This window comes from Talpa europaea (assembly GCF_964194135.1).
Source record: "Talpa europaea genome assembly, chromosome: 4".
Taxonomy (NCBI): domain Eukaryota; kingdom Metazoa; phylum Chordata; class Mammalia; order Eulipotyphla; family Talpidae; genus Talpa; species Talpa europaea.
The window spans coordinates 80,230,445-80,302,533 of NC_140070.1; the positions used below are offsets into that span (position 1 = coordinate 80,230,445).

Consider the following 72,089-nt stretch of genomic DNA (forward strand, 5'->3'; position numbering starts at 1 on the left):
CTAAGGGAGTCTTGAGGCCCGTTTATTGGTCAACAGCATTCCAGCAAATAGGTATCTACTTTGCACATTAAAAATATCAAAATGTTTGCTTTCTCTAACAGTTTTTCCACTGGTTAACTGATAGCAGATGTAATGACTCAATCTGAACAGAAATGTAAAGTTTTACCATGTCGACGTGATCCTATATAGACATGTAGCCAAGTGTGTTCCACAGGTCAAATGAGATGCTTGGCTACTCAGGACATCACAGGATGGGCCTCTGTTCCCAAAAAAGGAAGCAAGACAATTAAATGGTAGTTGATTGTCCGTAGAGAACACACACTTCAGCTAGGAAGAATCTGTACCAGATGTCCTGATCTCCACCCCGCTGTATGCTTGTTTTACAGAAATACCACAAAACCCTTTAGACTCCAAGGCACTCTATTAACGTGAAATGTTTGAAATTGCAACAGGAATTTCCTTCATATGCAATTATTTAAGAGAATGTAGATGAATCCTACACAAATGCCCATTGCTAAAACTTTATGCCTTGGTAGTTTCAGTGATGTATTAAATCCTACCAGATCACAAAGTTGACAAAACAACCGATAGACAACAAAGAGTAATCATGGTTGGTAGAATAATGGCCCCCTCTCTCAAAGATGACCACATGCTAATCCTCAGAAGCTGTAAATTACCTTACACAGGAAAAAGGGATTTTGCAGATGTGACTAAGCTAAGGGCCTTGAGATGGGGAACAGATTCTGTATTTCTCCCTGGAATTTTCAGGGAGAAACAATGTAACTTCAAAGGTTTTTAAATAGGTAAGAAGGAGGCAGAAGAGAGGGTCAAAGTGATCCTGTGGGAGAACTTGACCAGGTATTACCAGCTTTAAAAGGAGAAAGAAGGCTATTATCAAAATTCTCCAGAAACAGTAAACAACAACAAAAGAGACACTTCTGACACTCAGAGGAGATGAGCTATGACTCTGATTTTTAACCTGGGACCAGTGTTTAATATTTGGCCTATAGGATCATGATAATAAATATAAGCTGTTTAAACCAATGAGTTTGTGATAATTTTTTGAGCAGTCATAGAAAACACCTAACACTAATCTATTCTAAATGGGGCAGCCTGTGCCAAATTCTTTCACGTGTAATGCTGGAGGGTCTACTGATTTACATACTGTTTTCCAGACTTTGCACTTTTACATTAAAGATCCATTTAATAGAACAAATCAAAGGGCCTCTGTAAGGAAACTCTAGCCTTCTTAAAAATATTAAGATTTTGAACTGGTTCTTTCCAGGTGCTCTTCTTTAATGTCAATGAATTGTTAGCAAAGTTTTGTTTTTCCACACTACTTACAGCCAGTTCTGTACCAACAAAGCTAAAAGAAAACAAAAACAAGACATTCCTCTTCTAAAGGGTCAAATTGGTAACTAACTTTAGAAGCACTGTATTAATAAATTCAAAAGCATAAGGCAATTATGCAATTAATACAGCCCATTTCACTCCTGCTTCCACTACATATTACAATCTACTCCTCAAAGTGACATATCAATTTTTTGGTTCTAAAAATTGACCAACGTAGTGGCAGGAAGGGCACAGTGCAGGTTTTCTGTGACCCGAGAAGACAGGGTAAAGGAGGAGAGAGTCCTGGAGGCCTCAGTGGCTTTGCAGGCTTTTATTGGGATTTACCAGGTACACAGCAGGCAAGGGTGCAGGGGGGCTGGGAGGTTTTCACTTTGTCTTGGCTCTCTGGCATTCTCTGCTTTCCTTTCACTCTTGTTCTGCTTCTCTGCTCTCGTGGTTCTCTAGCGTCCCCGTGACGCTGCCCTTATAAGCCCAGTCTTAGCCCAGGTGTACACACTTAAGCAGGCCCACACCCCACTCCAGTTGCCCGCCATCAGGCATGTGTTCAGGACCACAGGGATCCATCATCAAGCCTACTGGCAGGAGGGCAGAAAAACTTGATACTTTTTCACTTACCCTACCCTACAACCTGATAAAAAATAATCCTTAAGATACGTTAGTTTCCAAAGACATTTAGAAGTTGCTTAATTGAATAAGAAGAAATCAGATAGCTTTAGATAATTGTCAAGAAATGCAAACCAAACTACATGCTACATCAAAATATAAACATTAAGTTCACATTAAATTATTTATTGAACAAATTGAAAATGACATGTTTTTATTACAAAGTCCTCCATCATCTTAAATCATCGACACACACTTATGAGGCCAGCACTTAAAGAATGAATAGAAATATGAAAATGCCTTTCCCTAACCCCATGAAAAACAGAAAAAAATATTTCATAATCAGCTTATAAAGCCAAAAGTTTTATGATTTATATATTTTTTGTATATTAAAAATGACAACACAGCTAAGATTAATGAAGTTTTCTTTTTTGGAAATGTAAAATTAAAATAGCATAAAATTGCTCATAGAAGTAGCAAATCTGAAATTTCACTGCATTTCAATATTCTAAGACAATATTTTTATTATTAGTTTTCAGTTTACCTAATCAAGAAACAAATATAATGTTCAACACACTATGTATTTCTTTATAAAATTATTTCACCATACCTCGACTTATATAATGAAAACAAATTATCCATGTTTTGCCTTTCAGCATAAGCATTTAAAAAGATACAAAGAATTCACATGAAAACCCTTCCCTATATTGTATATCCAGAAAAATGTATGGAATAGTATTTTTAAATCAGATATAATATCCAAGACAGTAAATATTCTAAGTAATTAAATCAAGTGTGTAAATAATCATTAACTTTTACCCTAGCCACAATATAGAAAAAAATGTACATCTCTACTAGTATAAAGAGATATTATTAGAAAAGTTCACATTTATGTATATACCAAATGAGCGAATTAAAGAGTCTTATATTCCAAAAGTTATGAGGACAAAATTTAGTAGTCCAGAAAATTTTAAAAAGGAAGCTAATTGGTGGTGACCTACCCTTTCTAAAGGGTGTCATTACTTATACTATGCAATTGGTAAATTAAACATAATTAGTATTTCTTGAAACCAAAAGGAGATTCAGATAAATGTATTGGATCAAATTGATTTTTAATTTGAATAGTACACTAGTTTTATCAATTATTTGACACAGAAATTTTTTTTAAACAAACAAAAAGCACAGTGGACAATAATAGAAACAGAGTAAGATATTTAACAATAATGACTATCTTAGTATTTTGGAAAATGTATAGGGTAAAATTCCCAGAGAGCACGAAAAAAAAAAAAAAAAAAACTACTGACAAATTGTGAAAGTCTGTTCTGTGATCCATCTCTATGACCAAGTTACCAAGATATGATTAACACTTTGAAGCTGTTGAGATTAAGGTTACCTTGCAGGCCCCCATTTAATCCCCAATCTCCAGCTATCCACTTTAGTGTCATCTACGTATTTGTCTTCAACACAGTTGTTGAATTACAGCTTTCATCTGATTTTTCTAAATGGACTTTAATAATAGTTTTAATAACACATTTAAGGGACTCCTATACCATGTTTTTAGATACATTTTAATTTTTCTCTCAGGTAAACCTTAAGTTTTCTGAATGATGTATCTTTTATCCTGGAGGACTGGGTGGGGGGGGGGGCGGGGGGCGGGGGGAAACAAACCCTGAGTTCTGTATGGTAAAATTAACAGGCTGATTTCAGTCTTGGTCTCATACAGTTTCTGCTTTTCTGTTGTCCTTCTGTCTGCTGTGAAGGTGATCAATCACAGGAATTCTAACTGCCATCAATACGCCTTTGTAATGGTGATGGTTCCAGTGAACTCTTTCCATCTTCAGTAACTGACACAGTGTCGACATCTGCTTCCAATAAAGTTGTTTCTTTTTTTCTCAAATAGAGAAAATCTGCTGACTGAGATCGTAAAGAGTTGGGATTTTTTTCTCTCCTTTCATGGGGAAGACTTTTTTTCCACCATATTTTGCAATTTTTCCTTCAAGGCAGTTAAAAAAAAAATCTGCTAACTTCAAAAAAGATGTTTTTCCCCAGGTGCTAAGGAAGCCCAAAACATAACTCAGAAATATCAACTTTGGTGATTAAATAAATCTACTACCTTAATTTTGAAGAAAAATCATACAGGATGCCAGATGAAGAAAATTTTGGAATATGTAAGGAAATTCAGCGTTGGACCTGTATACTACTAAGAGGTTAATTTTCCTTCATAATTTGTACACAAAGAAAAACAGGATAATTAAGAAATTTATATTTTATCTTGAAAATCTAGTTAAAGGCAGAGTTAAATTTATATTTTATCTTGAAAATCTAGTTAAAGGCAAAATCTAGTCTCTTATGGGAAAAGAATAATCCTTTACTGGATTGCTATAAAAATGGGTATGGAAAGGAAAGATAAGGGGCATTTGGGAGTTTTATTATCACTTACTTAACTATTAGACATTTGTAGTAGCTGTCATTTATTAAACATCTGTAATGAACCAGATGAATATTACTACTAATCTCCATAGCCTGCCAGTTAGGTATTATATTCCCACTTTATTTATCAGATAAATAAAGCCCAAAATCACACATAAAAACTTGTGGCTAATTTAGAATTCAGAGAATGACTTATGTTAATCTCATCCATTAATTCATCTGCTTCTCTGTTCATCCACAGTCAGAACCCTAACGATAATATTTTCTTTTCCTATCATTTAAAATCATTGCCAAATTGATTTATTTCAGCAAATATTATGAAAAATATATAAAAGGAACACTCAGTAAGGGGTAGAATGCAGTTTCTTGAAATATAGTTTCCCACTTTCAATGACAAGAGTAAATTAAACCAGAGAGCAAATACACAGTTTAGATAGATTCTGTCATATATTCTGCAGGTATGAGAGTAGAAATGAGCTATTACTATTTGCATAATAAGGAGCTCCTCAAGGGCATATTTTATTCCAGTGCCTAGAATGTCTTTTTTAAGCTTATTATAAAATTAAATAATTAATTATTCAATTATTTGTTAGCACTGAGTTACCAGTTGCAAATTAGCAAGCAATTCTAGCCATTTTTTCTTAAAATAATAAATGATTTTTAAAAGGAAAGAGAAAAATTAAAGGGAAAAGTTAGAGGGGATGTTTAAGCTTCTTCAGAATCACTAATTTTAAAATGTTAGAAGTTCTTTTCAATAAAGGAGGGACCAAATAATCGGTTAGCATCTAAATTGTCCCTATTACACTTTTCCTCCACTCCTGATGGTTTGGTGGTCAAAGTGTACATAGATTTTCCAATGCCTAGTCCAAGATCTTTAGAAAGCTTGAATAGCATTATTTGTAAAATAGTCAAAGGTGACATGGTTTCAAAAGAAATTGGGGATGGGGGAACAGTGTTAGCACTCAAAACAGTTGTTTGAAGTTCCCTAAGTTCAACAACATTATTTTGATGTGAGCAAAACAAACCCCAATGGTACCAGCATTTTAAACTTAAAATAAGTTTAGAATATTTTGCTGAAGTACAACTCATTCTCTGTTATGACTTCTGATAGCAATTGTAATCTGATAAGGGAAACCAAACAATTTTAGAGACATGCACTCTTTTTCTCCTGTTACTTAGACTTGGATCCTCTCTTCTGTGGGGGCAATGTGCCAACAGTACCTAAACCTGTTCTCACTGACAATCTTACTGCCAAATCATTCCAGAATACACCAGAATTCAGGACTCCAACTCTTTTTAGGCCCTGGTGCCAAGAAATGTTTTATCAGGTAGTTACTAGGAGTAACGCAGACCAAGGTAAAAATTTAGGAGACACTGTTTAATTGTCTGCTTCTCTCCTACAGTTCTACTTCAGTGGAGAGTAAGGAAAGGAAGAGAAAGTTAATACTTTTCTCCTCCGCTTAACTGGGAAAATTCACTTACTCTGACTGCAAGTACAACACTATTCTAAGAGAAACTGTAAAAATGTTAATAGCTTCCTAAGGGAAGAAGAGGGAAATAAATAATCCCCAGTGAGTCATCCCATGAGAACTCCAGAATACTTGTCTTTGAAAACTCAGGAGGACACAAGATAAACAAATTTTATAGATTCACTCAACTCTGTAATTCATAGATTTGGCAAATTACAATTTTATCAAATCAAATTGCTATTCAAAGCTGGTTCAGAAGGTTCAGAATGATAAGCACAGAAGAGTAGTGTATACAGGTTTATAACTCACAGGACGCACCAGAAAAGAAAACTAATGCATAATATGGGGTAATAGAAACATTAGGAAATTATCTGTGAGAAATCTACATGCTGTGTTGCTCCTATATCTAAAATGTTCATCCACATTACATAGCAATGTATGATGGAATGTGGCATTTTACTAACCATTGCATTTCACATTGGGGTGGGTGGGACAGCGATGGGGAACATTTGATAACTTCTACCAAGTTAAAACTTCTGTATGAGGCTAACTTTTAAATAGAATCTATTTGTGTAAGCAGCTAAAATAAAGAATGGATTTTACATTGAAAGTCTTAAAAATATCAGTAACAGCTATTATCATAGTTCTTATATTTTTCCGAACAAGTTCTTAATGATAATTTCAGCTTTACCTTACTTAGAGCCTCAGGACAGTGTCAAGTTAAATCCTGGGTTTTCAATAATGTATTTCCAATAATAAATTATCAATTTATAGCCCAATCTCAGTAACTGTATCCTAAAACCCAATTTAAAATCTTTGTTTTAATTTTTTTTTAAGAATTAGATCAGCTAAAAACTGATTTAAACCCAAAAGGAAGAATCTGTCAAAACCCATGTTTAAAATAGTACATAAACAATATATTATTTTTTCAACTTGCATTGGTAGGCAACATTTAGGAAATAGCTATTAATCAAAGGACTTGGGATGTGTCTAGTACATTTCCACATTATGCAAACTATTTTCAGGAAAAAAATGTCCACTCAAAATATGACTTTTAAAGTTTCAGGGAGTGAATTAGAAAGAAGGAAACGAGTCACTGGTCCTCGCGGGTAGCGTGGTTAAATGCATTTTTTTCCCAATAGTTGTATAAAAACTCTGGTTGGATGGATGAGAAAGAAGAATGAATATTCTAAGAAAACTCTCCATCAGGTTGAAAGCTTATTCACCTTCTTTTTAATAAATCTCTAAGTAATCTTTGGGAGAAATCAAATTAATGAACTATCCTTTCTTTAGTGTGGTCATTAAAAACTTCCTTTTCAAGTTATACATATAACTCCAAGCTAAGTGAGCTAGCATTGAACTAAATCTTCACTGAGATTTAATTTAAGACAATACTATAATTGGCTTGGCTATGGGGTGACTTTTGTCAAAGGAGAAGATATCAAACACTTGAGGTAACCTAGAAAGCACAGAGCATATCACAGACATCTTAAAGACAAGCATTTTAAACATTTTTGCCAGTGCTTCTCTGGATCAAGTTCTTGAAACAGAACTTAACCATTTTTACAATATTAAAAAAAATACATCCCTCAAAAATAGCCCATCAATGCTAAATCAAACTTTCTGTATTTCTACAAAAATAGATGCACATAGAGCTACAAAATTGTATTCCTGAAAGAATGAGCATTTTCATTTGTGGTTCATCTTTTCCTGATAAGGTGGCTGGTTCAAAAAATAAATCAAAATGAAACAAAAAGTAAACCATGTATTGATAAAAGCAAGACAAAAAAGAGTTGCACGGTTGGCAAAGGCTCAGATGAGGGAAAAAACAAACAAAATGCTTTTCTTCAATGTCTAGGACCCACTCTGCTTCCTCAAGAAAAGGTTCCAAACTACAGTCAGTTGGCTGATATTTCCTCTTCTTCCATGTCTATTGTGTCCCATTGCAGAACAGAAAGTCCTGGTAGCATCTCGCCTCAGTGGGTCCTTAGATTCACACTCCAACCCAACTTGAAAATACTGTGTATTTCAGTACCATGGTGATTCCTTGCTCTTGTCTTGATGCTGCAGACCTAGAAAAGGTAACAGAAGAAAAATGAAAAGCATTAATACAGTGATCAAAAATGGGCATAACCTCCAATGCATTGGCTATAGAAACCAAACAGATAAGCTGGGCAACAACTGAGAGGTGTGCCCTAGGACATTGTGATCTCTAAAAGAATTCTGTGATTGAACTCAATAATTTTCAAAAAGCCAGCTAACACATGGGGTGATAAGAACCCTAGAAGGGGCCTCCTTGGTGGCCTAGAGGCTTTCTCAGTGCTATCAATACCACCAATGAGTTCGATCCCTAGCCAGGGAGCTGACCCACAGGGTGCAGCAGACCTCTCCTGTCTCGCCTGCTGTTCCCCTTAGTGTATTTCAGTAGATCTGCCTGTTCTGCTTCCCGCTCTGATGAGTCTGATGAGTCCTCTTACCTCACCTCACCCCACCCCCACACTTCTGGCCTGCACCCCAGTTCATCTATGCAAAATAAAATCTTTAAAAAGAAGAAGAATCCTAAAAAAGAATCTTTAAAAAGAAGAAGAATCCTAAAAGACCAGTGCTATTTGTGCAGTACAAATTCTTTACTGTGTTTTTTCTTTTAATTGGATTATAAGTGAATACAAAATAAAATATATATAGCGAAACATTTTTATTTATAACTTCAAAAGGAGATGCTATGAGGGGAAGGGAGTGGTGTCCACAATCTTGGAGCATTTAGGCAGCTTTTTTTGCTTTTTTTTTTTTTTTTTGTGGGACCCTTGCAGGTGGCCAGGGAATGAACTGGCGCTGCAGAAGCTGCGGGCAGCCTCAACCGCTGCGCCACCAGGGGAGGCCCCATTTAGGCAGCATTTTAATTAATCCTTTCCGGCACCCATCAATATGATAATTTTGAACTAAAATTGAACAAATCTAGTGTTAGTTTGAAATGTATCTGTAATAGGATTGCTACAAATTATGGTAAATAATTAGACATGGTAAAAAATTAAGTTTAATGTTGCCAGTAAAAAATACTTGGTTCATAGCTAGTAACACAAACCTATATTCTATTTATATTTATTTATTTTTATCTCATATTTCTCCTGAAGTTATTTTAGATGTCTTATAGAAATCTATACTTCATAGCAAGAAAATTTACAGGTAAGTTAATAAAAATAGTGACAACAAAAGGAAATGTGAATATTAGTGAATTCCAACTCCTAATTAAAATGATTTAGAAAACATTATCAAGAGAAGACTCAAAAAAATATGATTCTGATCTGATCTAGTATAGTACATTGGTCAATTTCTGACATATGCACATAGCATAGTATCTTTCTCTTATACCCACTTGAAGTAATTTTCTTCAGTCCTGATGCACAATTGTTTACAGGAGTGAAAACTGAGATTTATGCAGACTCTTAGGTTATTTAGAACCAAATATCAAAACCTGAAGAGAAAGCTTTTAAAAAAACAGCAGAGAGAAATGCAGCGAGATTACTGTTGAATGGGTGCCATGATCACAAGTTTTCTTGATCTTTGATCTAAAACTGTTTTTAAGTCTGGATTGAGTATCATTTGACTGAATAGTTATATGAGCCAGTATGGTTTTAAATTGTAATTGTTATTAACACTGTTGTAGTGATGTTATTTCATGCCTCTTAACTTGTCAAAAAATTCATAAAACAAAAGGTATCACTACTGAAACAGACACAATTAGTTGTTGATGGAAGATATTAAGACCATCTCCAACAGACTGATAAAGGGAGAGAGAACAAACACAAGACAAAAAGAACCTCATGGAAGCACAAGTCACCCTGTTCTCTAACATCTGTGGGAGAAAATGGGGAGAAAACACAACTTCCTGAATGGCAAAAGATTAATCCCATCCTAATTCATGTTCTCAAGTGTATTAGAATCATGTTCTGATACACAAATTAATAACCTTCCCTTCCCATTTAAAAGGAAATAAAGAGATATAAAAGGAGGGGGCCTCCCTGGTGGCGCAAGGGGTTAAGACGCAACCTATGAAGCTGTCCACAGCCACTGCAGCATGAGTTTGATCCATGGCCAGGGAGCAACCCACATGGTGCAGCAGACCTCTTCTGACTTGCCTGCTGCTCCCTTCAACAGTGTTCTTCAGTCAATCTGCCTATTCTGTTCCCCCACTCTTGTCTGGTGAATCCTCGCACCACCCACCCCCCCCACAGCTCTGGCCTGTACCCCAGTTCTTGTAAGCATAAATAAATAAATCTAAAAAAAAGAGATATAAAAGGAGGAGGATGAACTAAAGAGATCTGATATATACTGATTCACTCTGATTTGCTTTATTCATTTTCAAATGATTTTGTGGTTAGAATAATTCGCAACCTGACACAGTCCCTGTTGGGTGACTCTTATAATTCAAACCACCAATATGCTGACTGCATAAATATTTTTTTCATTATTAAAGCATCTCCTCTTCGGTATGACTCAGTGTTTCCACACTGAAGGCCCCATCAATCTATAGAATGTCAGCACTGCAAGTCATGAATAGTGCTGGAATCATCAAGGAGTTCCAGTGCTTTTTTATCTTAAAAAAAAAAAAAGGTAATCCAAAGTTTGTTTTGAAAAGACATATGAATCCTTCAAAAATCATGTTAGCCTCTTTCTGTGGACAAGTAATACAATAGTTAACATAGATTTAGATTTTCCAACCAGAATAACAGAAGGCATTCTCTCATTATAACTTTGTCTTTGGTGGTTTTTGTTTCCAAGTCTTTGCACTATTACAATGCAAATTCTAAAAAATAAAAAATTGGGACTCCCCAGTGGAGCAGCAGGTTGAGCGTAGCACTGTGAAGCTGTCCACAACCTCTGCCCTGCTGGTTCAATTTCTGGCCAGCCCAGGAGATACCCACATGGTGCGGCAGACCTCTCCTGTCAGGCCCACTGTTCCCCTCAGCAGTGTTTTCAGTCTGTCTGACTGTTGTGCTCCCCATCCTGTCTCTGGTGAATTCTCTCACCCTCCTGTGCCTCTGGCCTGTACCCCAGTTCTTGTATAAATAAATCTTATAAAAAATAAATAAAAATAAAAAATCATTTCATTTATGACATGAAATATACTAAATTTCTAATGTGGTCCTGTGGTTTAGCTTCTTATTGGTGGTGGGGTAAAAAAATTAAATGATTTCTGTAATTACCAGTTATTTAAAGCTATAACTTTCAAAATAAGTGTAAGGAAAGTACATGAAAATGAGCTGCAAACAAAACCCCTGACTACTATTAAGATGCAACATGGGCCTCTCTAGTGGTGCAGGGGTTAAAGACTCAGCACTACTATCAACTTATCTCCAGCCACTGTGGTTTGCATTCCATCCTGGGCCAGGGAGCTACCCACATGGCACAGCAGATTAACCTGTTTTGCCTGCTGCTCCCCTCAGCAGTGCATTTCAGTAGATCTGCCTGTTCTGCTCCCCACTCTGTTTCTGGTGAATTTTCTTACTCCCCTCACCTCTGGCCTTCACCCCAGTTCTTGTATGCATAAGTAAAAAAAAAATAAATCTTTAAAAATATGCAACAGAGGGCCTCCCCGGTGGCGCAGCGGTTGAGCGCTGGGTTGCGAAGCTGCTCGCGGCCTCTGCGGCGCCGGTTCGATCCCTGGCTGCTCCCCGGCCACCGGAGGAGGGTCCCACATGGCGCGCAGACCTCTTCCTGCCGCCCGCTGCTCCCCTCAGCAGTGTACTTCGGTCCTTCTGCCTGTTCTGCTCCCCGCTCTGGCTGTGGTGAATTCTCTCACCCTCCCGCGCTTCTGACTGTACCCAGTGCATGTATAAACAAAACAAACAAACAAATAAATAAATTAAAAAAAAATGCCTCTAAAAAAAAAAAATAAAAAAAAAATAAAAATATGCAACAGAGAAGCAGGAATATTCTTATTCTTATTAGCTAACTGATGAGTACATCAGACTGTTCAAGAGCCAGCCAGTATCTTTAGCTTTCCCCACAGGGTTAAAGAGGACAAAATTGTTAGTCCATACTTTTTATGTGATCCACATATACTTGGGATTTCTCCAAATTTTCTTACCAGAACACAAAACCCACTCTGCTAGAATTTTGCTCCTATTCAGATCTTTTTGCCTTCTTTCTTTCTTTCTTAACTCAAAATTTTTTAAAGATTTATTTATACATACAAGAACCAGGCTACAGGCCAGATGTATAGGAGGGTGAGAGGATTCACCAGAGACATAGTAAGGAACAGAACAGGCAGACTGATGGAAATACACTGCTGAGGGGAGCAGCAGGCAAGACAGGAGAAGTCTGCTATGCCTCAACACAAATTTATGTGATATTAGCTTATAACATATCCTGAAATCTCTCTACTTATAATCTGAAATCACCTATGTTTACCTTCTTGATATTAGTACCTCAATTTTAGTTTTATTCTTCAATCTATGAGATTTTCAATAGAAAGAAAAATAAACATAAAAAATTACCAATCATTTTTCTTAGAGTTGAATATGTCAGGCATTATGCTAATTATTTTACATGAAATGTCTCATTTAATGTTTCCAATCATGCTTATAGTAATATCTATTTTACAAATGAAAAATTGGAGACTAACAGAAGTCATACACCATTAAGTGGTAGAGTTAAGACTGAAAACAAGGTGGTCTGAGATCCACATAAACAGTCTTCACCACAATGTACTTGGCTCCCCTTGTAAGGACTAGCTGGCTGCAGGTGGTGCTCTCCGGCACAAGCTACGCCTCCCAACTACTCAAGTCAAAATCCTTGTATAAAATCAATTCAAAAGGGCCTCCCTGGTGGCGCAGGCAGTTGAGCACTGCACTGTGAAGCTGTCCAGAGCACAGGTTCGATCCCAGCTGGCCCGCGAGAATCTCACATGGCGCAGCAGACCTCTCCTGTCTCGCCCACTGCTCCCCTCAGCAGTATTTCATCAGTTTGCCTGTTCTGTTCCCCACTCTGTCTCTGGTGAATCTTCTCACCCTCCCACACATCTGGCCTGTACCCCGGTTCTAGTATAAAAATAAATAAATCTTTAAAAAAAAGTGAGAGATAATACATTATCTCCTTTTAAAATCAATTCAAGAAAAAGTTAACATTTCTCATATTCCTTTTTATACTGCTTGGATACACCCTGATTTAACAGAACTGATATAAGGGTTAATAAAATAGCTCTCTTGATTTTTCTTTTTTACTATACATACGTCATGCTCTTCCTAAGACACTGCAAATGATTACACAGTAGCTTGTTATACTCAAGATGACAACTGCTTGTCATAGGATGTAATATTTTTAAAATATGTATCTTTAATATAACCATGCCCTCACTCCACCATTCCCCAGTGTGAGCTTAAGGCTCATGATGTGGCTTATAAATGGACTAGAGAACAAAAAACAAAGAAATCAAATAGTTAGCTTCAGAGTTTGAGTCTAGGATTCAGTTGGGATATTAACTTGAAAGTCCACAGACACAGTTCTTCATTCAATTCCAACACTACCATAACCTAATGACAAAAAAAAAAAAAAAGCAAGAAAAAAATCCAGATCCTCCAAGACAGCAGTGGAAGTAGGAGCATTGAAAATAAACTTAGGATAATTATGAGGAGGAGAGAAGTTTTGACCAAGGAAAATAATCACATTATGATTTACCTTTAAAATTTGAAGACTCTGACTATCATTATTCAATTTCTCATTTTCTAGCAGAGATTTTTAGAACAGAGCAGCCTCACAGATAGACTTGCAAAAAGATCTGGGAATAAGGACAAAGAGATGGCAAAAGGGTGTGTATAAGTACTTTGAGATCTGGAAACTTCCCTCTTCCTGGTTAATCTCAACTCTTCAGTGTCCATGAAAGATTCTAAAGTTCTTATGGCACTTTCTAGAAGGGTACAGAAGCAAACTCTGAGAATTTTGGTGGGCCTGCCAGCATGTCCTACAGCTATGATGTGGGTGCCCTAAGCAGAAGAAATGGCATGGGCTACCTCACTTCAGCATCTTATAGCGACTATAAATACTTAAAAGCTGAGGTCATTCTTGGGAAAAGTATTGTACAGAGAATTCACAGAGAAACAGACTAGGGGCATGGGGAGATGTCTGGGAACAAAAGACAAGATAAGAGTGAAATGACGAGAGCAAACTCTTAACTGATGATTTTTTTGTGATGTGATTCTCTAGGAATACAGAAGCAACTTAATGAAAAGGCATGAGAAGAATCTTAGAAGAGGTTTCAAGTCTCTGAATGAGATATTGTTTTAAACTGAGAACAATACAGTTATCATTGGGTTATACCAAAGAATGTACAGAGTTGGTAAGTTTATTATGAAGAAATAATAAATTAGCTTACTGAAAAAGTAATACTCCAGTACACCTGAATCTTAGAGAATGTTTGCCATAGTCATAATCACTAAAAATGGATGTCCAACTTCTCAGAAAGCATAATCAGTTGACAATACCATTGAACAAAGCTCTTAAGCAAGTTGAATATGCTTCCAATTAATTTTATTGTTGGATACAAAAAAGGAATATGGTAACTATACACTAGAGAACATGCTATTGAAAAAAAAAAAAGAGAAAAAGAAACGTAAAACCTGTAGATGTGGGTAGAAAATTTTATGATCTGAAAATAAAGAACATACTTAAAAAATAAATACAAATATTTCATTTCATATATTTTTAAGAGTCTAGAAACCCTTTTCAAGCAAACGCTTGCTATTAGGCTAAAATAATGTAGTAATCTGTTCCAACATTAAAAGAAAGAACTCCCTGCTTCACTACTGCTTTAATAAAGATAAGTCATATTTATCGCAAATACAAATATATACAACACTCTGTTGGATGCTATATCAAAATACTCCACCCTCACCATCAATTTGACATCAACATTGACACAATGACAAATGACCACAAATTGGTACAATAGACAGTCATATTATCCTCTTCTACTTTATGAAATTACCACTGTTAATGATCATACAACTGGAATTTGTTTGTCTGAGACCTAGGGCAATCAGTTTAAATGCTAATTAAGAATTTCTAAATAAGATATACTTGGGGGTAGCACCTTACCACTAATGTAGGGGATACATAATATAAGAGAAAGTTACCCAATTTTGGAACTGTGATTTATTTTTCAGGAGAACATCAAGAATAGATCATCTTTAACAGCTGTCAAGACCTCCATTCTTTTTCAAATTTTCAATTTCAAAACATCAGATACGTTGTTTAAAAATCAGATTATAGAGTATTTAGAAAGAAAAATTTCTACATAATATCCCCTGTCATCACACAACTCACTGAGTAACCATATACACTCATACCACTATATATGCTATGATGCAACATATTGATTTCACCAGTAATATTTTTGGAAAACTAGTCCTTGTATTCCTTTTAAAGGGCTGCAAAATATTCATTCTATCTTATACCATGAGTTACCCAGCTATCTAGAGAAGTACAACAGATCCTTGAATAAGTTTGTTTTATTCAATGTCATTTCATTATAAAACAATAAAAACAATGATTCCCAGGTGGGGCCACTGTGTGTGGAATTTGCATTCTTCCCATGTCTGGGTGGGGCTTCTCTGGGCATCTGGCTCCTTCACATCTCCAACATGTGCCTGTTAGGCTCACTGGTGTGATTCGATTGCCCCAGTCTAAGTGAGTGTGAGTGAAGGACAGGGTATAGATCATTTGGAAATGCAATTGTGTACAAATACACTTGCTATTTATGTAAGTATTTTGGTAAATAAAAAAAGTTTCTGAAATGTTGGTATAATTTTAGAACCCAAGCATAGATTTACATTTACATATTCCATTTGGGGTGGTAATATTTCAGGAAATTTATATCAATATGCAATACTTTTTTACTATTTAGTATCATTATTACAGATTAAAACTATCTAATTGTTTCAAATTACATTTTGCTTAGTATTAGTAAGGCTGAACAGTACGTGATTATGGCATTTTCTTTCTCTACATTTAATCTTTGGTTAATTTTTTATGCTCTTAAGAAAACAATTTCGTCTTTCAAATTTTCTGAAAGCTTACGGGTTAGGTGTATTAGTATTTTACTCATGTACAGCAATATTTTTGCCAGCTTAATGAGCATAAATATGTCCATACTCAGTACTTAAATATAAGACAACAATTCTTTTTAAATCATCAAAAATAAGATGTATTCTTGAGCCAAACTAAAGATTAAATTTATTATGACACTTGTATTATAATTATACTCTTATCATTACAACTCTTGCACACAAAAACAATGGTAAAAGATACCTAACTATGACAGAGCCATAAATTATTAAGAGGGAGGTTTTTCTGTGTATAAAGATGTTTTCTCCAGGCACATTTATAATTGCCTTAAAATCTCCATTTAGTAGTACTGTCAGAAACAATGAGGTGAAAACTGTCTGAACTTGTCAAAATATCTTTGATTTCAGATTCAAAAGAGCAGTAGAAATGTAAACCCCCTGAACCTGACTTACTAGTAGACCATAATTTACTATTATTGTCAGAAGCACAGCACCTGCACACCTGAGGCAAACACTGCAGGTGACAAGCAGTTCAGTGCCCAGGTGTCTCCTGTTGCTCCAGGTTTCCCAGGCCCAGACAGCAAGCCCCCCCTTATCTGTCTGCCCTCTCAGATCCTTCCTCTCCACAAAACCTCAAACTCTCCCAGTGTAGATACTCCAGCCTTTGCCTTTAGCAACATCCACTTCCTTAGGCTTGTGCACATTAAAATGCCCAGCTGGAAGGGAAATTGGCAAGCACTTTAAGCATCAGGATATGGAATTACAACTCTGAACCAGTCATTTTAAAACTGACCTTCTGTACAAATATAAAATATAAATCACAGAGTTAGGTAGCTTTTGATCTCAGCAGCAATTTACTGTGCTCCAATTTTGAATGTCAATTTGATAACCTCTCCGGTGAGAGAAGCTAAGAACCAGGAGTTGCAATATGGAATGTAGACACTGCTCACCAATTCAGTGACCTCAATTTCAAAAACAGATATAAAGAACTTAGAAGACAGAAATGAATATAAAAAAAGAGTAAGGAAGACTGAAATGGAATACCCTCTGTAATTTCTTCTACAGACTTTCTCCCAGAACTGGAGGGGAGCAAGACCGAAAAATGCTTGGATCATTTATTGTAACTGAAACCACAAGTTATAATACTCTCAAGAGATTCTAACTATCCAGACATCTGTTGGATAACAAATGCAGCCAAACACGTATCTTTAAAGAGGTTTGTAGGTTATGCAGTGACATTTTTACAATCCAGAAGATAGATAATCCAACCAGAGGAAGAGTTAATCTGGATCCACTGCTTAACCATAAAAAAACCACAGTTGGGGACACAAATCTGACACAGGTAACATTGTACATGGGAGTACGAGTTATTTTTAAAGGCTCCAAAATTGTAAAAGCTGCTTCAGAATTGTAGAAATACAAATGTATTTTAAAGCCCACTTAATTTATGTAATTGATCTCCATAAAGCAAAACATAATAGAAAATATTCAGTAAGAATGACATGTTGCATGTATATCAATTCTGCAATGACATTTTTGCATCTCACTTATATGTGATATAAACCTAAACTTGCTATCTGACATCTTCTAGAAATTCTGTCCAATCCAAGAAAACACAAATAGGACTGCAGTGATTATGAAGATGCCCAGTGTCACCTGCTACCACTCAAGGAAAGCAGTCATGAAAATAAGCATTATAACACAGGCTGTGGCTGACAAAAATAACAATGTTAAATCCCTACTATATCAGACTGTATTCAGATGGAAAACTGGCATATTTTGTCTTCTATCTGTCTCTTGCAAAAAAATTTTTGGTCATCTTTTGCCAAGGAATTCAAAAAAATGTTAACTACAGACAACTGTGAAACCTTATACTGTAAATAAATAAGACAACAAAGTTAGGCAACCTGAAAAAGAATAAAGAGAATCCATAAAATTTACAGGCTATATCGAATTTTTATAAATAATCTCCATAGTTTATTTGAAAGTTGATATAAAATTGTCTGGGGACAAGTTCTGAAACAGATTTCCCTCCATTCAAGCTTTCTTTTAGAGGCACCCCTACAGACAATATGAGGAAGAGCAAAGTGTTGCTGAAAAGAAAATTTACTAGTACAAAAATCACTGACTCCAGAGGGAAGTCTTTTCATGTGAGTAGTTCTCCATTTGGAGTCACCCTAGACAATTTGGGAGTTTCTCTACCTCCATATTTTGCCCCCTCAAGTGAACGCATAGGTTTCCCTCAGGATGACATGGTATAGTTTGACAAAGTACCCAACTACCAACCATAGTTGCTTGATGACAACTCCTTTAAGAATATAGTCAAAGGGGGCCTCCCTCGTGGCCAAAGGGCTTAAGTGTCACCACTATGAAGCAATCCACAGCTACTGCAGTTAGATCCCAGGTCAGGGAGGTGACCCACATGGTGCAACAGACTCTCCCGTCTCACCCACTGCTCCCCTTAGCAGTGTATTTCAGCCAATCCTCCTGTTCTGCTCCCCACTCTGTCTCTGGTGAATCCTCTCACCACTGCTCGCCGCCAACCATGGCCTATATTCCAGTTCTTGTATGCATAAATAAATCTTTTTCTTTCTTTCTTTTTTTTTTTTTTTTTTGTGGCCCCTCACCGGCGGCCGGGGAACGAACCAACGCTGCAGAGGCTGCAGGCAGCCTCGCAGCCCAGCGCTCAACCGCTGAGCCACCAGGGGAGGCCCAAATAAATCTTTTTTTTTTTTAAAAAAAAAAAAAGAATATAGTCAAAAGATGATGACATTACCTGATTTTGAATGCCGTTTTAAAAGTAACATTTCTGGGGCCTCCCTGGTGGCACAAGGGGTTAAGATGCAATCTATGGGGGCCTCCCCAGTGGTGCAGCGGTTGAGCGCTGGGTTGCGAAGCTGCCCACAGCCTCTGCAGCACCAGTTCGATCCCCGGCCACCGGCGAGGGTCCCACAAAAAAAAAAAAAAAGATGCAATCTATGAAGCTATACACAGCCATTGCAGCATAAGTTCAATCCACGGCCAGGGAGCTACCCACATGGCACAGCAGACCTCTCCTGACTCACCCGCTGCTCACCTCAGCAGTGTATTTCAGTCAGTCTGCCTGTTCTGTTCCCCACTCTGTCTCTGGTGAATACTCTCACCCCCACACCTCTGGCCTGTATCCTAGTTCTTATATGTATAAACAAATAAATCTTTTAAAAAAAGAGTTTAAATTAAAAAAAAATAAAGTAACATCTCTGAAAGTGAGAGATGCTCCTCAATATAGATAGCCTTAGAAACGCATTGACAAAATTAACACTTGAATGGAAAATGAATCAGCTTTTAGTTCACAACTGTTAAAGATTAACAGAGTTTTGTTGAGTCTAATAATATGCATAGTCTAACTTCATTATTCTACACATAGAATTTTCTTTTGATCAATATGAGTGACCAAAACAAACACCTCAGCAGTGGAGTAATAAGCAAAATGGTATAAAGTCTATTTATTTTAGTACCATTTCATTACATATGGAAGAATATTCTAAATGGAGAAAACAATGGTCAAAAATGTCTAGAAAAGGCATATCCTAATAGCCCATCAAATTGTTATCTTCATGATTCTTTATCCTGACACTCCCAATGTCTGTGTCACCAATAAAATGCACCCAGTTTTCACTGCATTACCAATACCAGCAATACCAGTAGTGGGAATTTTTTTTTTTTTTTTTTTGTGAGACCCTCACCGGTGGCCGGGGAACGAACCGGCGCTGCAGAGGCTGCGGGCAGCCTCGCAGCCCCCTCGCAGCCCAGTGCTCAACCGCTGCACCACCAGGGGAGGCCCCCGTAGTGGGAAATTTAACTCCAACAAATAGCACAGGTATAATTCAAGAACAGGAAAGAATTAAGTGAGGTACAGTCAACAAATCACAGGCATTCGAAGCTTGCATCTCAATTATTTATGATGCCTTGTAGCTCCAGTGTGAATTTCTCTGTTTGTGAAGTGCCATATTTATTAATAATGAAAGCTTTAGTTCTGCACCATGAGTCATCACAGAAAACACAGCCGCATGTTTTAGTACACTGGATGCTTCCAGTGTGTCAGAGTAGGACACACGGTCATCTAAGAAGAGATGGACTGAGATGTTCTGAGATTGCTCAAAATCATACAGCTAAGTGGTGATAGGAGACCAGAATCTAGTTTTTGTCTTTCTGCTTGTCCCATACACATCTCTGATACACATTTCTTTATCTCTGCAAAGATTTTAAGTACCCTAGATTGACCATCATCTTTATGAACCCCTAAAGGATTTGCAGGGGAGGGCAAATAACATATTAATGAAAACAATCTCTCCTTCTTTCCCCTCATCTCTTTCACACAGACACACAGACACACAGACTGAGATGCATGTATATATGTGTTGTTTTTCTGAACGCCTCCTCTGTCTCTCTCCCTTAAACATTAGTGACACCCATACCTGACTCTCCAAAGGAAACACAAGTGGACAAACTAGTTTCCTCTGTTTTCATTGAATTATGCATACATGAAAACACTACACACACACACACACACACACACAATTTCTTGCCATTCTTTTATACAAGGAGGTCATATGTGTGTTTTTCTGCATCTATTTTTTAAAGATCAACAATACCACATGGAACATAATTCACTCCCCTTCTTGATGGCCAGTCATTTGATTCCAGATTTTTGCAACTCTGAACATTATCACAATAAACAAATATTTTTGTGGAAGCATCCTCTCAAGCTGAGTCTTGTGTTAACAGGGCAGGGACAGCAGCAGTAAGAAAGAACTCTGGGTCAGTCTATGAGTATTTTTAATTGCAATAAAATTCCCAACTGACTTTCTTTTAAAAGCCTTCAGTTTAGTTTTCTATCAGCAATGAATGAAAAATAGCATTTTCCTTTAACTCAAATATCATTTGAAGGATTCTCTCTCCCTGCCTCCCCCTTTAGCACAGATACACTTGTGTTATTATGCAAATACGTCCTAAATTAAACTTTCAGGACCCTCCCAGAAGACTCCAGCGTTTGTCCTCTAAGGCGGATCTATGAGAGAGTCTCCATGCCTTGGGCATTGTGATATTAGTGCACATTCTATGTGTAAAGACTCAGCAGCAAGAATGGCAACATCTACATGGTTCTGGGAAAGCAGGGGAATTTCATTAAAGTCCTGCAGAATCCAGCCATGGATACTGAAAACTGACAGCAGTGTTCTGGAATGCATTTCTCCCTCTGATTCACCATCCAGTTACTTTTCATGCAGATCTCACTCTCTGGCTGGGCTCTCCTGGCATTTTGCATGCACCTCAAAGATGGTTTCCATTACCCTTCTGGTCACAAAATTGTCATTCTGGACATGTGCCCTATACAACTGACACCATTCAAGAGTGTGTAAATATTTTAAAATACCTTTGCTGGTTTTTTTCTCTCCGTGGAAAATAGGCTCATAACACAAGCCTAAGATAAAAAAGTTTTGCAGGAAGTATGAAACAGTTATTAGTAGACTCTTCATTATTACCAAAGCATAATAATCATATTTAAGAAAGTCTCCAGAGAAAGTATTTGTTCATAGAAATCATTTTTTTTAATCTACAACTATTGTCTTGTGACATTTTAAATATCCTAATTAAGATAGGGTCCACAAGGTAAGGATCCAGAAACCTTTAAATCTTTATTGAAAACAGCACAACTGCCATTGAAAATTCACCTGCTCTTCTATATAGAAATGCCATTGATGCATCTACCTGCTGAAGTCAAATGATTAGAAGTAAGCTTCTGCCTATTCTATTTTACAACACCATTTTTAATTTGCCAATTTCCTCGTCATTTATAAAAATTACTAATGCTATCAGGAAATGTTTCCATGAATCACTAACCCTATAACCTTCAGAATTCAAAAGAGGTGAAGTAGAAAGAAGAAAAATTGTTTTTAGCTGAGAACATATAATGTATGTTATTTTGATGTCCTCTCTTCTTTAAGGTGAAAAATGCCTTTGTGTTTTAATATTTTGTATAAATCACTCTTTCCTATCAGTAATTACTTATCTCCTTCCAATGATTTCACTCCAAATTTGGCACATCTCTCTTTCAAGGAAAAGCCTAGAATAGGAGTATTCAAGTATTCCAAGTAGTATTCAGACATTTTGGGTTAATAACTCTTGGTTCCTTGAGTTGTTGTTATTGTTGTCTGTAAATACATGTTTACAAGAGAAACAATTTCCGAGAGGTTGTAACACGCCACGATACTAATACCTTTAATATGCCCAATGAAATTTAAATATTAGCCACTTTTTAAAATGAAATGTTAACACAAATTAGCATGGTTATTCTCAGATCTGTTATGCAATTGAAGTCTTTATTGCCCAGACACGTCAGCACCAGACCACCTACAAGCAAGCATAGGTCTTGATCTAGAGGTAGATGGCAAACTTAGAGGTAGATGGCAAACTTACAGGTTGGATGAAAGCAAGTGGGAACTTGACATTCATCTCTCTTTCAGGGAAAGAAATTCCCTCTCCATTTGCTACTCTGGTATATTAGCTATTTTTCACACTTTTTAAAAAAGTCCTATATTTATAAAACTAAGATATATATGTTTTAGCAATGGATTGCAATGTAAAGCATCCCTATAGGATTGAATAAGTCTGACTACCATGATCTTAACAATTAAAGTAATTTAGTCTATTTGAAAGGGAACACTATACAACACCAATTTTGAGCAATAATAGTTACAATTTAAACAGCAGTAAAATACATTTTTCATTTATGAATGAGATTCCTTCCACAAAATACTCAGATTACATGGTTCATATTAAGCTAAATTTAAAAATATTATTTAGCGCTTCCCTGGTGGCCAAGGGGTTAAGCACTGCACTATGAAGCAATCCACAGCCTCTGCGGCACGAGTTCGATCCCAGGCCGGCCAGGGAGATTCCCACATGGAGAGGCAGACTCTTCCTGTCTCCCCGCTGCTCCCCTCAGCAGTGTATTTCAGTCAGTCTGCCTGTTCTGTTCCCCACTCTGTCTCTGGTGAGTCCTCTTACCCCCCACACCTCTGGCCTATACTCCAGCTTGTATGCATAAATAAATAAATCTTTAAAAAAATTTTTAAATATTATTTACAGATTTTATGTCATAAAAATTTCAGAAAACTATGTAGGTTGATTCTTTTTTATTATCAAGAACAAAGTTTCATGAAGAGAAAAGAATAGATAAGGACATTTGTTTACTCAGTGCTTCTGATCTACTCTCAAAATTTAAGTCCCCAAACATTTTTTTCCAGGTCTCTAAACAGAGTAATTCTAATCTGAGGTTAATCAAGTCCATAGGTATGAAAAGTCTCTTCATTAAAATCTTTTAATGCATCAACATCTGAAAAAACAGCTTCCTGTACTTATGGAAAATTTCACAACCTGAATTTCATAAGTAATTTGTAGATCCAGGATCTATTTGTAGCTGTTTTTCTTTCTAACAAATACCAATGTCCTGGTATTTCTAACCAATACCAATTTGATGGGATAATATTTATTTCCCTAATATCTGAAGATAGATTTGTTAGTGTGAGATGAATAATACCTAATATCTGTTTATTATGATACTTTTGGGCAGAATCATATAATGGTACACTCATGAAATGTGTAACTTCTGCTTATGTGACAATTTTTTTGAGACATCAGAAAGACATCAACATGTTAGTTTTCTGTTAGCATCAGATTTCCTAAATCTATGATAAAGCATAGAAGGTTACTTTGTTTTTAAATTTAGGCTACCTACACTTACTTTGTCAGAAAGAACATGTATACCTCCACTCTAAGCTGTTTATATGTGTTTTATATTGAGTTATTTTATTTTAAGGTAAAATACATAAATATATAATAAAGCTGTAGCTAAAACAACATGAAAATATCCTAAGAAAAATACATCTGTGAATCTAGAGATGAAAACAATCTCAAGCTATGAACAGCTTGTGTTTATAGAGAAAAAAAATCATACCAGAAATAATGACTCCTTTTCTTTTTGGTAAATTTAAATACAGTGAATGAAGTAGAAGTTACAAATAAAGTCAACGTTGCATTTTAGTATAAAAGCCTCATTAATCTTTACTGGAAAAATATAATTCAAACTGGTATTTGGAACACTGTATTTCTTACATTAGGTAAATCACTGGCAATATAAGGAAATAATAAAATGCATTGTCTGGTTGTAGACACTGAAATGCTTTGTATGGTCACAGATGAACACTAGGTCAGAAAATACTTAATCTCATCATGAAAAAATCTGAACATGATAAGATACATGCTTTTACCTTCTGTGTGCATATGTAATATGTTATACCATGATCACTAATATTTCTACATTTAACTCAATTCTTCCAGATCTACTAAGGGCCCTGGCACAATACTCAGTGCTAACTGAAGCTAGTTCTCTATAATCAGAGATACTCCTTCTTCATCTTAACCCTCAAGATATCAGCCCCATTCACCCTTTAAAACTATTTCTTAGTGACAGCTTCATGTAAGGAGAAAGTTACTGATAAAAAATGAAAATGGACTTTTAGTAAGAAAAAAAAAGTAAACCAACAGCACTTCCCAAAGATAATTCCACAAGAAGTTAATAAGTATGCTAAAAACAAAATGTGCCCATAAGAAAAAGGAGAATGGAAAAATCTATTAAACCAAATTGAACATGTGTGTTTACTAAAGAATGTGTAATATAGCCTTTTACATGCTAAAATGAACTAATATCTCAAAGAACGGCATATAGTAGGCAATGTTAACAAATTCATTTCGCCATAGACTTTTACTTTTTTCAATTAAGCCATAATTATTATCACATTCCAAAACGTATTCCAGGGAACTCATGGAACTCAGTTTAGAGACTTCTAAAGGAATGTGTAAAATCCTCATGTTGGATTTGTAAAAACAATCTTTTGGTAAATATGGATATTTTCACAAGGAGGGCAGCTAGAGATGCCCAGGATCTTATTAACACACTGATCACCCCAAGGTATCCATATGTTTATCTACTCAATTGAGGGAGCAATAAAGGAGAGTGAACCAGCTATAACAGAAAAGTGATGAGGGTCACCAGGGTGAGATATGTGACGCAGTGTGGGTACAAATTTTTTTAAGATTTATTTTATTTATTTATGCATACAAAAGCTGGGGTGTAGGCCAGAGGTATGCGGGGGAGCGGTAGTGAGAGGATTCACCAGAGACAGAGTGGGGAGCAGAATAGGCAGATCTACTGAAATTCACTGCTGAGGGCAGCAGTGGGCAAGACAGCAGAGGTCTGCTGTACTATGTGGGCATCTCCCTGGGTTGGATGGAACTTGTGCTGCAGTAGCTGCCTATAGCTTCATAGTGCTGAGACTTAAACTCTGTGCCACCAAGGAGGCCCCAGTGTGGGTACATAATTTAAGGAGGCCTGTATTTGCAAGCCTCTGAAAATGCCTATCTCCTGAAGCAAGTGGACACGCACCTCACACTTCTCACTCGAGTTCCGGCCCTTCAGAAAACAAGAACCATCTAACCTCAAGCTTATGGAAAAATTTTGCCTGCCGAATCACAGAATACTATTTTATTACCATATTTATAAATATATTTTAAGTCGATATTATAAATGTTCTTAAAAAAAATCAGCATAGAGGGCCTCCCTGGTGGCACAAGGGGATAAGACACAACCTATGAAGCTGTCTGAAGCCTCTGCAGCATGAGTTCGATCCCCAGCCAGCCAGGGAGCTACCCACATGGCGCAGAAGACCTCTACTGACTTTCCTGCTGCTCCCCTCAGCAGTGTATTTCAGTCACTCTGCCTGTTCTGTTCCCCACTCTGTCTCTGGTGGATCCTCTCACCCACCGCATCTCTGACCTGTACCCCAGCTCTTGTATGCATAAATAAATCATTTTTAAAAAAAGACTTATTTTTTTAAAAATTCAGCATAGAATATAACAAGTGAGGTTGTCAACTCCACTTTTCTTCCCTTAGCTATATGCCCAAAACAACTAAAAACAAATGTTCACATTAAAACTTGTATACACAGGTATTCACAGCAACATTATTTACATTAGCCAGAATGTAGGCACAAACCAACTAATGAATTTATCAACAAATGTGGCTAGATCCATAAATGGAATAGAATCAACCCTTGAAAGGAATGAAGAGCTGATACATAGTCTATAAATGAATCTCAAAACAAAGTTTCAGTAAAATAAGGCACACACAAAGGACACATATTATATGACTCCATTTAAATGAAATGTCCAAAGTAGGAAAATTCAAAGAGACAGAAAGAAGGTTAGAGGTTGCCAGGCCATATGGGAAGGAGTGAATAGGGAGTGACTCCTGAAATACATGGGATTTCTTGTTCAGGTGATAAAAACTTTCAGGAATTTGACTATGGGGATGCTTGCACAATGTTGTGAACATACTTCAAAATGGTGAAGTGTACAATATGTGAAATATAGTTTCATAATAAATTTTTAAAACTAGAAATAGTGAGCATCTTTGTACCTTCCTATATAATGACAGAATATACATAGTTCTATAATGTGTAGGGCACCTTTGTAAATGTTTTACTTCATTAACTCATTTAAGCCTCAAAAGAACCCAGTGAGGCATCTGCCAACTCTCAGAATGCTATTTTTTTACTATATTCATAAATATATTTTAAAGTCTTGCATCTAATAAGTGACAGAGCTGGGCTTGTAAAACTATGCTGTCTGGCTTCAAAACTCATGTTAACCAGTAATTTCCAGGAGTAATGATGACCATTAAAAGTTCAGAATATATATACACAGTATTTTTAGTGAGGGTATACAGATGCACATGTGTGTGTGTGTGTGTGAAGATTACACACATGGGACTATAGTAGAAGTCAGCAAACTACAGCCCATAGGCCAAATCAGGCACAACATATGCTTACATACATCCCATGAGCCAAGAATGGACAAAAGGGTTTTATATTTTTGAGTGCTGAGAATTTATATAAATGGAAGAGTGACATTTCACAACAGAGAAAAAACTATATAAAATTAAAATGTCTTCATTAATGAAGTTTTATTGGTACAAATCCATCCACATTTATTAAGCAGTGTCAGTGGATGATGCCAAGCAAGAGCAGAGTTGAGTAGCAGCAACAGGGGCAGTATGACCCCATAAAGGATAAAATATTTTGTCTCACCCTTTACACAAAAATTTTGCTGACTCCTGGATTATACTGTGCATCATATTCTAATAAAACTTTCTTTGGCCATAAAGCAGTATATAATTATCAACCTTAAATTTCCTTAAATTCAACAGATTTCCTTAAATTTTTTAAATGGCTTCAAAATAAAAATAGTCTATAAATATTAAACCATTCTCCTGATGAAAATGCTATATCCTTTACCAAATTCCCATAAATAATGGCTGAATCAATTTGTCTCCTAATGGAATGTGAAAATAGCCTATGTCTTAGAGAGCTAGGTATCTCGACTTCCAGAAGTTTCATGCATGTCTTCCCTAAATACAGGATGTTCCCCTGTTAGGTCAGGAGCCACTCAACATTGATGCAGGGTCCTAAGCTGAGCCACTCTTTTGCAGTCATGGTCAGGTCAGTGTTGCATAGATTGTTTAGAGAGACCCATTTCTCAATCTTTTCAACTATCCCACCTTCCTACGTTGGGTCTATTACACAGAAACTTCTTTTATAAAGTTTTACTCCTTACTTTCTAATTCAGATACTCATTCCTTTTCGATTCCTTTCTAATTCAGATTTTATTTTCTTTTCTTGTCTAATTGCTCTGGCCAGAACTGCTAATACTATGTTGAAAATGAGTGATGAGAGTAGACATCCTTATCTTGTTTCTGACCTTAGAGGAAAAACTTTTCAGTTTTTCACATTTAGTATGACACTGGCTGTGAATTTGTCATATGTGGCCTTTATTATGTTGAGGTGCATTCCTTCCATATCCATTTATCATAAATGGATGTTGAATCTTGTCATTATTTTTTTATATACTGAGATGGCCATATGATTTTTGTCTTTTTTTGTTGTTGATATGGTATATGTGTTGATTTGCCTGTGTTAAGCCATATTTGTATCCCAGGGGGGAAAAAAATTCCACTTAATCATTTTAGTGTAGTTACTACTCCTTTGCTGAATCTCTGCATTGTATTCTACAATAAAAATCAAATTTCTCCCTATCCCATGTTCCATTCATTCCCCTGCTGTTAGTAACTCATGACTTTTGATTGTTTTTCTCTTTGGGGAGTGCCTTCAGGTGAACAGTCCCATTGCCTAATGTCATGTCCTTTTTCCAGAGGTGAATTCACCCAATAACTTTTCAATGCAGGAATATCAGAATCCATTGACCTCAACTAAAGACAGGACAATTACAAGGGGCCATCCCAGTTCCAGAGCTCAATATAGAATTAATGACTACCTCTGATAAAGTTAATCAAAATGAAGATTTTTCTAACCAAATTCTTCTCTCATTCCACAAAGATGTTGCCCAAGTATACTACTCCATAATATTGTCTATTATGAAATCTATCTCTTAGAGCCTCATTCTTGGGAAAACTGACCTGTACTACTCTTCTCTAACTCTCTCTAAAGAATGATATAATATTTGATATGGTGACTGAATTAAGGAGAAGATAATAAGCATATATAATTCTGCCCCTTCTATTCTCTCTTTTTGGGGTCATCCTATATAGGGAGGTGCATACTTCTCCTGTCATGCCTTGGATTATGCTCTTCAGTGGGGCTCTAACCTGGTGATAATAAAGTCACCTACAGGAATACTGTCTGAAATCTAGATTTTCCTTAGACTTTGATCTCCCAGAATCTAAATTTAGCCAGATATTAGTAAATCCTGTTATGACAATAAACCTAACCCAGAATCCAATTTGACCTGATCAATGATTATACTAATAATTTGATCTTTTTTCTTGATTCCTTTATCTCTGTTTTCTCATTTAATTCAAAACTATGGGCCAGGGATGAATCATGATCATGATTCTAAACCCACACTGACAACAATTATATAAATCCAATAGGTATACTTCATTATTCATTATTAACCATTATCAATCTAATTTAACAATCTTAATTTATAGTCTAACTTAGCTATATATACAGAGAATTGCTACCCTGGCTACTACTTAGATTGGAGTAGGTCTTAGTTCAAATCTAGTATGGGTGTTAGAAATTTAGGAAATAGTTTTTAAGTCAGAAGATTGAGTCTGTCTCCTTATTTGTAAATGAATCTAAGATTATCTCACATTAGTTGAAAGAAGTAAAAACAAGATAAAGCACTCCTGAAAAGACCTTACATTGGTGTATACTTAATAATGTTAGTTCACAGGTGAGTAAGTATCAAGAAATATGATATAATATACCCATATGGGTCCTTTCTAGATTTTTTTCAGAGAGAGCAAAAGCCCTCTCTTTTTCACTTCCAAAAGATATGAAGGTGGCACTTCAACCTGTAGACCCTGATCAAGCTAACATTATCAACAATGAGCCAGTGAATCAAGCCCACACCAAAGTTATCAGGCACAAAAGTAGGTAACAGGTGACAAAGAATTATAAACAGAGAGCAATAAGCAATCACACTCACCCTCTTTTTATGTGACAGAATGTACAGAGGGAATGCTATAGGTTGTGACACTTCCCCCCCCACACACAAAGTGTATATGTTAAATCCTAACCCCAAAGTGATGATAGTAAGAGGTGGGGCTTTTGCCAGATGACTGGGTCATGGATCCAGAAAAGGAGGAAGAAGAGGAAAATGAAGGAAAGTGGGGGGTGGGGGGGGGGAAGGTCAAGGAAGGGAAGGGGAAGGCGAGGAAAGGGAAATCCATTGTTTTGAAGTACATTTCCTAACTCTTCAAAAAAGTTGACCACAGATCATATTTCAGAAGACAGTTTGTTCTATAAATCACCAATAAGCCCTAACACAAAGGAGAGAAAGAAGAATTACCAAAACCTACTATTTCTGAATTCTATTCTGCATTACACATAGTGTAGAGCATAGAGACATGGGAGATTTAAAGAATGTGCTTAATTTTTTGTAAACGAAAGGTACCCCAGATTACTTATGTTAGGCTAGATTACTAGCACAAGACATGGGAGAAAAGTCCCAAGATCATTCTCAGGCTGTACTTCATGAGCTAGTTATACCAGTTTCTGCAGGAATGCAGGAATTATTGCAAAATGGTTAGGTTCTCTAAACATGTTGACAAAGCTTGACTTTACAAAATAAGGGTAAATTTCAAAGTAATTCAAAATCCTCTATTTTTTAAACATTTCTTGACTTTTCTTCCACTTTACGGAAAGTAGGAACACCCCAGCTCACCTGTATCAAACCCCACACTTGGCACTATATCCACAGTTCCGTGAAAGGCTCCGGCCCACGCTGAGGTAGCAGTGGTGACTGTAGTGGGATCTGTCTTTGTGATGTCACACTGGGGAGCAGGAATCCTGGCTGTACGCACTGACGGCATCAGCAGGGGCCCGTAGGACGCGTCCAGGGCAGAGCCAGCAGAAGGGCGGTGGTGGTGGTGATGGTGATGGTGGCGGTGGTGCATGTGGGCGTGGGGGTGATGGTGCCGCAGGTACACATCATGCATGTGGCTGTAAGATGGGCTCACCTGAGATGCCAAGGGATAGTGCCAGGACTCGGACACAGGAGGAGGAGGGGCCGGGCCAGTCTGGTGCAGGCCATGTCCTGGCCAGGGGCTGGGGTCAGCTGCAGGAAAGGTGCCAGGGGGTGCAGTGACCTGGAAATCAGGATGAATTCCCCCCAGACAGGGTGCAGGTGGGGGCTGGTAAGAGCTGGTCCAAAAGGAAGTTGGAAAACTACTCCGCTGGCTTGAGAGAGCTGAGCTGTCTGAGAAGACAGAAAAACAAATTATTTACATAAGATTCAGTTCTGTGATAGACTTGCCTTTACTTGTTCAGTATCTTTAGCAGGTTAATGAGAGTGCACGTTCTTTCTCCTCACACAAAAGGTGAACTGATACCAGGTAAGCCCTGCGCTCCTGCAAAGTCAGTGTGCAGGGTTCAAGGTCTGAATGAGTCCTTCCTCTGTTTGCTTGACTTATATACAGTCTACGCTGAGGTTTGCAAGTCTGGGATTGAAAAGCTTCATTCCCCTTGGGTGCCTTGATGTTATCAGATCTGAGCAGAGGTTGTAAGTACCTGCTTCACAGGTAAAGAAAGCTTGTGCTCTAGGTATGAATAGTGCAGGTAAAGAAAGCAAGCACATGTGTTCTGGTGGGTAGAAATGATGTTTAACAATTTCTTTTAAAATTTAAGTACAATTTTCATTCAAGATAAACATTTGACTGTTGAAAAGTAATGAAAAGATCATAACTATATTCACCAACACTCATTTTCCATCAAAAAGAGTGTATTCCAAGGGGTTTTCTTTTTTGGTAGAGATCTTGTAGTCTCTGGACTGAGAAGAATTAGTTACCATAAAATTGCTGGAATCAACTGTCCAAAACTAAGCTAGGGTGTTGAATGAATGATCAATTTCACTCCAGTCCTAGGAGGTAATTGTTTTTACCCCTTTGTTTGAGATGTGGAAATTGGTCTGGGACTAAGCCCAAGACTTCCTGGCTGAGGTAGTAGGTTGGGCCGCCCGGACAGGTAGCCTACCTGGGTATCTTACATTCTTCACAAGTGAGCCACTAGAGGGCACAATTGTAACCACAACCTGAACAGCAAGAACTTGGTCAATCGTTAAGGGGTAGGAGCTTCAATTAGAGCTCATGGGTTTCAGGAAGTGTTTGGAGAAGAAACATTATCAAGGAATAATGCTTAAGAGATAAACAAGAAGATAAGCCCTTCCTGACTCTGTTTCAATTAAATTTTCCACTTCATCATCAAAATATTATAGATGACCAACTATGTCCAAAACATAGGAAGGCAGGAATGACCAGACAGATGTCACTTTCAATCACAATATAGGAGGCTGGATAAGTAAAAAGACAAATTTCATTTGATATGCTAGGAGCTTTCCTAAGGGGCAGCATAGACAGGGCATAAATCAGTCTTGAAAAAGTAATAAATAAATGGAAAAGTTGAGTAAGGCTAGTCTTGTGAACAAGTAAAGAGAAGTATTTTAGGCAAATGAAAAAATATGTGAAAAAAGGTGCCAAATCATATACACACTCATAAACACACGCACACACCAGAGAGTACACTCAAAAAAAAGAGAGATTACAATCAAAGGAGGAACCGGGCAGGGTGTGGCTTTGCCAGCTATGCACTGAATGTGGGCTGTGACCGGAGGAGGTCTAGAGAGTTCTAAAGTTTTCATCTAGGGAGTGATATATTCAGATCTGTCTGAAAGATCAATACCTCCAACTATATCAAAGTGTTCTCAGTGTGGTGTGAGAGAGTACTGGATTGGGAGTCTAGAGAATTCAGCCAGAGACCTAGCCCCTGGCTCTTACTCTGCCTCATTTTGTGACTCCAAATGGATCTGTCTAAATTTCCTGTGGCTCAGTTCCTTTCTCAGTTTCTCACTACATATGAGGCATGTGTGTTCATTTAATTCCAAATGTCTTATGGCTCCATATGACATTTTACCATTCTATGACCCATGAATTATTTTTACCTATAGATGAAGATAAGATTGTTAATCACATTAGTCATGCATATATTAGAAGAGATTATAGTGGGTTCCACAGAAAAGAACCTGACTCGACCTTTCCATTAGAAAAAGGATAGCTGAAGAAGTACTCTGAAATAAAAATGCTCAGAAGTCCGACATATCCATGTTCTTGCTTCAGAAATCGCCAGGGTGGTTTCCTTGCCGGGGAAAGTTTATGTAATTTGAACCACCCCACGCTTAATAATTTGACTAATATAATTAGGACATCATTGTGGTGGTCAAACTTTTCCTTTTTCCACTTTCCTAAAGGCTGTGGCACGAGCGGACACCAGCTTCTCTATTCTCTCCCCATCAGCCCCCCATTCATGCTAGGAACACACAGCTATTCAAAATCTCACATTGAAGTCTCTCCCCAAAAGAATCTCCATTGATCTGAAAACCCTTGGGAAAATCTAGGAAATGATGTTCTTTAAGAGACAAAAGATGGAAGTGTGCACTGCTCTTCAAGTCTACAACAGTCCTGAAAATCTTTTAACTGAATGACTTTGTTTTTTCACAATCACCATCAGATAAAGCACTTGAAGTCAAACATTTTGCCACTGGGCAATTTGTTTTATTTAACATGTGTCTTCATCTGACATATGAAAAATGGCTGCTAATGATAAGAAGGAAAATTATGTAAGCTGTAAGAGGAAAATTTTAGCTGCCTAAATGAGGGTCATTTGTAGACGATTGCTGTCACACATATAATAGAAGCTGCCAATATTTAAAGTTTAAAACCTAAAAGTGAGTTTCTAGAGGTTCCTTAGTACAACATAGTGCAGTTTTGCCACCACCAATCTGCCACTTGGATTCACAGATCCAGTCTTCAGTATCAAGCCCTTCATACTGTTCACAACTTCCATCTCCTGGTGGGACCAGAATCCTACTACAAAACCTGCTGAAATCAACCCACAGGTGTGTGCCAGAGATAGTACCCTTATTAAAATCCCTCATTAAAATGTCATATGCCATTTCCCTGGATGCTTTCCTTTTTATTTTTTTTCCATTTGTTTGTACATGGACTCGATCTTATATATACCTAAGTATTCTGGATATGCATGACAAATGTGAATAACGAACAAATTTCTTACCAAAAATATTATCCTATTTATAAAGTATTGTTTTGTGATTAGTGAACACATTATCATTGAAAGTGGAAATCTATTTTTAAAACTGCACTCCATAAAGATTGAACAAAGCTTTAAAATGCCTCAGGGAAAAATAAAATTAGAAGTAACTTAATATTTTCCTAGTCAGAATGTCTCCTGAGATTAATATAGAGTTTGCAGAGATCTATGCAGCTCTTTTCAAAAACAATGTTGCATTTTACAAGTAAATGAAACAATATTGAATGAAAAATATGTTTATGGACAGTCTACACTTCAAAACCACTACTTGGTATCTTGATTATTAAAAAAAAATCTTGATACAAAGAAACAGATGATATGCTTTGTTTCATGCATGAGAATCAGTCTGCTTATTTCATATGTATGTAAATTTTTTTCATTACATGACTCTTTGCTTACCAGTACTTAATCACAGCCATATTTGTTGGATGAAAAGGGATAATAAAAAAATGTGCATGAGCTATTTCCATGCTATATTACTTTTCGGTTTAGTGGAGGCAATTCACAACTGTATGATATTAACACTCAGTGGTGACTTTGGGCTGGGACTCCACAGTTAGATGATGTTAGCACTGACAGCCTAATACCTACAAGAAATCTAAATATACTTTGGACCAGCTTGCATTTGGGTTAAAAAAAAAAAGATTACATATATATATACATTTATTTCTAAATAAAAAAGAATGAAATCAATACATTTGTTCAATACAATCCACCCAAAGCAAGCCCACTAATGTCACTTTGTGATTTGTATCACAAATATGACTCAGAAACATAGAGGAGTTTAACACTGAGTGGTGGTTCTATACATTTCATAGTAACTGGGATACTTTTTATATTAACTCTAAATGTCTCTGAAAAAAAAAAAATCTAAGGACCATTTATGCAAAAGAAAATTCAACATTTAATTAAAAATACAAATATTATACTGCTTTAAAAAAATGAAAACTATATTGAAAGGACAAATAGGGAAGTGAAGTACTGTAGAACTTCTATCTTAAGTCCTCTTAAAAGTCTCTAGGAAATATATTCTTACAATAGACATTGTTTTAAAATTCCCATGTTAAAAGATAATATCTACTTTTGTATTAATCTCAGGGGAAAAAATTTGTTCTATTCCCAAACTAATTCTTCTAGTTAATCCCCATTTTTTTTTTAATTTTTTTTTCTTTTTTCTTTTTTAATAGAGGCATGTTTTATTTATTTGTTTGTTTGTTTATACATGCACTGGGCACAGTCAGAAGCGCGGGAGGGTGAGAGAATTCACCAGAGCCAGAGCAGGGAGCAGAGCAGGCAAAAGGACCGAAGTACACTGCTGAGGGGAGCAGCGGGCGGCAGGAGAGGTCTGCGCGCCATGTGGGACCCTGCTCCGGTGGCCGGGGAGCAGCCGGGGATCGAACCAGCGCCGCAGAGGCCGCGGGCAGCTTCGCAGCCCAGCGCTCAACCGCTGCGCCACCGGGGAGGCCCTTAATCCCCATTTTTGGGCAAAAGTGAAATGATACAGTGTTCCAATGTCATTCAGGAATTAGGCATTGCCATTACGGCCAAAGAATGTCCTAGATTTTTTTGCTCTCAATTTATTCAAAATAGGCCTTGTCACTCTGAAATGAGAATTTCAAGAGTTGGTGTCCACACTCTCTGGAGGCCAGAGTGTAGGACAGGCTGCCCTTTCCTCTCATGTGTTCCCTTTAAACTTCCCAGCAGGGTTACAGCTAGTGTCCCCTGGAGATGTGGCTCAACTCTTCCTCCCAGCCTCATACAGGCCCTCCTTTTCCTTTCTCCACTTTGCTGCCTACTTGCAGTTCTCATTTTGAGAGGTCTTTCCTGTATGATTTGCTCCAAGCAGACACTACATAGACCAATCAAGCAACAAATATGTACTTTGCAACTACAAAAAGGAAAAAAGGTCACTAAGTTTATCATACAGCATGGTTTTCAAGCCAGTGATGTACTTTGCTATGACTTAACTACTCCCCTTTCACTCTCTTTCACACACACTTTAATAATACTTGTGCATGGACACATAGACATATTTGAAGCCTATGTTTCTATTGAATGGTGATACACAGGGACAGATTCTTTGGGTTTCCTTAACTGCAAAGGACTTTTTAATCCTTGTTGAAACATAGAAAGGATGAGAGGTAATTGATGTGATGCTGTGTCAATTGTTTCTATAACAGCTGCTGAAAGAGGATTTTCTTAACTCTGTCAAGACACACACTCAAATTATGAGCATTATTCCATTATTAGCTGACACTCTGTCCTTTGTCTGAAGATTTACTATGGAAATATATTCTGCAATCAAACATAACTCAGTTTGAAATTCCTTTGTAGCACTATAGCATTTGTATAGCACTGTAAAAACTTCATGCTATAAATTAGACTCTTTAATTTAATACAGCTGGTCAGTGGCTCCTGCATAAAGTATTATTGTCATGGTCATCAACATTATCAATCGCCTTGAATACCTGCTATGTCCAAAACACTGTTTTGTGCCAGAGATACAAATTTCCATCAAACACTGTTTCTGGATAAAGACTAATGGTTGGTTTTCTATGTGCCAAATGAGTGGAAACTTAGCCAAGGAAGAAAAGGCATCTGACCTGCATTTAGTGACTTGCATCAAGCCGTATTCTAACTTATTCATATGCATTATAAAAAATTCTTTATAATAACCCTAGGAGATGGACCTTAATAAACACAGATGACAGTTGAAGTTGAGTTCAGAGATTTGACCTAATTAACCCAAGATTACATTGTAAGCAGAAAGTAATAAGGTCCAGACTTGAACCCGAAGTAGCATAAATCCAAAAGTTAAATTTTCCAAATGTGTGTAGCTTTGGCAATTGATACTAAATTCCCAATAAGACATGGGAATCTCAATTTATTATCTCTCTCTAAGATGTTATTTAATGCATTTTTAATTACATTTTATGGACGTCCTATGAATCCTGAGCAAATTTTGTAACTTTACCTAGACTCACTAATTCACAACTAAAAATAACTAAGGCAAAGTTCAGTTTGCAAATTGAAACTTAAAAATACATTTGAAATCACAGAAATTTCCAAAGAAAAAATTTCAATATCACTTCATTCAATCACCTTATTCTATAAATATGAAAATGATATCCAAAGATTTCAAACAACTTATTACCAATACATTATCTATGGAGGACATCTTGGTTTTCAAATCCAGAGGATGTGGCATACTTGGTTCATTTAAGTAACTTAATCATTCAATTCATATTTATTCTGGCTTTTCCATTTTGAAATGCATCATCCTGAGTATCAGGGGAAATGGTGTAAGACAACTGTATGTAATATATGTCATCTTAATGGGAAAGGAAGATGGAAAATGAAGAGCAGGCTGTTTTTCCCTGGGCAACTCTGAGAAACTAACCTGACACACAGATCTCTAAGCACTCTGGTCTCTACCCATTGCTATTCATTTTCCCACACTCACACAAGTGTTTTTTCTTCTTAGTGAGTTCAAGTTCAATCCGTCCTCATCGTCTTTGCCCTGGGTGTTCCCACTGCATCATACAATTCCTCCCTAGATAGTCACAAAATGAGGAACGCTCTGATTTCCTTCAGATCATGCTCAGGTGTAGTAGTCTCTGAGAGAACATTTATTATCATTCTGAGTAAAACACCACCTTGCATTTCATTATATATTTATTAACTCTTTCATGTGCTAAAAAGCTCCATGAATATGATTCTTATGTTCTTCTATTTGCTAATATAGCCCCACTGTCTAAAACAGTACAGAGCACAAAGTAAGAGCTTAATAAATATTTGTCTTCTGTGCCAATTAATAAAACAGCCTAGAATTGAAGGCCCAATCTAAGTTATGCCAAGAAAATTATAACAATAATTTCTAAAACTTTACTGTTATCCACCCTTTCTGTACTGAAATTTGTTGTCTGCCCAAAGGTGTTCTCTATTCAGTCATGGAAATTATGCAAAAGACTGAATTACATGTTTTTTTTGTAAATAGACACCTCACTTAAAACTCTTGTGGCTATACTTTAGAGTATAGGCATAATTTTGAGGCATAATTTTGAACCTTCATTCCTTTATTCCAGGTTAAATGACCTCTGGGTTGCATATGTCAGTATGCTAAAAGAAGTGGGCATTTATTACTCTCCTAGGGCAAATTATCCTGATAAGACTTTATATATCAAACTATCCACCAGCTAATTCACTGAAGTTTTTCCTATTTTCGCCCTCTACAAGTTACTGAAAAACGGGACACTAGTTGATTCCATAAGCATCTGAAGCTTCAAAAGGCTAAGTTTTCAGTTCTTATGGGAAGTTCCTAATATTTACCAATCAAATAAGCAGCATGCTTCCCAGTTCACCTCTCCCAAGATCTTAGTCAATTGAGTTTGTATTCCACCTTCTCCTTTTTATCCTAGTGTTGTTCATATTTACTCAAAAGAAGAAAGAAGGGAGGGAGAGAGGAGGGAAGGGGGAATGGAAATGAAAGGGAAGGGAGGAGTAATAGAAGGAAAGGCACAAAAAAGAAGAGCATTGTAGCGACCGGTCAAGTCCAATAGTTCCACAGGGCCAGGGCCAATCCATTGTCAGAGCAAAATCATCCCTCTGATGCTGAGAAGGGATGGACCACTCATCACTTCTGACCTGCCCCTACCGCAGGTGGCCTGCTCCAAGTGACCAGCCCTTCCATGCCATGGGACACTTGGGGCACCTGAGAAACTGTGATTTCCAGAGCCTTCCTCTGGCGCCTCTGATTCCATGGGTCTGAGGTTAGGAAGCCTGCAGTCTGCATTAGTACAGCACTTGAGCCTGCATCTGAATCACCGGGAAGGCTGGTTAAAATATTGGTTACTCTACCCCTGAGTTTCTGATTCAGTAGATCAGGGGTGTGGCCTAAGAATTTGCATTTCTAATATGCTTCCATGTGACACCTGTTTTCCAGGTCCTGAAATCCACACTTTGAGAACAATTTTACTAGGTGCATCTTCTAACCAGGCAAGTTCATTAGAAACATCCATACACATTTCTGTAAAACAATCATTGAAATTACATTTTCTGTTTATTCTAACCTTGTAATTAACTATTCCTCAAGGTGGCACCCAATGATTTTATGTGAGCCAGACAACCGATTCAAACACTCCTCTGTGACCTCTGTGTAGAGACATAAAGAAGAGGACGCCGAATCAACTGCTGTGCTTTACCAGGGTGAAAACAGTAGTCTAAACCTTGTGGATACAGTCGATCGTGTCTGGATTGTACACTACAGAGTTAATACCACAACAAAGCAGAACAGCAACAGCTATCAAGAGAACACAAGTCTGTATTCCTGGGTCATACTCAGATCTCTGCTATGTCACCACGTAGCACCTAGTGGAATGAACAAGAGCTAATTTTTCAAAGCTGATCCCGGCACGCCTATTACTTAGAGATCCAAATTGGGCCATCGGGGCTTCAGGAATGGTGCTTCACAGCTTGATCCTTCCACTATAAACTCGGGCCAGTTGCATCACTACTTTCCATGAGGAATTTAAGGGGTGTGACTGCATCCTTTCCAACCCTGCATTCCACATGTGACAAAACTGATCCAGCTGTTTGTCTGAAAGAAATTCCTTGCTGTCCTTAAAAATTAAAGAGCAAGTGGATATCCGTCCTCCAGGGGCAAGTCTCCAGCTGGAACCTGGTACAGGCAGTTGCGAAACAGAGACAGTGCCCTGGAGAGCATCTACTTTTGAATTCTTACCTCGCCACAGGGGGGTTAGCCCCATCTTGCTTTTTGAAATGGCAGATTCTGGATGGAGGGTGCTGGCTTGGCCCAAAGCTCTTGAGAAGTGTTCATCCACTACTGACCCAATGTCTCCCTGGAAATAAGTGAAAAGGACACAGCGAGAGTTAAGGTACTCCATCTCGGCAGGCTGGTCTTTCTCCTCCTCCTCCTCCTCATCCTCCTCCTCCTCCTCCTCCTCTTGTTTGCTGGGAAGGGTGACTTCCAGAGAGTCCTGCATCTTGCTGTATACCGCTAACTTCTTCTGGGATGGAATAAACAAAACACAGTATCAAAGACCAGTTTGTAAGAAAGCATCCACTAGTTAACTTTTCACTTATAAAAAAGAATCTAAATTTTAACATATGCTTGCATAATGACTCTTCTTCATTTGCTTTACTACATCTTTCCCCTCCCCCAAGTCTGTTTTCTCCTTCCTACCCTAAAAAAAAAAAGTCTGTTATTTCTAATTTTGTTTAAAAAAAAAAAAACAACATTTCCTGAGGGCATATTTATAGTGTATAAAAGACAGGTTTGTTCTTTAAAAAATCTAGATATACCAAAAAGACAATGATTTTATTTTATTTTTTTTAAAGATTTATTTATTCATACAAGAACCAGGGTACAGCCCAGATGCGTGGGAGGGTGAGAGGATTCACCAGAGATAGAGCAAGGAGCAGAACAGGCAGACTGATTGAAATACACTGCTGAGGGGAACAGTGGGCGAGACAGGAGAGGTCTGCCGCACCATGTGGGTATCTCCCTGGCCGGCCAGGATTGAACCGGAGCTGCAGAGGCTGCGGACAGCTTTACAGCACTGTGTTCAACCACCTGCATCACCAGGGGAGGCCCACCAAAAAGACAATGATTTTATTTTTAAGTGACAATTTCCTTCCAAGTTTTCTTTCTATTTTCTAATTTAAAGATTTAGGTATAGCAACCTTATAGTTGGGGTGGGGAGGAAAGGAAAATAGGAGTCTTCACTGTCTGGGGGAGGGGTAAAGAAGAAAAGAGCTTCTCACAAATGAAATAAACTGAAATAAAAATAGGAATGTAGCATCTTATGAAAAGACTTGGCAGATGTGCCAAACTCATTTCTCAAAAATCAAACTAAAATGACAAAATAAGTCTGTGTGAAGATTCATTTTGCATGGAACATATTTTACAGATGTTCCACTTACCACCATTATCATAGAAGAGGGAAAAAGGTATTATTATGGTTCACAGCAAATAATATAAATTATGAACAATAGAAAGTATGGCATTCAAATAGAAGTAAAAAAGGTTTGATTATTTTTTTAAGATTTATTTATTTATGCATACAAGAGCTGGAGTACAGGACAGAGATATGAGGAGTGTGAGGATTCACCAGAGACAGAGTAGTGAACAGAACAGGCAGATTGACCAAAGTACACTGTTGAGGGGAGCAGCAGGCAACACAGGAGAGGTCTGCCTCACCATGTGGGCATCTCCCTGGCCAGCCGGGAATCGAACCGGCGCTGCAGAGGCTGCATACAGCTTCACAGCACTGCGCTCAACCCGCTGTACCACCAGGGAGGCCCAAAAAAAGGTTTGATAATTTTAGACTATTTTTACATTGTGAACATGGCTATAATAATAATTAATATATGCCAAGCATGCTTATAAAACTTTATGCCTACCACCTTATTTAACCTTTAGAATTCTACAACATGGCTGTTACTACTATCCATATTTTTAGAATTAGGAAAGTAAGGGACAGAGAAGTGAAGTGACTTGCCAAAAGTCTCTGGGTATATAAGTATCGGCGCCAAATGCACATAAAAAATATGCAGAGGTACATGTGCGTGTACGTGAGAAGCAGGCAGGGCACAGTTATCTAGTGTGGATAGAAAGAACTGAATTGTTATTTTTCTTTGTTTTTCTGGGTTGTAAGTTTGTAGTTGTCTTTTCTTATTCCTGCTTTTCAATATTTCCAGAAACTTTTTATTGAGCATTATTTTCACAATCAACAATTTCTTTTTGAATTTTATATAAAAAGAGGATTTTAATTAATGATCATAAGACTCATGGAAATGATGAAATGAGATTTTATTATCTGTATACCTGGAAAAACCCCATCCTTTATCATATCATTTTTCTAATTTTGAGGAAAATATGCATGCTGGAAATGAATGTGGAAAGGAAAAAAATCATTCTAGAATACTAAGTAAGCACATAGTTTTATAAATATCAAAACACAAAACCCAGACTCATATTTCTTTTTTTTTCTTTTCTTTTTTTTTTATAATAAATTTTATTTTTATATTCCCCATACAATTTCAACCCCCCCATTTTGACCCTAATCCCTCCCCTCCCTCCACCCACCCCCCCAAAAGTGTCTCTGGTTCATAGATTTTTGTTGATTTTGATTTTCACTTTCTTATAGTTATTCATTTATTTCTAATGTAATTGCTAGCTTCCAAATCTATAGCCCCAAATTATAAATGTATCATTCAATAAAATTTACCCTTCCCCTCAACAGTAACTATGTTTTTGTTCTATTAGGTCTATCCTGAAATGTTCAGGCATGTTACAAACTGCTAGTTATTATTTAGGAGCTGTTATTTATAAGCACGTGTACTGCTTTTTCTTTAAAATGTGTGTCAGTGTGATTATAACTTGTCGAGGGATAGATAATTCATTCCTGATGGGTGAATATGCCTGGCTGATAAATAAGTGACTATAATGACTGAGTAGCTATATTTCCTATGATTAAATGAATATTGGGAATTATTCATAAAATCACAGTAGTGTTTCTCTGTGTACATGTACATTTACCCAAAGTTATATCATTTTCATACACACTGCTGAGTACTTAGGCATATTAGAAAGTATATGGAATGAAATCAGAACTGATAGACACAGTGGCTTCACTGTCCACAAATATTCATTATAATCTATGAAACTGATTTTTTTCTGTTAACGTCTAGCTCAACATCAGAATGTGACAGTGTGACTTTGCCTCTAATATTTTCATTTGTTTAATTTTAACATGTATTCTTTAAATGAAAGAGTCCTGCTGTGTTAATTACCCAAAGAAAGGCATGTTTTATTTTATCCCAATTAGCAATTAATTCTTAGAAGAAATAAATTAATTAAAGTTATATATGTGTAAAAGATTTGAAAACTATGTCAAATTTGAATTTAATCTATAGATTATTTAATTTATTCAGGATTCTAAATACTACACAATTTCATGTTATTCTTTTTTCACCAATTTTCAAATAGATATTAGTAAATGATCTAAAAATTATATACTTTCCAATATATGAAAAGAAATGATAGGTAATAGATATCAATATCAGCCTTTTATACATATATGCATATCTACATTTATATAAGCATATTTGAAAATATAACTTTTTGATATGTGAATACCTATTATTATATAAAACTATATTGACACTTCTATTTAAATATTTTTGGGAAATACTTATAAATCATGTGTTTTTCATTTCTCCCAGTTCTTTAAGGTTGCTCTTTAAGTCATTAAATACATTTTCTTGGGAACTCTCAAATAAAATAAAACACAGGCTATGCGAGCTACCAATGGGCAGGACACAGGCATATCTATCATCCCTTCTTGCACTTGATATAGTTGGATCAATTTTCACTAATTATAGTGAGCCAAGTTATTTATATTTACAACACATACAGATACATACACATATTCTCATATGCTTTCACATATACATTTGTAGTCTCACATTCAACATCACTGATAAAAATTCTAATGTATACAAATGACCTGATAGCTCTTAAAAAACTAACACTGAATTTGCATACATTTTGAAAATATGAAGTGTGGGTGTAAAGAAAGCACAAAGGCAAAATGTAAACAGTAATTGATTCACATGCTGATATTCACACCATCCTAATATTTTTCTCCATTAACTCTTAAGGTTCAACTACTTTCTTAACTGTAAAGCATGCTTTGCCTTTTTTAAAACTAAATATACCGGGCCTCCCCGGTGGCATAGCAGGTTGAGCGCAGAACTGTGGAGCTGTCCGCAGCCTCTGCAGCGCGGGTTCAATTCCTAGCAGGCAAGGGAAGTACCCACATGGCACAGCAGACTTCTCCTGTCTCACCCACTCCTCCCCTCAGCAGTGTCTTTGGTCCATCTACCTGTTCTGCTCCTTACTCTGTCTGCTGAATCCTCTCACCCTCCCATACCTCTGGCCTGTACCCCGTTCTTGTATAAATAAAAATAAATCTTTTTTTAAAAAAAAGCTAAATATACTATTCATGTGCACTTTTGCCATATTCTGTATTCCCATATTCATTCGGAATAAAGCTTCCCTAGAATGATATTCTCTCTTGAGAATAATATAGAAAATTCAAAACTTTGAGAATAAACCTCTAATTGTTAGAACCTAGACATCAAGGTCCAAAAGGCAATCAAGTTCATATTATCTCAAAAAGCACAATCGCTCCCTAAAATTATCCAAATCTCTTAGAAATGGTCATGCTTTTCTTAAGAAACCTTGAAGAATTGTTAACAAAATAAAAAACTCATTGAAAGGGATTTCAAAGCCTAAGAGTTTATTTAATGTGCATTGATTGACTCATCCCCCACCATAGAGTAATGATATTCCTCAGGTGAAATGATCCTCGACTTAGGTGAAACAATGAAGGAGTTAATAGTTGAAAAGTAAAGCCAATGAACAGTGTCAAGGAGTCAGCCTTAGCAGTGCAAACCATACCCAACCACCTCACTGGCTACCATCCGCACGGCAGAAACAAACTCTCACAGGAATGTTCAGGGGAAAGGATTTGTCTGACAAGAGAGAGACTTCCATGTCAGGAGCCAAATACCACTAACTCCCCAAGGCTTAAGCCTACAAAATGCCAAATGATTACTGTGCATATGTGGAAACTTTTTTCCTACGGAAACAAAAGTATTTTAATGAATCATTGGATTTTTGGAAACAACTTTTTAAAAAAATGTACTAACTATATCTTCTCTAAAGGCAAAAATTCTTTCATGTTCAAAAACATGGCTGGAGGCTGAAGGAAGGCCCACAAGCCTGGATGAATGTTCCAAAAGTGTAAAGTCTTAAACACAGTACTCTGCCTTTGATTATATTTTTCTGAATTTACTTGAACAATAGATTATTTAAAATATCTCAGAGAGATGTGAAATTCTGATCCTTAGTCCATTTGGAGGAGGAAGGATCATGTTAAGGGAGGATGGGCCAGGACGAGAAAGAAAGATAAGACCTTTCATGTATTTTATCTTCCTTAACTCATACATGCTTAAATATTTTGTTAGAATAATTACTCCAAATCTATATGTGCAAAGACTGATTTAATTTGTTAGGATTATCTAAGTAGTAAATGACAGAGGTGAAATTGGAAGCTATTTCTGACTACAAAAATATATGAAAATAGACTAAAGAAAACAAGGCTTTATTGGTAATTATTTTTATTGAATAATCAGAAGCCCATAGTATCACATGATAACTAAGGATAAGGATAATCTAAACTTATTTATAAAATTAAAAAACTAGAAATGTAAACATAAATTGGAGGTGTTATTAAATAATATAGTGTCATTTGTGTGTGTGTGTGTGTGTGTGTGTATAAAACTGAATTTTACACCTAAAAATGTATCAGTCTTATTAGCAAGTTGGATATATAATACAATTATCTACCATTTTTCTGGAAATCCTGTTTTGGAACTGTTAAGCAGAGCCAATTTTTCATAACACAGTAACACCTTGAGATTCTGTTTGCTTTTTTAACACTAAGGAAATGCAAACCAAAAATAATGTTACTTAACATGACTAGCTATTTTTGAGCACAGTTTCCCCTAAATGATTATGGTCATTGAAAAAAATCAAACTAATTCCCTCCAAGGATGAAAATTTTCCAGTTTCAAGGATGTTCAAAAAAGAAACTGTGCCACGGGCTTAAAGTGAATTTCAAAATTTGCATTCCCAAAATGTTTCAAGCAATGATCACATCATAAGGGTATGTGTTCTCGCTCAAACTGACTACTTTGAATGAAGCAACAGTTTCTGATGTAAATTTCTGGTATGTTTCTATAATCCAGTTACTAGACTTAGGGTATGATTTCACTTTTAAAATTTATCTGTTATTCATTGAATTGTCAATTAACTCCTATTCTGTCTCAGTACTTGGGCCAAGATGCAGAGCCACGAATATCAAAGTCATAGTCTGTCTTTAAACTCAACTCATAACTAGTTGGGAGAAAAAAATGTAAGGACAATGGTAAATAGAGAGCCCCATGCTTTATTGATAGGGCTAGATAGTCTTAATTCTCCAAGAAGCTAATATTCAGAAAATAATAGGTTAGAAGCTACCATTATTACCTCCTTAAAAATATGAACTGAAATTGCCTTCTTAAATTATTGTTTTCTTGTTTCTAAGCCTGCCCAGATGGAAAGGGAACATTTGAAAGAGAACTGGAATGGGAAAGAGGACATAACCAAAACTAGTCACAGGAGTCTGGATAAGTTACTGGATCTTGTGGCCCTGAGCTTCCTCCCGTGAAAGTGAAGAATTTTGACTTGATTATCTCAGAGGTCTTGTCCAACTCTATATCCTAATAAGCAACATACTGGAGCTCTAGACAAATTCACACTTAATTTTGTTTCTTACATTGGCTGCCTTCTCTGATTTTGTAGGCCACTAGCCAAAAAAACCTACAGGCTATTGAAGACTAATGCACTTCCAGACATGGATCAACTATCCCAATTCCTCGGAATTAATTAGTTTTGGTGCTTCCTTTTATCTATTTTCATAGTAACAAGCATCCTTCAAGTCCCCCCACTAAATCCCACAAAGACAACTGTTTTGGAATGTAGTTTTAAAAGGAAAGGACACCTGTTTACTCTAGGTCATTCTTTTTTTTTTTTCTATGAAAGTATGAGCCAAGTGAAAAATAGTTCAGTTACCCCAGTTCAGACCACACTGTAAATGACTGGCATAAATCTGGTATCTACTGAATACCTATAAATAAGGCATTTATGACTTGTTTCTAGCAGCAGATGTTTGGGTCCAGTGGTCAAAGACACTGTTAGGGTCTTCTGAAATGAATAGCTGAAGCAGAAAACCAGCTGCCTAAAGAGGTGCTTTTTGAAAAATTAGGGTAGACTTTTGCCCAAAATTATTTCCTTCACTATCTTTGCCAGAGTCTGAAACTCAAGTATTAGAGAACGTTTGTTTCTTGAATGAAAATGTTTTCAGGTATATGATACCTTAAATGAATATTATCTATTACTGGATGCATTTATTTTGAAATTTTTAGACAGCTGCCTAGAAATATGACCTGTGGGAATGGGATCCAAATAAAACACACAGGTATTAGAATGACAGTCTCCTAACTCACAATTTTCTTTAGGATTTGCCCTCAGCATCATGAACATAATATTTTCAATCTCATAGAAAATTCCTTTTGCACAGAAAGACACAAGACAGAAATACAAATGTGGCCCAACATGGTCAGCACATCTCTTTTGAAGTAAAGACTCACTGGGCAGGAGGACAAGACTCTACCCTTTGAATATCTTCACCCCCCTTGATATGAATCACATTCCATCATCTCCAACTTCATGAGATCTGAGACTATTCTAAGTTGCTAGGTGATATAGAACTTCCTTGCATTTATCCAAAATATTGTAAACTTAAATTTCCAAAAAGTTTATCTTGTCCTGGCGTTTGATTTCCTGGTGAAGAGATCCTCACCACGCCTGATTTTATAGGTTTTCAAGCCTGCCCTTAGTTAGGTAATTATAATCTCTATTCTGGTTGACTGCCATAGACAACAGTTCAGTTTTGTTATTTTAAAGTTTAATTTTCCTTCTAGTTTTGAATATTCTTGCTGGAAAGTTATTAGGAGGATAAAACTGTGGGGCACTTTAAGCTTCGAAGTTTCTGATGAAAGTTAACTTGTGTAGTGTGGAATTATAGGGGCTGTTCTTTTTCAAACAAGTCCAGTATGGATTCTTAGAAATCCACTTAAGTCCTTGCTTACAGATGCTTAAGAAAATTAGATCTTCTAAGTTGACTGGGTATTGAAACTATTTAGGATGTAATTGTGTTCTTTCCTCTTAATGAATCTAAACTTATGTTGGAACAGCAATGATAGATGAGGCACTTAAAGCCGACTGCTAATACTACTTCCTATTTTAAAATAAATAAATGTTCATTTGCTGTGTGGATATTCTGTCTCATCAACACAGGATGCAACATGGATAGCAAAAGTCATTAGCATAATACAAATGCTTGCAAAAGGACTTTGGAATGCTTAAACTAAAAAAGTACACTACCAAGGACTTGGAAAGAATTTCAAGCTCCAAGGCCAAAGAATCTACTGCATATTAATCTTCTTTATCAAAAAGTTGATTTGGAGCACTGAAGACAAAAATAAGCCTATTGTGCAATGCAAAATAATAGGTGGGGGGATTGCATGGCAAGGTAGAAAGATGCTACCTTGGGAAACAAGGGACCAGATGCTCCTAATGTTATCACCAATAAACTTATCCTGCAAATTTTTTGCCAGGCATTCAGCCCTATGAACATCCATGTCCCCATTGGTAAAAGGAGGGGTTGAAATATGTTCTTCTGGTGTATTTTCCTGATAAACAGAATCTCAGAGGGTTCTATGACCTAACCAAGGTAGCAGAGTCAAGAGAAAGAATTTGAAAAAAAAAACCCTTACAAACTTCTAACAGGATTTCTGCTTCCCAGGTGCACTTACTTCAGATTTCAAGCCTACACTTTAGAAGCTTAGAAGCACTTTAATCTTAATTCAGATTCACCCAGCAGTCACCTTCGAAGAAGACGGAGCAAATATTCTCTAATTTCTATGAAACCTGAAGTGCGATTGTTAGAAAGCCCAATGCACAACCAAAAAACTGGTGGTTGCTCTTCTTTGTTTTCACTGAATAATCTGTAAAGTAACAACATCTATAAAGTTAAAGTTTTGCTTTAACTGTCTTCCTCATGTTAATATTTAGATAGTAACAGGCTGCATTTAAGATGAGAAGTCCATTGGGGATAAAGGGGGATCTATGATTTCATATTATTTTCCCTGACACACATTTCAAAATTTTTTCTCTTGATTCCTACTGTCACTGTGAAAAGACAAATGCATTCCCTTCTGCACATGTTCTGCAGTGTCATCAGGCCTTCAGAACATGTGCTGAGAGACTGACTCAAGCGTTCCCCCTAGAAGATCTCAGGGCTGCTGCATTAGGATTATGAAGAGATGATGGGCCTGGGGACCAGGGAGCTCAACATCACTGGGCTCATCCTTTAAAACACACTGTAACATTACCCACAGCCCTGCCACTTCTAGGAATTAACATGACGGACTAAAACGCGAACTCTTCAGGTATATTTACAAATTACTTCGACTCATTCAGCCCAACCAACACCTAAGTAACATATTGCAGTGAAGCCTGGTGTTACATGCAGTCAATTATGTTTTTAAGACACAAACCTATTTCTTACATGCGATACATACTATGTATAATAAGAACCAAACTTACAATTTCCAAAGTACATCTGTGCTTTTAGGGAAAAGGCTAAGAGCACACATGCCTAGGGCTTGATGATTCCAAAAATAATTTTCAGCTATATGATCACAGATTAAGAGAAAAAAATATGCTTACACTTTAAAAACCCATCATCATAATGAACCATTTTGATATGCTAATTTACAAGGATGTCCGTGCTATATAGCTTTGAGGGGAAAAATCAGTTCAAAGATACACCACTACAAATGAACACAAAAATAACGTTAAACTTTAAAGTTCTCTAATATTTTTCTGCTACTTTCTCTTTTTTCTCCTCAACAAATCAATTTTTCAAATGCAGTAGAAGTTGTAGTCCTGATTTTTGTCTCCAAGGCAAGATACTATTAAGGGTCACTTCCCATGTACGGGAGAAAACAATCTTCATGGATAATAATGATAAAACCTCATGGAATGCAAAAACAACCAAAATATGTATTCTCGGATGACTGCATTAGGGCCAAGTCAATATTAGTCCCACTTCACCCACGCACCACATAGTCTAAAAATGCTGTCAGCCTGATAAGAATTTCCTGATTTACTCTTTTTTCCAATAAAAAATATAGGTCATCAAAATAAACTCCTGACAGAAAAGAACAGTAGTTACACTATCAAGTCTCTTTTTATTTACTAGCCAGTTATAGTCAAACAGTTTCTTTGCTTGACAAAAAAAGCAATCTCAAATAAGCCATTTCAGTAAAAGCATGAAAATTTTCAAGCACACTTCTCAACTAAGTTCTTAATGTCGACTCAGCTTAACAGCTACTGAAACACCTGCAGAAACCCAGGGGGAGAAGGTGGCAGTCTGTCTCATAGGTGCCACTCATCAACACAGACAATTCTGGTAAAAAAAAGAAAGCTCATTCTTTAGTTTGGGGATGGTCCTAGCAAAAAGAATGGGATTTGGGTACTGAGTCTCAGGCCTATTATAAAAGTTCTATAAATTATTAAATTCTTATTGAAAACTAAATTTTAGGATTTGCCATTTATCATTTTTCTGATACTGAATTTTATTTTCTCGTTCAAAAAGGTATAACAGTTATAAGGCCAATCCATTCATATTCTAAAGGAGTTATTTTCACAACTCTAGGAAATAAAACCTTATTCAAACTTCTACTAGTTCAAGTAACATTTGAAAGGGAAAAATACCTTTCGGAATATTCTAGTAAAGTTTGAGTCTGTTGCTCTTCCACATTCCAATTTGTAATTGAAGGCCTCTACCATTCCTGAGATGGAGGAAAGGAGAGCTGGGAAGGATGGTTCTTTTGAGACAGTGTTCATAAAACACATAAAATTGATATCCAGGGCCTCTGCCTCACTTGCCTTACTTGAACCTAATGATTTTCACCATTACTTCTCTCTTTTATATTTAAATCCAAAGGAAAGCCAACACCATAAACAAAATGTTTTAATTTGCCACCTTTGACCACAAATTTACAAACAGCTTTCAGATTCCCACCCCGAAAGTAATCTTTCTCCGAAATGCTGAAGCTGCTAAATATTTTTTTAAAAAAGAATAGAAAATGAAGCCGCTTCCTCTTTTGCCCACGTTTTATCTTAGTGAAGTTCATACTATTTAGCAGATAAATCCCAGGCATTCACTCTTTCAGATTCAGCTGAATTTCAAAATCTCTAGATTCTAAGCACAAGTTACAATTTCTTTCCAAAAGAGCTGCGCCATCATTTTAGCAAAGAAAGGAGAGGTAGAAGAGATGTAGAAATGAAAAGGCCAGGTTAACTAAAGAACCAAATGCTTAATCACAATGAAACACATGGTTCCTAAAGAACTAAGAAAAAATAAGTCAACAAAGTCTGTGGATAGTAATTTCCAGCTACCTGATAGGTGTCTCCACCTCAGAGAAAATAACTTGTATACTCTGCCCTACCAGACTGACCCACCCAAATTCCCAGAATCAGAGGACCCTATTTTGGTACACTCTAGTGCCAGATACATATGGCAAGCAACCTATGTCTTGACACACATTCGGGTGGTGTCGAGTGTAATATCAGGTATAGCTAGTGCCAATTTCCCAGAGCCTTACTATCCCTTCTAAAGGCACTACATCCTCTCCCTGATTCCCAATTCTTTTTATCTATAACATTCTCAGTCTCTTGACATGGAGAGGACCGGCCATCCCACCCAGTGTTCCAAGACTATCCCTCCGCGGGGGACACACTTCCAATAGAGGAAACTCTAAACACCTCTGTGCTTTGATGGAATTAAAAGTGCATGAGGAACTTTGGGGACAATCCCAGTCTTCTAAGTCACAGTCCTGAGAAGACAGACTACACAGAAGTCCCAGCAGCATTTGATAGACGTTTTACCCCAGACCCGCACTGCACCATAAAAGTCCCAGAAGATCATCCCAGGAGCTCGCGGTTCAGGTAGCCTCTCCTACGTGTCAGTGACACTTCTCGTCCTCTCAGTCAAGAAAACCCTAAGACATTCTCCCTTTTCCAAAGGAATCAAAACACTTGGTTTAAAGGAAAGTTTACTCACATCCTGCTAAGACAGACGCCCTTGTAACGCTTCGGAGAACTGAGCCCTAAGTACCCACCGGGGCGGCCTTGAGAAGCAGCCTCTGAGGTCCCGAGCCAACAGCTCATTGAGGTCCCCAGCCAGGTAGCGCTTCACACGGAACAACCCCCCCCCCCCCCCCGGGCCCCGTCCACCCGGCTGCTGTCCCTGCCCGAAGCGTCTCCTCTCTCCTGATGGTTTTCGATCCGGGGCGCTCCCGCGGGTGGCAGAGCATCCTCCGTGCCCCCGCCCCGGCGGGACGTCGCGGGAGCCCCAGACCGATACTCCCGGCGCCCCTCGCCTCCGCCCCCGGCGGGCTGCCCGGTCGGTGACTCACCTGCTGGCCAGGTTGGGGCGCCGGGTGGTAGTAGGCTGTGGGGCAGGTTGCAGCTGCCACAGGGTTGGGCAGATACTGGGGCGCTCCATACGGCTGGGGGTGATACATCACCTCCGCACAACTCATGGCAGCCGGGGCAGCGGCGGCCCCGGAGCTGCCGCCGCCGCTCTGCGCGCTCGTGAGACGGGCGCTGCCGCCGCCGGCCCTGAGGCTGCTCCAGCTGCTACTGCGGCGAAGGCGGGTCCTCGGCGGCCTCGGGCTCCGCGCGCGGCGCGGGATCGGGAGGGGTTGGCAATCAGTGGGGGCCCATACGCGGGCACCTTCATCTTCAGCCCCTCCGGGTGTCCCCTCGCCGGCGCTTATATAGCGGCTCCGGGACGCAGCCGCCAGCCGCGCGCCGGGGGCATGACAGTGCGGGGTTCCGAGGAGGGAAGCGGCGCCCACCGCCGCGCCAGCCGCACAGCAGCCCCGGCCCGGGTCCGGCAGCCCAGGGGAGCCGCGGCTCTGGTTTGCATACACACAATGCACGCCCAGGGCTCGTCCTATCACCGGCGCCCCGGGTGGGGCGAGGACCTGGAGGCGGGGGCAGAGGGAGGGGTCCCGCAGGGAGGAGGGGGCACACGTCGCCTCCCCGGACGCCGGTGCAGAGCTCTGCAAAGTTCCCGCTGCAAGTCGGTCCTTGAAGGGCGGGTCGCCCAGCAGGGGGACCCCGGGGAGGGCCGGCCGCGGATTGGAGCGAAGTTTGAAGCCCTCTCCGCCTCTTAGCAGTGGGTGGGTGGTGGGAGGGGAATGGCCTCCGCGAGGTTCTGCAAACTCGACTCCGCCGGGTCCCAGCCCGCCCCGGTCACCTGGCCGCCTGAGCGAGCGCTTCCCAATTCCCGTGGCTTTTACGGGGCACACAAACGCAAAAGCCAGGGTCAAACGAAGGCCAAGTGTGCGAAGAGGGAAAATAGAGCAGGCGCAAAATAAACTTCGGATTTGTTCCTACTTTAAATATAATCGTGAGTGAAAGTTAACTTGAGTACAAGTGCGCACATGCCAAGAATGCAGCTCAGTTTTTTACAAGCAACCTCCGCTTTAAGTTTACACCTTCGTGGTATGACATTCCTGTGGGATGTCGACCCTTTTTGGCTTTTTGAGCCTGGTTTCATAGAGTAACATAACAATCGATTAAAGCTCTTCTGCTACTGCTTAAAGACTCATCTACTTGCAAGAGGTTGATAACCCTCTCCACTATGAAAAAGAAAATCAGTTTGTAGGAATATAGTTATATTGTGATATATTTTGATATATAATCAGGCAATAGAAAAGAATTGCACCTGTTTTACAAATGAGCACACTCTCTGACCTTTAAGAAATAGATCTCTTCTAATATATACCCTTATCTGCTTTTATGACAGGGAGAAATCGCTCCTATTTTCATAGAAACTGTCCTTTGAGGAAAAGTCTGGATATTAAATGCTGTTATGGACTGAAACTGTGTCCCCTCCCTCCATACTCCCCAAATCCATTTGTTAAGTCTTACTCTCAAGTGACAATGTGTTTAGGCTTATAAGGAGGTAATTAAGGCTAAATGACATCCAAAGAGTGGGACTGTAATCTGGGGTTGGTGCCTTAATAAAAGAGGAAGTAACCTCTGAGATCTCTCTCGATGCTGGCATAGAGGAAAGGCCTTAGGAGGACCAAGTGAGAACTCCAGGGAGAGAGGCCTCACCAGAAAATAACTTGAGCACACCCTGATCTCAGACGTTAGCCTCCAGAACTGAGAAAATAAATTTCTGTGGTTTACGTTAACTAGTCTAATGCATTTTGTTATGTGGTCATCCTTATACATACTAATACAGATACGCAGTATCATTATATAGATCATCTTTATATAGGTGTGTATATATGTATGTACATATGCATAACTACCCAGACAAATACATAGATACATATATACTTATACACATACTCAGAGACACCCAGTTACACAAACTGAAACAATCACATAGGAAATCTTGGCTACTAATAACAGCTCTACTTACAACTTGGTCTTTCATTCATTGAGTATTAAAGTATATATTTATGAGGGCTTACAAGTTTGCACATTAAATGTACTTTTTGTAGTTGGGGAGTATTCCTGTTACTAAGATACAAAAGCATTTATTTAAAATGTTTACTGCTACCTTTTTCTGAACTGACATCTGCTGTTCAGACCCCTTACCTATCTGTGTTCTAGATTCAGCTATTCAGCTTCTATCTGGATAGCTCTACATAGATGCCCCAGAGGAACCTCAATTATAATAACATGAATATTTTACCCACAACTGATACTGTAATTTGAGATTTTCAGGCCTAGTCTCCCAGCCAGGAATGTATCTATCCCAGGCTGCAGGCGCAGTGCTGTGTCCCAGCCACTAGACTACCATGGGTTGATGTCTCACGAAGCCGCAGCAGGAACTTCGCTGACACTCAACAAGCAAGTGAAAAGAAGCAGATTTGTTTAGAGAAAGAAAAAGTTTATTGAGGAGAAAAGGAACAGAAATAAACTGGAACTCCCAGGCCAGTGGAACCAGGCCAGGGCAGGGCAAGGAAGCCAAAAGGGAGTCTTGCTTCAGGGAATATATACCTTCTTTCCCTAATCATTCTAAAGTTCCACCAGGCTCTTTCATGTGTTCTAGATTCAGCTATTCACCTTCTATCTGGATAGCTCTACATAGGAACCTCAATCATAACAACATTAACCCACAACCACAGTTTGAGCTTCTCTCAATCTTCACCTCAGGTTCTGAGACTCTCACTCCCCCAGTTGCCCAGCTAGAAATCTGGGAACCATTCAACCTTCCTTCCTTCTCAGAGTTTCCATCTTGTCTTGGAATCCACTTATTCCTGTCACATTTCTACTATCTGTCCCCCCATAGTTCTTTATCTCTGCTGGTATCATCCTTAGCTCACTCAGCATGGCTCAGGGGGACTCCTGCAGGCAGACCTATCTGATTCTGGGCCCTAAGATCTTGTCCGATCTCCATGATTTATCCTCCTACTCTTTTCTGTCTCAGCCAAAACAAATCAAATAGAGTAATAGTATAAAGTTCCTCTTTTAAAAATTTCCTAGTTAGTCTGCAATGTCTGCAGTCTTAACTATTTAACCTTCAAATTCTGGCCCTGCCTATGTCACCATCTCCTGCAGCTGTCCAGCGAGCCCCCAGACTCAAAACTTCCCTTTCTAGGCGGGAGCTACAATATCACCAACCTCCGTTTCTCTTAGCACATGACCACAACATCTGCACCAACACCCACCACCTTCCTCACTTGCTAACTCCTTGTTCTTCAAGGAATCATCTTCCCAAATAGCCACTGAAGCCCAGTTTTGAAGCTTTTATTCTCAGTGACTCCACTGCTCTCATTATACTAATGGCCAACAACCTGATTTGAAATTGCTGGTTTGCTTGTTTTCCAAAATACTCATGGCTGGTTGAGTGCCAGAACTGTGACTTTTATCTCTGACTCGCAATCATATAATGTTAGGTTTAATAAACATTGAATAAATAAAATATAAAATGGTGAGGAAAAATCCTTAGAGGAGCTTGCAAATTCACAGAGGATCCAAGCACACATGAAATCAGGGAGTGTCAGGCAAGGAACATGGGTTCAGACTCTGTTTCAGGCTTTCTACAGCCTATAGATTGAGAAGGCCCTTGTGATATGAGACTATTAGTGTCTACAGTGAGAAGTGACTGAATGGGGCCCCAAAGCTAGTTTGTGAGTGCAGATATTTCTCAATATCTTACCAAGCACCTCCAATGGTGTATTCAAATGGCAATTTATCTGTAGTCTTTGTATCATTGTGTGTTTAATATCTGTGTCCTCCACTAGGCTACTACAGAGTCCATTTGTATCTTGTGCAGCTAACATTGAAAGGCATTGAGGACATATTTGTTAAATATAATATCAGTATATAAAGACTGACTTAGAGTATAAAGTCAGGACTAGATCCAACATACATTTCTGCATCTTCCTGTGCACTAGACAGCAAATATTTATTGTATGACAAAGATGTAGTTCTTGGATATGATTAAGTCCTGTAGTTCTTGGATATGATTAAGTCAAAGGTCTGGAGGTATTTAGTAAAATCTTCTTATACTGCAATATCTTTTTTATGATGTCTTTCCTCAACTCCATATTATACTGATGGACAAAATTGAGAGAATAAAAGTAAATTTTCCCCAGAATTAGAATCTAGGAAAAGGATTGAAATAATAGAGGAAGAAATAACATGTCAAAGATTGGAGTCTTTATTTGCTCATTAATAAAACATGGGATAATTCCTGTTAAAAAGAGCTAAGGTAGGATTCCGGTAGTCCAGCCAGTATACCCAACTTATCCCAGGTAGATGTTTAAGAATTTGGAATGGAAGAGGATGAAAAAGATCATCTATTCTAAATTATCTTCTTTCATAAATAAGCAAACACATGGTCCAATTAAACTCTTCTAGGGAACTAGAGACCGAACTAAAACCAAGTCTCTTGATTCTTGGTTCAGTTCTTTCATTCTGATCCCATGATAATGATATATAAACAAACACATACATGTATTTATATATATATATATATATATATATCTACATACACACAGAGATGTATGTATGCATACATGTACCTATCCACTTATACCTAAACAAACACATAAATGCATGCATATATATGCACATATATATTACATGAAATAAGAGATTTTAGATTAGAGCATTCCTTGATCAATTTGGAATTTCTGGGGGGGAATGAAGGTCAGTTGCACTTAACAGTAGTGACTCCAACAGGTCAGAGTATGTGATCTGGTTATTGTGTACTCATTGTCATGTCTATTATCTAAAGGTATCATAAATATTTGCAATGAAATAATAATGGGATAGAACTTGATTATTTGCACTTTCTAAGCTAAAGTTCCTCAAATTTTATCCTTTTATCTTTTTTCCTCCTCTTCACATTCCTGCTGTGAAGTCCCACCTATCCGTGTTTATCCTCCTACTCCTTTCTGACCCACTATTGCAATTCCAAGAGAATGCCAAAGTGGCCTTAAATGTTTCCAGCTTTTATGAGTCAGGGGTTTACAATCACTACACTTTGGAACCATTCACCAAATTTCCCAGAATGTTCCCAAATTTTCCAGCTGAAATTTAGTGAGATGCACTCCCCAAACCAATTTTATATGGAGAGGTAACTCTCTTGTGTAAAATAAGGCAAAAGGGAGGCAACTTTTTTTTTTTTTTTATGAATGATGACAGTCTTAGCTTACCTTTAACTTGGGGTCCCAATGTGAGAACACGGGAGCCCTGCAGTGCACGCATGTGGCTATCTAAGCCTATGTAGTCAAACCCTACTTCTGAGCAACCGAATAGCTGATTCTAGACCAGTCTTCTGGCCTAAGCTGAGCCTACAGCCTTATCGAGGATTCATGGCTCTGAGAAAGTGGGCTGGGGTGATCTGCATAAGGTCTTGAGCATAGAAACTTAATTGTTAAAGGCAGAATAATACCTAGAAGAAGATATGGGTGGAGTTTGAGATTGGACTATTATCCTGGATTACCTGGTGGCTCAAATGTAATCAGAAACACCAATTTCAGAAGACAGGAAGCAGAAGAGTCAGTGTCATTTGGATGTGATTCCAGAAAGGCTCTCCAGGATCTCAGCGACTTTAAAGATAGGAGGGAGTCAGGAAGGAACACAGGCAGCCTCTAGAAGCTGGAAAAGACAAGAAAGTGGATTTCCCTAGAGCCACGAAAAAAAACAAGATCCTGTCAACACCATTTTAAACTTCTAACCTCCCAACTGGGAGGTGAAGCACTGTTTTGTTACTGGGTTTGTAGTAATTCATTAAAACAACAGGAAACCCCAACAATAGTTTATTGGGGGATGGAGTGCTAGAAGGGAGGGCCTGGGTGAGCTTGTCCCCTTTGTTTTACAGATTCTATGAAGAAAGACACAATTGGAAGAGTGCCAGTGAGGAGTACTATAGTATTCAGAGGCCGGGGAGGGACTCCGTTGCCTGAATCTAAGGGTGGTGCTGGTAATACCAATAGAGTAGATGTGAAAACAGAAGGTCAAAAAAACAGTAAAGCCACTTTATTCAATTATCCTCAGGATCATTCACCTTAAATGGGCTCTCCTCAAAGCCCATTAACTTTGTTTATCCAGCAATCTTACCTATGCCCTCTTGCATCTTTTCCACCATTCTCAAATCCCTTAAATTTACATTCTTTACTTTTTCCCTTTACTATCAGTGTACTTGTAATCAGATTTCTGCTGCATCACCTCGCCAAAATTTATTGTTTACTAGTAATGGGCATGTTAACAAATTCTAAGTTAATTCTTTAATCTTCATTCTAATCCATAATGCAATTCATGATTCATAAATTTTGACATTGTGTAATAATCCCCCCTTGAAATTCTCTCTTCTCTTGACATCCTTTTGTAAGAGGGTGGTTCTTAGGAAAAGGGGAGGTCACAGGTCCCCTGCTCCACCCAAGGGAGAGTGGAGCTGAGCAGGGAGAAGAAGCTGGAGAGGATGGAAGGAAGGATGGAGAGCCAGAAGGAGACCTGGAGGAGAAACATGGAGCAGAGAGACGCATGAAGAAACTGTTCTGGCTTTTTGGTCCTGCACAGAGGTGAGTGAGAGCCGGATGGGGAGGTCAACAGTGGCAGCCTTAATCTTGATTGTGATTTTGCTTTTTTCCTTTCAGACTTGTCTAACTGTTTCTGACCCTTTTCTATGGGTCCCTGCCAGAAGATGCTTTAGAACTTGTGGCAGGCTTTTAGGCCTCAGAGGCCCTGCTTTGGGCTAACCCTGTTTGGCTGGATATTTACCCATGAGGGGGTGGGTACTTTGGGTGTTTGATTTGGAAACTATATTCTTTCCCAATCTTCCCCATTTCTGTATTGCACACTAATTGTTTTGAAGTTCCTTTTCATTAAAGGTCTTATATGTTTTGTCTTGATGCAGCGTATGGTAGAACCTATTTAGAGCAGGCAGGTTTGGGGGTTCTGGGGTGCCCCCTCCCTGTCCTGTAACACTTTCATGAACCCTATCTTAATCTCTGTACTTCCACTTTTGCTTTTTTTTTTCAGTTTCCTTTCCAGACTTCTTCTCTACCTAAACTCTAAATATTGAGTTTTGTAATACATGCTCAGATCCCTTTTTCATTTCATTCTCATCTTATGAGAGCTCATCCATCTTCAGATTGCCTTTATGTGAAATAACTTACATAAAATTACCCTCTAATTGAGAGTTTTGCTTAGACCTTCCAAAATTTGTAGAGATACACTTTATGTAGGAGTATAAAGTCAATAAATAGAACAAAACCATATGTGGGCCTCCCCAGTGGCTCAGCGGTTGAGCGCTGGGCTGCGAAGCTGCCCGCAGCCTCTGCAGTGCTGGTTCAATCCCTGGCTGCTCCCCCGCCACCAAAGGAGGGTCCCACATGGCACGCAGACCTCTCCTGCCACCCGCTGCTCCCTTCAGCAGTGTACATGGTCAGTCTGCCTGCTCTGCTCTCCCCTCTGGCTCTAGTGAATTATCTCACCCTCCCGTGCTTCTGACTGTACCCCAGTGCTTGTATAAATAAATAAATCTTTAAAAAAAAACCATGTGTGATCCAATTCATTATTGACAATTTCTTCAATGAATCACAATGAACTGGATGCACATATTTTGCATCTCAGGAAGCTCAATAGAGAAAATATAACCTCCAATATTAAAAAGACTATCTTTCCTTGGGTTGACTTACAGATGAAATATCAGCTCATCTTTTGGTACCATGTCTTTAATAATACGCTAATTTGTGGGGCCTCTCTGGTGGCGCAAGGGTTAAAGACAGCAACCCACATGGCGCAGCAGACCTCTCATGTCTTACCCCGCTGCTCCCCTCAGCAGTGTATTTCAGTAGATCTGCCTGTTCTGCTCCCCACTCTCTCTGGTGAATTTTTTTCACCACCCTGTACCTCTGGCGCACACCCCATTTCTTGTATGCATAAATGAATAAATCTTTTAAAAAAATCGGCTAATTTTTAAATGCAAATATCTTACACAAATTGTCATCTCTTACACAAAATATGAGAGAGATGTGGGATGTTAAACCACCTCAAAGAATATAGACTCACATCTCCCACCTTATTCTTACTCTGTGTTAGCTCAAGTCCACTGAGTTGAATGGAGAACATTGTCCTCTATCATAAATTTGTTTTCTCTCTCTGTCCCTTCCCTCCCACCACCAGCTCACCTCTTCAATCCCCTACCCATTTTCTCCTGTCCATGCTGTAGCTTTCTTCTAGTACATGTCAGCTGTTTCAATACAATGTACAATGTCATAGTCTTCGCATGCACTGTTTACTAAGAAATTCTTTCCCCAGTTGGCCTAAATGCCATTCATATCTTAGCCTATACATATTTCATCACAGACATGTCCCCATGTTTTGTATACTCTACCCCACCCCAATTATCCTCTCCAATAGTAGCCTGTGTTCGCCTTTCCTATAGTTTACCATATTTTGAAATGTAGACTTTTTCTCAACATTTTCCCCTTAACTTCCAATGATGATCCATGAAGGCATAAATGAGCATGTTTTATTTACTACTATATCATGAGGACTCATTAAACATTAATTGATTAAATTAGCATGTTTATGCTTTACTAAGTAGAGATAATTTCCTTTGGGGTTCAACATAGTCACAGTTGAAAGGACAGGTTTTCTACACTTGATCTTAGCCAAAAGGCCGAGAAGCGATGGGGAAAGGTTTTCTGGAAAAGTACATTTTCACTATCCAAATGTAAGGTATAGACCTGTCAGATGATTTAAAGCATGCGCTATTATGAGAGGACAAAGAATGGTGAAACTTTGATGTGGATCAGGTGTTTATAATCTTTTGTTCATTTGTTTTCACAGGGAAGATGATAAAAGGAATTAACACTTTACTAGAATCTGCAACAGACCAGGCATGCTAACATCACCTTTCTCTCTCATGTATTATTATCACAATATCCTATGAAGTAGCTGTTATCACCATTTTAGATGAAGAAGCTGAAGGTTAAAAAAAGTAAATATTTTAGAGATTACATAATTGGTGAATGACTGAACCAAGATTTGACCCCTAGTCTGATTCCAAAACATTCGTGTTTTTTAAAAAATATATTATTATATCATATTGTGTAATAATAGTGGGCACTAAATCAAATGAAATGGTCTCTATATAACTTCAACTTTTTTTTTTAAAGATATATTTATTTATGCATATAAGAGCTGGGGTACAGGCCAGAGATGTGAGGTGATGAGAGGATTCACCAGAGACAGAGTGGGGAACAGAACAGGCAAGCTGACTGAAATACACTGCTGAGGAGAGTAGTGGGCAAGACAGGAGAGATCTGCTTTGCCATGTGGGTTGGTCCCTGGCCGGCCAGGGATCAAACTCATGCTGCAGAAGCTGAGGATTGCTTACAGAGCAGTGCTTAACCCTTTGTGCCACCAGGGAGGCCCATCTCTTCAACTTTTGTATGAAAGTACTAAGAACATAGATACACCAAAGAATTGATAGGTCCAGAGCAAACTTCCTAGTTTAGTGAGTCAACTTAACTAAAATTTCCTGCTGAATCTGGATTTCTGATTTTAAGAACTACTGTTTGTTTAACATAAAAAAAAAAATTGATTTGAAGAGAAGAAGATCTAGAACTCTTGAAAGTTCCTAAGCTCAATGGAAAATTTAATTACAGGAAATACAAGAACTTCAAATTTTTCTCTTTTGGGTAGAATTGAAAACTTTCCCCTTAAAAGAACATTTTTTTTCATGTTTTTGGTTCCTTTCATTAAAAATTGAACATTTGTGCCATCAACACAATCTCAGTTTCAGGAAACAGAGTTTGAATGGAGAAGAGGAGGACAGGATAGCAAGTCACAACGGACAGGGTGGAGAGTGAAGCCACATGGTTGGTGACTGGCCTCCTTAACAGGTGGACAGCAGTGTGGGGCAACTAGTAAAATCAGGGTCACAACTGAGCCCTCACATACTCCCATGAAGAATGAAAAGAAGGGCCTCCCCGGTGGCACAGCGGTTGAGTGCTGGGTTGCGAAGCTGCCCGCAGCCTCTGCAGTGCCGGTTCGATCCCTGGCTGCTCCCCGGCCACCAGAGGAGGGTCCCACATGGCACGCAGACCTCTCCTGCCGCCCGCAGACCTCTCCTGCTCCCCTCAGTGCAGCCTCTGCAGCGCCGGTTCGATCCCCGGCTGCTCCCCGGCCACCAGAGGAGGGTCCCACATGGCGCGCAGACCTCTCCTGCTGCCCGCAGACCTCTCCTTCTCCCCTCAATGTGTTTCGTCCGTCCGTCTGTCTGTTCTGCTCCCTGCTCTGGCTCTGGTGAATTCTCTCACCCTCCTACACTTCTGACTGTACCCAGTGCTTGTATAAATAAATAAATAAATCTTTAAAAAAATAAAAAGAATGAAAAGAACACACACCTTGGCTGGAGACCAAACTCTCAACTTCAATTGCCTCATATCTAAATCATATTCTACTCATAGAATTTCTGTGAGAATCGATAAATACTGTACACAAAACTAATAGGATAGAAGCCAGATCACGTTGAACTTTAAAATGTTGGTCTATTTCTCTGTTACAAACCTACACGGAAATGTTGAATAGACAATTATCTGGAGCAAGAACTATCCTACTATCCTACTATCCTAGAACAACTTAGATCAGTTTTAAAAATATAATTTAAGGGTTAAGAGCTTATTTTGGCAGATTAAGAGTTATTAAGAGGTTGCTTTGAAAATACATAAATCCATCCTTTGCAAAGACCATCTAGGCCTGTGAATTTCAGGACAGTTAAGGCACATGATACGTGAGTTATGCATGGCACATGCCTGTTATGTTTTACATTATTCTGTTCTCTTCAGCCTGGTAAGATTTAATGGGTAAACTTGTAACAGTCAGCATGTTCTCTCTGTAGAGTGTTTTTAAAAACATCCATGCAAGAATTTCTAAAGAAGTGCTTCTTACAGATATTATTTGTACTCTGATTCTAGCTGTTTTTTTTTTTTTCCGCCTCATGATTTTTTTACTATCTGGTACAGTGGCCCCTACTCTGAATTGTTTACACCTCTTAAAATGTTTTCACATTAGAGCACACTGTGCTAGTTATAAGTTGAAATCTCATTAAAAGATTCTGAGGATGAAGTTTCATCCTTCATCCTATTTATAAGAATAATGAGGCTATTTTTAATCCTCACGGTTTGCTTGTTTAATAAAAGGTAAGATTTTTGACCCATCAAAGATCTAACAAATGACTGCACCAGCTTCACAAATTTCTCACACAGGAGGTTCACCAAGACCCCATCTCATAACTCTGTTCACCTCTGAATGTATTTCTGAACCACTCAGCTTGCTCCCTGTGTAGAGTTTGACTTTCCCCTTTCATTTTTTCAGTGGGATTGTGAGATTTCATATTAGTCCTGATCTAGTACATTTTCTAGAGATTCAATAATAGGGAATTCAAGTTGGGAAACAGTGAGATGAGATAAAAAGAGGTCTAGACACTTCTTTGTATTACAAAAATCAACAAAGACTTTGTACTTAGCATGAAATGTTGGTGATAATGACAGACCCTAGGTTCAATGTGTACTTCGAGTTCATTTCTGCTAGCTTTCCTGGTAGTAATGGCAGACATAGTACACTGTCTCTGTCAGCCTCTGGCAAGTGAAATACATTCACATGAAGTCTGGCCTGGGTATGGGGACAGTTCTATCCGTGGAATGGAACAAAACTAAGTAGGCTAGGGGGGATTAAACCCTTGATCTTGGCATCATTAGCACTGTGTTCTAACCCACTGGACTAACTAGCCACAGACAAAGACCAATTGGACTAATAAATCACAGCAGTCAGAACAATCTGGTTTGAATTTATTTCTCATTTTTAATACATTAGTTTTATAATTTGATTTAAATATTTTAGGGTAAATGAAGCCAACGGCCCATGTTGCTGTCATTCAGAAGAGAACAAGCAGAGAAGAAAAGCTATCTCCCCACTTGCCACAGTCATTGCACAAAGTGACACCATTAGCTGGGCTCTCACTTTGTACAGGAGGTGTCAGCCTAGAACATTGCGAGTGAATCACAACTTTTATAAGTAATTTACATTTAATAAGCACATATGGGGCTTTGGTTTTAAGGAAATCTTTTTTGGACTACTTTTAAGGTCAATTAACTTTTATGAAATAAAAAAAAAAACCTCCTCCTCTATTTGTTTTTGCCAGATTTTTATGCATCCTATTTGGTCCAAAAGTGAGGTATGCATGTATCTTTAAATCCTAAAAGTAATTTAGCTATATCCCAGCTGCCCACTCATCCTTATCGTATAAATAGGTCACTGGAGTGGATGTCTTAACATCTTTGTCACTGTGGCATTAGATGCCTGGGCTATATTAAAAATCCCACCCACTTTCAAGGCCCATTATAATCAGCATAACTTAACATTTGAAACTTTTCTTTATGCCATTAAAATTTATATTGATACACCTTATATTTGGCAACTTCATTTTATGTAATTATTCCAACTTTTTATTTTGCTCTGATCATTTCAATTATCATAACTGCCTCTCTTATGGAAAGATAAATCCATGAGGGAAAAGCAGAGTTAAATAATTCTTTGGTAACACACAACACCAAAGGTTAATACAATGTTCACCTGCTGAAGGTAATTTGCATTGAATGACTCTGATTTCTAAAGATTGTGAGATTGTTCATCTCTAAATGTTCTTGATATGGGCTGATCTCTTTTGACACAGAATAGGAAGACCACAGATGCTAAGGATTTTTTATGTGAACATCACACAGAAAATGTATCTTTCATTATTTTTAGCCTAATTTTCAATCTCTTCACTGACTAGAACTTATACTTCTTCAAATACATGTCTCTTTTCAGATTATCTATAGGATAATGTCAAAATATTGGATGTGATGTGGTGAATACTTTTGGAAACATTTGTTCTTCATTCTAGGATTTTAATGAAAGCAGCTCTTTAATACAGAACAACTGTAGCACAATGGAAAGACATTAAATTCATGGAGATTTCAGGAGATACATAACATCTCCAGTGACTACAAATCATGGCAGCTCATCCTTTTATATTATTGTCTAGAGAGACTGCAAAATCAGCTTGATGTTGGCAGTATAGTTAGCTGTAGATGTCCTGAAATTATCTAACCATCACAGAAATTTGATCAGGATAAGGGAATAAAGTTACTGATACTGATACTGGTGACGATGATGATGATAAATTTAACCTTTATATAATGCTGCTTTGTGCCTGGCAGGCCTTGAGCACTTTACAAATATTAACTCAGTCTTCACAACAGCCTCATGAAGGAACTACAGTAATTATATCTTTATTATGTTGATTAGGAAATCGAGGCACGAGTGGTTAAATGATGTGCACAATATTGTTCACTCAGGCTGTTTCCACAGTCCAGTTCTTAACCAGAGTGTATACTATATTTCGAAAGAGACATAAAAAAATTTGACATGTAATTTTGGCAGTTTAGGATAAATTTACTCCTTCTGTCAGAAGATACAGTCTCTTGTTTATTTTTTTTTTTTTTTTTTTTTTTTTTTTTTTTTTTTTTTTTTTTTTTTTTAATAAATTTTATTGTTATATTCCCCATACAATTGCAGCCCCCCATTCTGACCCCAATCCCTCCCCTCCCGCCCCCGCCCCCCTAAAAGTGTCTCTGGTTCATAGTTTTTTGTTGATTTTGATTTTCACTTTCTTATAGTAATTCATTTTCCTGGTCCATTATTTAAGTTTTCTAGATTCCTGCTATGAGTGAGACCATCCGGTATTTTTCTTTTTCTTTTTGGCTTATTTCGCTGAGCATGATCCCTTCCAGCGCCATCCATGTTGCAGCAAATTGCATGTGTTTATCTTTTTTGAATGCTGAGTAATATTCCATGGTATATATGTACCACATCTTCTTGATCCAGTCATCTATTTTTGGGCATTTGGGTTGTTTCCAAAGCTTAGCTATTGTAAACAGTGCTGCTATAAACATAGGGGTGCAGGTGTTCTTTGGAATTGATGTTTCTGTGTCCTTTGGGTACATACCTAGGAGTGGAATTGCTGGGTCATATGGAAGCTCTATGTTTAGTAGGTCCAGAAATCTCCACACAGCTTTCCACAGTGGTTAACAGCTGGGACTATATCAAATTAAAGAGCTTTTGCACAGCAAAAGAGACAATAACAAAAACAAAGAGAAACCCCACCAACTGGGAGAACATTTTTGCACCCAACACTAATGATAAAGGACTGATCACAAAAATCTGCAAAGAGCTGATGAGACTCAACAACAACAAAGAAAATAATCCAGTCAAAAAATGGGCAGAAGAGCTTAAAAGAAACTTCTCTGAAGAGGAAATGCAAATGGCCAACAGGCATATGAAAAAATGTTCAACATCACTTGTCATCAGGGAAATGCAAATCAAAACTACCATGAGATACCATCTTACACCAGTGAGAATGGCACATATTAAAAAAACTAGCAACAACAAATGTTGGCGAGGGTGTGGAGAAAAAGGAACTCTTCTGCACTGTTGGTGGGAGTGCAAACCAGTCTCTTGTTTAAAACCTTTCTTAGCAGCTGAATAGACAATAACATCTCCAAAGTCTAAAATAATATTCTGTACACTAGATGCCGGTGATCTTCACCAAAACAACAAAATTCTGGATGATAGCAACCTGTCCCCTCTGCACAATACCTTCTTGAAATATCAAGGAAATGAGGGCAGTAAAAGCAAATAAACCAACTAAATACCTCTACTGTCATACTTGTCGAATTTACTTACAGTGTCCAAATATAAATTTTGTTCATTTTTAAGTCTAAATAACTAAATAATGGCATGTTTGCTGCCAATTTTGTGGGATTAAATCTCATAAGTTGTCAAGGACTGAACTGTTTGTTTATAGTTTTTCTGGAAGCACACCATGTTCTTTATAGATAATAACACATACTGAAAAGAAACATAAAAGTAATTTCAGAGCATTTGATAACCAGGTCATGACATCATCAATTTCAGATTATGCTGAGAATATAAGGAGGTTGGTATGAACAGATGGAAGAAATAAAGAAAATGTGAGAGCTATTTCTGAGCAACGTGAGATGTAATATTAAATGTAAATTGTTACTTGAAGCACGAGATGTGCAAAAATGATTGAGATGTGTAAAAATGACTCATTAACTAGAGCAATGTTCCTCAGTGTGGCCCATGGTCCAGCATGGTCATTATCTGGGAGGTTGCTACAAGTGGGAAAATGCAGGCCCCAGCACACACCTGCTGAACCTGAATCTGCATTTTGATAAGATTGCCCAGGTGATTCCTACGAACATTAACATTTGGGGAGCTCTGAATTAGAGTGTCTTTCTACATCCAATATCAAAGTGTAACATCAAATTGCAGATAATCTCCTTTTATTTTAAAATAATTTCCACCTGAAAGGTATAGATTAATGGTGATATTTTTTATGACAATGTAATATTATAAAGGTATTTACCTCATTTAGCATCTATTTTGCCTATGACAAAGTCAGAACATGCATTTTTCTTGGTAAAAGTGTTGCTAAGAGAGAAACTGTTATGGGATCAAACACATAGAACGGATCATTTAAACGAGAATCTTCTAAGTCAAATCCAGTAGCTTTTCCATTCACAAGCAAACCATGTGTTGTTTCCAGAATTTTTATCAGTCATGTCTTTGAATATGCTAAGGAGTTGACAGTGCGTTTCACATCCAATTATGATTTTTGAGGTAATGTTGATTTACATCATTGTATAAGAAGAAGTTTTCTCCCTATTTTAGCATTCAGTCCTCTGGAAGGCAGAAATGATAATCTGAGTCAAGTATGAGTAAACCCAGTCACTTTTGGATTTCCTTAACCTTTTCTGTGTACACATAATTATTTCAAGTTATGAAATCCATTTTGTTTTCATCTGTAATAGTCATGGATGCTTTTTATTTACTATGAGGTACTAAAATTGAGCTGAAAAATGGCTTTTTGAATGTTGCATTAATTATTTCCTATGATTTTTTTTGTAATCTGTGAGCTGTAGGGATGGTGATTTTTAAATGCCTTCAAAAAATGGAAATTTAAAATAATATCTAACCTCACTGAACAAATTAAATATTTAACTTGCTCTTTTATCAATTGACATAGAATTTCACACACACGTGTGCACGCACACACACACACAGCACAAATTTTTTATTAGATTTTCAATTTCTTTCTTGATTAAATTGATTGTACTTAATACCCAAGATTCATACTCCCAAACTATAGATTTGTCTTCATAGCAATAAATCTTCAGTTCTTTGATTATGATTCCACTCAAAAAAAAAAAAAAAAAAAGAAAGAAAGAAAGAAAAAAAAACAGATATTTTAGATGTTTGCCTTTGCCTCCTGCCTGAAATAACATTATGCTGCTTGGCGTTTGTTTGGGGACTGCATGTGTGGCCTTGTTGCAAGGAGGGAAGGCCATGGCTGCCTCAGGTTCTTAGTCCTGACCCCCCATTTAAAAATCTCTCCTTATTTCAGGTGCTGTGGTGACATTCCTGGGTGGCCTTTGCCTATCACCATGCCAGAGAGAGGCAGAAGCACAGGTATTGTGTCCTTCCCAATTCCACTTCGGACTGACTTTCATCACCCCTCCTGCCTCTTCAGTTCTAAGGGCTTCAAAGGTGAGGCTGGGAGGAGAGTGGACAGGACACAAACTCATTCTCACATGCCTTCACCAGGGGCTAACTCTAGCTTCCTCAGCAATTCTTTTCCTATTTTTTGGAAAGAATTTCCAAAGCAATTCTTTCCTTTGAAAAGATAAGAATTCTTGCTTCTTCAAAGGGAGGAAATACTTGATTTTCAAGTATTCTTGGGTGGCTTTTTTTTTAAGCTTAAAAACCAGTAATTTGGTGTCTTCCTTCACCAGCTTCCATAGCTGCCCCTTCCACTTAAAGCAATGCCTGCCCATAGTGGCCTAAATGGAGGACTGGTGAGCGGGTGAGATGGAGTAAAGGTCAGCAAGCATTAGTTAACACTGAAAATATTGTCCTTTTGGGTGTCCTATAGTTCTCATATAATAATGTAAAAGACTAGAGTCTTTGAACTATTTTGAGTTTGAGTCATGGAGAGTTAGGTTTATTCAAGTCTATGTCTGTCTGATAATATCTGAAGTACTATATTCAGTTCCCAGTGATACACTCTAAATGTTATTGACAACCGAAGGGTTGTGCAAAGGAAAACAATCAAAATGTAAGGTATCTGAGAATGATTTCATGTGAGGCCTGATTATGGAAATTACGATTATCTAGTCTAGACAAAGTAAAGACTAACGGGAAGTAATGTTTGGTTATCGCTCAAACCATGTGGAAAAGAGTAAACTTTTGTAGTTGTTTTTGTGTTTTTTCTCCAAATGAAAAATTAGAATCAATGAATTAAATTTAAGAAATTGAATTTTAGCTCAAATTAAGTATGCCAGACAACACTGCCATTTTCATTTTGGAAGGAGCAATGTGATAGAAAAGCCTCAATTGTCCAAGACACCATTTGAAAGAAAAAGCCAGTAGGGAGGTGAATTTCCTGACGCACACTGAGTAATGATATGAGAGAGAAGTATATTTTTATCATATAATGCCATTCAGGGCCTCCCCTGGTGGCGCAGCTGTTGAGCGCTGGGCTGCGAAGCTGCCCTCGGCCTCTTCAGCGCCAGTTCGTTCCCCAGCCACAGGCGAGGGTCCCACATGGCACGACAGACTTCTCCTGTCTCGCCCGCTGCTCCCCTCAGCAGTGTATTTCATCAGTCTGCCTGTTCTGTTCCCCACTCTGGCTCTGGTGAATTCTCTCACCCTCTCGAGCTTCTGACTGTACCCAGTGTTTGTATAAATAAATAAATAAATCTTAAAAAAAAAGCCATTCACCAACATTTTATGATTTTTATGTTATCACAGCATATCCTCTCCTAGCTTTACTCCATCAGTATGGAATATCTGTCAGAAAAAGGAGTTTAGTGCTGGACTAGATATATCATGACGTATGGAGAAACTACCCTATGGTAGAAATTGTCAAGTTAAAGAGAATAACATGCATTCAGTAAGTATATCAAAAAATTACATTTATTATGCTACATATTCATTGAATAGATACTATGTAACAATTATTCTATTCTACACTAGAGAAAAAGTGGTAGGCAAGATCACCATGACCTGTCAACACTTACAGAGAGTTTTGATATGATAATCTTCATGTTTAGTTTACAATTCTAAGATCTTAGGGTCAGTTTATAATAGACTATTGCTGCCACCACATCCTACTATGAAGTTCCTAAAATATCTAACCATTCTCATTTCTCCTATACACATAAGAGTGTGTATATACATGTTTCTGTTTATGCAGACATGTCTTATGCAGACACTGCTGATAATTAACTTAATGGTTGTCAGAAATTATGATGAATCTGAGATTACCTACCACTTGCTAGTTAACAAGTAGCTTGAATGCTAGCAGTAGGCAAATGATTCCCTAATCAGAGACAAAGGAATGTTTATAATTCACAGCAATGGCTGTTGCCAAAATGTCAGCATTTGCACTGGTTCATGAGTCTGAACTCCTACAAGGATGAATGATGACATATGCAATGGATTGTACAGAATAGGCTGCAAGCAAGCCTGCCCATATTTTTCCCAGAGAGAGATATTAATTCTTTATAATGGACAGCAAATAAGCCTGCTCTATGCTCTGGGGGGAAATACTATCTCTGTCTTCCAAGGTTGTTCTCTATATATAACTAAAAATATTGAACAAAAGGTTGACAGTACTTCTGCTCACAAGACAAGCAGAAACACTAGAAATCTGCAGAAAACTTTCCTGCAATAATGATAACCACTAGATTATAAGCTATTATGAACCTATCACAGATCCTGTGCATCATGAAAGGGCTAAAACTGCACCTCCCTGAGGCACAAGGGGTTAAATCTAAGCACTATCAAGCTATCCTCAGCCACTACAGCCCAACTTTGATCCCCACACAGGGACCTAACCCACATGGCACAGCAGACCTCTCCTGTCTCGCCCGTTGCTCCCCTTATCAGTGTATTTCGGTAGATCTGCCTATTCTACTCCCCACTCTGTCTCTGGTGAATCCTCTCACCCCCACACTTCTGGCCTATACCCCAGCTCTTGTATGCATAAATAAATCAAATAAATCTTTAAAAAAATAAACAGGGCCTCCCCAGTGAAACAGCAGCTTAAGCGCAGCACTGTGAATCTGTCCGCAGTCTCTGCAGTGCGGGTTCGATTCTCGACTAGCCGGGGAGATACCCACATGGTGCAGCAGACCTCTCCTGCCTTGCCCACTGCTCCCCTCAGCAGTGTTTTCGGTCAGTCTGCTTGTTCTATTCCCCACTCTGTCTCTGGTGAATCCTTTCACCCTCCTGTGCTTCTGGCCTGTACCCCAGTTCTTGTATAGATAAATAAATCTTTAAAAATAAATAAATAAACAAATAAAAGAGCTAAAACTATGTCACAATCTTACCATATGCCACGACTTTTCAAACACAGAACGTATTAACTTACTTAACCCTAACAACTACTATCAGTTAAAATTTTACCTGCCCTTTTTATATGAGAAAACTGAAGCCAAAAGAATTTATCAGCTCATCTAAGATCATATAACTAAAATAATGGCAGAACGTAAATATAGGCATTCCTTAAAGAAAACAATGGGTTAAATTACTGGATGAAGAATTATGAAACAAGAGAAAAAGCATCTATAGTTATATACATCAAGCTATGTGCTAGGTTGCAATTTGAGTTTGAGCAAAATGTAGTTCTGTTTCAGACCTCACAACTAGACTAAAAACCAGACTAAGGTCAGAGGTCAATGCATGTTGCTATATTATCTGTTGATACCTATAATTGCAATCTGCTTAGGGACTCTACATATAAGTCTGTACTTTAACATGTCTGATTGGGACCTTACTGTCTAGGCCTACTTTGCCTGACTTGGCCAAACTTCATGGTAAAAGACTAATTCTATCTGAAAAAATGAGAATTTATTTCATACTTATTGTTCTTAACAGTATGTTCATTGGCAGAACATTAAAACAAATGGAATTGCTCTGTTTTATTAGCTGTGGAATAAATGTA

General features: G+C 37.9%; 1 protein-coding gene across 3 annotated transcripts; it reads right to left on the minus strand.

Annotated features, from left to right (window-relative positions):
* Positions 1–7,883: 7,883 nt before the first annotated feature.
* Positions 7,884–52,005, minus strand: VGLL3 (vestigial like family member 3; the record flags this gene model as incomplete). Of its 3 annotated transcripts, none has more annotated exons than XM_084231284.1 (4): positions 7,884–7,927; positions 30,263–30,796; positions 39,440–39,557; positions 51,880–52,005. In XM_084231284.1, 4 exons carry the CDS (start codon positions 52,003–52,005, stop codon positions 7,884–7,886), a joined length of 822 nt encoding a protein of 273 aa, XP_084087410.1. The 3 variants fall into 3 exon arrangements, with proteins under 3 accessions (XP_084087410.1, XP_084087409.1, XP_084087408.1); XM_084231283.1 differs by having other exon boundaries at positions 39,440–39,722; XM_084231282.1 differs by having other exon boundaries at positions 39,440–39,725.
* Between the last annotated feature and the right edge of the window lie 20,084 nt (positions 52,006–72,089).